This window comes from Cetorhinus maximus, chromosome 6 (genome assembly GCF_964194155.1).
Source record: "Cetorhinus maximus chromosome 6, sCetMax3.hap1.1, whole genome shotgun sequence".
Lineage (NCBI taxonomy): Eukaryota > Metazoa > Chordata > Chondrichthyes > Lamniformes > Cetorhinidae > Cetorhinus > Cetorhinus maximus.
Genome location: NC_135884.1, coordinates 94643469 through 94715557, shown reverse-complemented (window position 1 = coordinate 94715557; position 72089 = coordinate 94643469).

The following is a 72089-nucleotide window of genomic DNA, read 5'->3' as shown; positions in this document are numbered from 1 at the left end:
TCCTTTTAAGTAGATTTGCAACCTATCCCATGATTCTATTAATGAGTTACAATGGCCAGGGTTTAGTTCCTGTGATGGAGTCCCTCACCCCTCCCAGTTGGAGGACCAGTGGGAGTCCCACGTCTGTTCCTTGAAGGAGGCCCGATGCAGTTCGAGTGCTCCGAGCACTTAACTGGCCTCTGTCAGGTTTTCCACATGATTAAGAACCCCAGGGGTGAAAATCCCACCCCATCCCCTTGGAGAGTTGCCAGCCAATCATAGATTGGCAGCTCTCCATTTCCAACAGCACCACCGGGAGTGCTGGCTGATTTTGGAAATGCACCTATTCCTAGTCTCAGGATCGTCGCTCGATCTCCAGACACAGGTGAGTGGGGCGATGTGTGGGTTCGTAGGAGGACTTTGCCAGAGGACGCAGGGGGTTGGAGGCAAGGGTGGGTGTTGGCTTTCGGTGGCCCTCCCCTTTCCTGATGCCGGATTCCTAAATCAGCTGCCTGTCAAAGAAGGAGCCCTACAATGAAGCCACAGGCAACCCAATAAGGTTTGTGTTGGGCAACCATCAGGAGACACAGGAGAAGCATGCAAGTCCTGTTTAATCCCTAAACCACCATTAAATTCTGGTTGGCTCAGGGATAATTGGCTTAAGTGGCTCATTAATGAGTTTAAATGACATCCCACTGCCAATGGGCAGGATTCCCGCATCTGGTCCTTCCCACCCCCAACAGTGGGGGACAGTTTTCCTGACACCAGGAATCTGATGCAGGTACTTCCGCCTGATTCTCCCGGCAGCTCCCCACTGCCCCCCCCACCCCCCCCCCCCCCCCCCACCCCCACCCCCGCCCCCACCTTTTAGCCTATTCCCATGGCTCAATTAAATTCCGCCCAATATTTCCAATGCTTGAATTTGATAACATAGGTAGCATAAAGTGACAAGAAAATGTTGCAATCTACATGTTAGTAACCTCGTTAAACAGGCATAATATTGAGAGGCATATATACCGTGGGTTTGAGTTGATAGGGGATCCATAGTTTTCCATCTGTTAACTGCATTCCATAGGATAAATGCACCCTGACTTGCTCTCAATGAACATCATCATCATAGACCACACAAACATAAGCCACATATGTGCTGTCAGATTAAGGGAAATAGTTTCAATTAACTATGTAAGGGTAGTTAAATACAGCAACTGGATCTTCACATTCTATTGAAGGAAAACCCTGGCTTCCTTATCCCATTGCGATTTTAAAAATTCATTCATGGGATGTGGGCTAGGCCAGCATTTATTGCCCATCCTGAATTACCCTTGAGAAGGTGGTGATGAGCTGCTGTCTTGAAGCACTGCAGTCCATGTGGTGTAGGCACACCCACAGTGCTGTTAGGAAGGGAGTTCCAGGATTTTGACCCAGCGACAGTGAAGGAACTGCGATATAGTCCCAAGTCAGGATGGTGAGTGGCTTGCAGGCGAACTTCCAGGTGGTGGTGTTTCCATGTGTGTGCTGCCCTTGTCCTTCTATATGGTAGTGGGTGTGGGTTTGTAAGGTGCTGTCTAAGGAGGCTTAGTGAGTTCCTGGAGTGCACCTTTCATTTTATTCTTTTTTTTAAATGGGTGTCGGTATCGCTGGCAAGGCCAGCATTTGTTGCCCATTCCTAATTGCCCTTGAACTGAGTGTCTTGCTAGGCCATTTCAGAGGGCAGTCAACTGCATTGCTGTGGGTCTGGAGTCACACGTAAGCCAGACAAGATAAGGATGGCAGATTTCCTCCCCTGAAGGATTTAGTGAACCAGATGGGTTTTTATGACGTGGGTTTTTACGACAATCAATGATAGTTTCATGGTCACCATGACTGAGACGAGCTTTCAATTTCAGATTGCTTACTTGAACTCAAATTCCACCAGCGGCTGTGGTGGGATTTGAGCCCATGTCCCCAGGCCATTAGCCTGGACTGTTGAATCCAGTGACATTACCACTACATCACCATCTCCCCTATCTTTTAGGTGTTACACACTGCTGCCACTGCGCGTCGGTAGTGGAGGGAGTGAATGTTTATGCATGGGGTGCCAATCAAGCAGGCTGCATTGTCCTGGATGGTGTCAAGCTTCTTGAGTTTTGATGGAGCTACAGTCATCCAAGCAAATGCAGAGTATTCCATCATCCTCCTGACTTGTGCCTTGTAGATGGTGGACAGGCTTTGGGGAGTCAAGAGGTGAGATGCACACCACAGAATTCCTAGCCCCTGACCTGCTCTTGTAGCCACAGTATTTATATGGCTATTCAGTTCAATTTCAGAGATGCTAATGCCATTGAATGTCAAGGGACGATGTTTAGATGCTCTCTTGCTGGAGATGGTCATTGCGTGGCATGAATGTTACTTGCCACTTGTCAGCTCAAGCCTGGATATTGTCCAGGTCTTGTTGCATTTGGACATATACTGCTTCAGTATCTGAGGAATCATGAATGGTGTTGAACATTGTGCAATCATCAGCGACCATCCCCACTTCTGACCTTATGATGGAAGGAAGGTCATTGATGAAGCAGCTGAAGATGGTTGGGCCTACCCAGGACACTACCTGAAGAACGCCTGCAGTGGTGTCCTGGAGCTGAGATGATTGACTTCCAACAACCACAACCATCTTCCTTTGTGCTAGGTATGACTCCAACCAGTGGAGAGTTTTCCTCCTGATTCCCATTGACTCCAGCTTTTCTAGGGCTCCTTGATGCCACATTGTCAAATGCTGCCTTGATGTCAAGGGCACTCACTCTCACCTCATGTCTTGAATACGGCTCTTTTGTTCATGTTTGAACCAAGGCTGTAATGAGGTCAGTATCTGAGTGACCCTGGCAGAACCCAAACTGAGTGTCAGTGAGCAATTTATTGCTAATCAAGTGCTGCTTGATAACATTGTTGATGACCCCTTGCATTACTTTACTGATAACCGAGAGTAGACTGATGGGGCAGAAATTGACTGGGTTGGATTATCGTGCTTTTTGTTTACAGGACATACTGGGCAATTTTCCACATTGCTGGGTAGATGCCAGTGTTGTAGCTGTACTGGAACAGCTTGGCTAAGGGCGTATCAAGTTCTGGAGCACAAATTTTCAGTACAGTTGCTGGAATATTGTCGTCAGGGTCCATAGCTTTTGCAGCATCCAGTGCTTTCAACTGTTTCTTGATATCACGTGGAGTGAATCAAATTGGATGACGACCGGCATCTGTGATGCTGGGGACCTTTAGAGGAGGCCGAGATGGATCATCCATTCGGCACTTCTGGCTGAAGATTGTTGCAACTGTTTCAGCCTTACCTTTTGCACTGATGTGCAGGGCTCTCCCATCATTGACGATGGGGATATTTGTGGAGCCTCCTCCTCCAGTGAGATGTTTAATTGTCCACCGTCATTCACGAATGAACTGCAAAGTTTAGATCTGATCCATTGGTTGTGGAATCACTTAGCTCTAACTATTGCTTGCTGCTTATGCTGTTTGGCATGCAAGTAGTCCTGTGTTGTAGCCTCACTAGGTTGACGCCTCATTTTTAGGTATGCCTGGTGCTGCTCCTGGCATGCCCTCCTGCACTCTTCATTGATTCCTTGGCTTGATGGTAATGAAAGAGTCAGAGATATGCCAGGCCATGGGGTTACAGAGATTGTGGTTGAGTACAATTCTGCTGATGGCCCACAGCGCCTCATGGTTGCCCAGTCTTGAGTTGCTAAATCTGTTAAAAATCTATCCCACATAGCACAGTGGTAGTGTCACACAATATGACGGAGTATATCCTCAATGTGAAGATGGGACTTTCTCTACACAAGGACTGTGAGTGGTCACTCGTAGTTATACTATCATGGACAGCTACATCTGCAGCAGGCAGGTTGGTGAAGGTGAGGTCAAATATGGATCCCTCACCAACTGTCTCAGATCCAGTGTAGCAGCTATGTCCTTTTGTACTTGATCAGCTGGTCTGTACTGGTGCTACTGAGCGACACTTTGTGATAGACATTGAATTCCCCCACCCAGAGTGCCCTCTGTGCCCTTTCCACCCTCAATGCTTCCTGGAAGTGATGTGGGTACTTCTTCATCAGCTGAGGGCAGACAGTAGTAACCAATAGGAGGTTTCCCTTCCCCAGTTTGAACTGGTGCCCTGACACTTCATGGGGCCCAGAGTCAATGTTGAGGCCTCCCAGGGCAACTCCCTCCCAACTGTTTACCACTGTGTTGCCACCTCTGCTGGGTCTGTCCTGCCGGTGGGATAAGACATACCCAGAGATGGTGATGGTGGTGTCTGGGGAATTATCTGCAAGATATGATTCCGTGAGTGCGACTATGTCAGGCTTTTGCTTGATTCGTCCATGATACAACTCTCCCAATGTTGGCACAAACGCCTAGATGTTAGTAAGGAGGACTTTGCAGGGTCGACAGAGCTGAGTTTGTCTTTGATATTTCCGGTTCTTAGTCTGATGCCGGGTTGTCCGTCCGGTTTCATTCCTTATTGACTTGCTTTTAGCAAGTTGATACAACCGAATAGCTTGCCAGGCCATTTCAGAGGGCATTTAAGAGTCAACCACATTGCTGTGGGCCTGGAGTCACGTGTGGGCCAGGTAAGGACAGCAGATTTCTTCCCAAAAGGACATTCCCACCAGCCACTGATGACCAGCAACTACTCCTACAGATTCCTGGTTGCGACTAAATTCCGTCACCTGCTTGCTAGCCAGCTAGTTAATAGATCGGGTGGAACTATGCAAATATTTATTTAATGAAGTCTTGCTGTTAAGATTGGTAGGGCTTCTGCATGCCTGATCCATTACTGGGCTAATGCACATCTGTCCTGGCCCTCTGTCTAAAAAATGGAAACATAGGACTTAGGAGCAGGCGTAGGCCATTCAGACCTTTGAGCCTGCTCTGTCTTCAGTAAGATCATGTTGATCTGGTTTTGGTCTCAACTCCACTTTGTTATCTCTCCTCCATAGCCCTTGACTCCCTTGTCTATCAAAAATCCATCTAACTCTGCCTTGAATAAACTCAATAACCCAACATCCACTGCTTTCTGGGGAAGAATTCCACACACTAACGACCTTTTGAGAGAAAAAAAAATTCTCATCTCCATCTTAAATGGTAGACCTCTTATTTTTAAACTCTGGGTGGGATCTTGCTAGATTTGCACAAAAGTGCAGTAGGGGGCGTGAAAAAAGACGTTTTATCCGCTGGCCGCAATGGCAGGATTTCGCTTTGTATCGTCCCCTTCCCGGCAGGTTCCACCTCATTAATAATGCATTCATGGATAACACTCAGGATCACTGGTGGGTGGGCTCTGATTTGCCCACCACGCCATGACTTCAGCGCTTTGTTGCTTTGGGCGCCATATTTAAAGTGAACCAGAGTGCAGCTTACTTCATGTCCACAGACCAGGACTGCTCCAGGTGACAGATGGCCCCGAAAGCAAAGGCGGCGGCAGCCCCCAAATTTAGTAACGCCTTTCTGGGGTGCCTTCTGGTCATAGTAGAAGGCCGCTGCGATGTCCTCTACCCCTGCTTTGTCTGCAGGAGGTCCACCAGAGTCACCAATCCAACCAGGCAGGTGGTGGCAGTGGCAGTCAATGCCACAGAGGAGGTCAGCCATCCAGTGCAGGAACAGGATAAATGCTCTCATCCATTCCACCAGGGTAAGTCAACCACTCTCAGCTCACACACTCACAAACCCATCACACATCACAGGGATCTACAGGGATCTCACACCTCAAGGTAAAACACCACTAATTCTCACACACACCCTCACATCTCCATCAGGCTCATATCCTCTGGAGCTCGTGTCCTCATCCCATCCATGTCTCTGTTCACCACACAACATTCCATGCAGTACCATGCATCCTGCTCACACTCTTTCCATCTGCCTTTAAACAGAGGAAGCTGGCTTAAGTCGGAAGAGTGCGTCTGCCTGCTCTTAGATGAAGTGGTGCCCACATGTGTGCGTGTGGAACTCTCCGTTGGAAAGATGGTGGACGCCATGGAGACCCTGGTACAGCAGACCATGGAGATGCACGCAGACCTACACTCCACTGCGGTAGCCATGGTTGAGCCCCTGCATGGCAACGCAAAGGGGAATCGGGGCACATCGATGTCCCTCTGGGTGCTGCATCCCATCAGGGAGCCAGACCGGGGCGCTCGGGCACCTGAAGGGAGGAGCAGCAGCAGCTGAACACTCCTGGGTCATCCACTCAGGAATCTCAGAGGCTGTCCTCACCCTCAGAGTCCCCTTTGCCTATGACTCCCTCAACCTCATCCTCTGTCACCACAGAGGCAATAGCTGGCCCACAGGAGGAGAGCCAAAGCAAGCCGGGGCCCTCAAGGCCTCTGCTCTCCAGAGGATACAAGCCGAAGCCTTCCGAGGCAACATGGGCAACCATTGCACAGGCTGTCTCCACCCCTGTTATATATGTCAGGGCAGCACCTAAAAGAAGTGATAGGCCTAGAAAAATTGAGAAATTCTGATCACAAGTGGTTGCACGGGTGAACACATTTTGTCACTTTATAATCTGAAAATGTATTCACTTTTACTGAATAATGTGTAATGGTGTCTTTCAGCATCATTCACAGGCTGCATGAGTTCTCCCCCTGCATTCCCCCTCCACTAACAGTTCAGCTGCATGCAGACGGACCACGAGCAATTGTGGAGGGAGAAGCCAGTGTGTGGCAGGACCTTTGGAGCCCCATGCAAATACTCTCCCATGCGCGGGGAGCTTTCCTCAATCACACTCATCTCAAGGTCCCGAGCATTTTCAATATTGCCTGCTGGTTCTCTTTCAGTTGTCCATCTGAGCTGAGCTGCATCTCCACCCACCCACTGACCACACTCTCATGCAGAACCTGTGTGCATCCAACACAAGGCTCTGCTCACTTTCGACTTCAACAGCCATGGTAGTCGTTATGTTTCTTCTCAGCTCTCCCATCCTCTCCCCTCCCCCAGTCATTCGTCCTTTCCCCTATCACTGTTGACCTCCCCTGGCATCTCCTTCCACCTCCACATCTTTACCTATCAACCCGAACCCTTGTCATTCCAGTATGTCCAGGTGAATGTGCACATTCCCTCCCTGAAAATCCCACCCCCATCCACATTGACACCCCTGACCTCCTCCTTCCAACCCCCAGGTTCCATGTCGGCCTCCGAGTCCCCACCAACCATCCTCGCTGTGCCTTTTACCAGACTGACGCACCATCACCTACCCACCCTACCAGCTCCTTCTGTCCCCTCTCATACTCACCATTCCCTCCTACCACACCAACCCTGAGTTTTCACCCCAGGAGGTAATCATTGACTCCACAAATCTCTGCCTTGAATGTTCACCTGGGCCCCCTTACTCCCTCCTCCACACTTTCTCTCTCCTCCCCCCTGGACACCTTCCCACCTCCAAACTCCCTCATCCCTGGACACCATCCCCTCTCTGAACTCCCTCCTCAATCCGGATACCTTCCCCATTCCGAACTCCCTCCTCCCCCCCCACCCCCAGACATCTTCCCCCCTCCGAACTCCTTGCTCCCCCCGGACAACTTTCCCCCTCCGAACTGCCTTCCTTACATCTTTGTCCCTGTTTACACCACCACCTGGAAGGTCCCCCCCATAGCCACTCACCATCCTGACTTGGAAATATTTTGCCTTTCCTTCACTGTTGCTGGGTAAAAATCCTGGAACACCCTCCCTAACAGCACTTTGGGTGTACCTACACTCCAGAAACTGCAGCAGTTCAAGAAGGCAGCTCACCACCTCTTCTCAAAGGCAATTAGGGATGGGCAATAAATGCTGGCATAGCCAGCGACTTCCACATCCCATAAAAGAATTTTAAAAACACCTAGATAAAAGCAAAATACAGCGGATGCTGGAAAAATTCAGCAGGTCTGACAGCATCTGTGTAGCGTTTTGAGTCTGTATGGCTTCTTCAGAGCTCTGAAGAAGAGTCATACGGACTCAAAAAGTTAACTCTGTTTCTCTCTCCAGAAATGCTGCCAGACCTGCTGAGTTTTTCCAGCATATTCTGTTTTTATTAGAAAACACCTACCTCCACACTTCCTGCATTCTCCCCTGTTACACCATCCTCCCGCTCTACTGCCTCCCCTGTCACCTTTGTCACCCCCAACCTCACCCCCAACACCTTCATCCTCCCTCCCAACCTCACCCCCTCAAAACCTTTGTCCCCCCTCTCCCAACCTCACCAGGCTGCCCAGTACACCTTCCTCTCCAACCCCATCCAGTATACCTCTCACAGCTTGACCTTCCTTTTCCCCCACTTTGCCGATCATCCATAGCATCCCATGGCCAAGACCACGATATTCCGAAGCAGACCTGAGACATCAACGGAGACCTTCCAAGAGCTGCTTCACAGTGGAGCCATGTGCATGAGGGCCCACCCAGCATGCGATGCATGTGTTCCCCCAAGGTCCGCTGGCTGGTGGGCTCCAGCATCTCTTCTCCTCGGCTGTCTGTGATGTGAGCTAGCCCTAACGGTAAATCCTGACTTCTGCACGTCACACTTGCCCAGACGTGTTCTGGGCTGGCATGTTTTCCTGCCAGCGTAATGGTAAATTGGGCGTGGGGGGACAATTCCAGTCGGGCCTTACTTCACATCCTATTCGAGGGATGCAAAGTGAGTTCATACCGGCCTCCAGTGAGATTCGCGTTCCATCATGGTGGACACCATTATATGATCCCGCTGTGATTTCACACCGTGAAACCGATTTCTATCCCTTGAGCCGAATTACACCTGTCCCCCTGCCAACAGGACAGGATGATTCTGCCCTATGTCCCCAAAGCAGTGTCAACAAGGTATTTGACTGCAGGAAACATCTGAATCAAGTCTTATCATGCTCTCCCTAATCAAGCCCAGAACCACTGTGGACATTTGTATGCTCTCCACTGCTGCACAGGCAGAGTTGAACTAGCACAGGTCAGATCAGTGATCAATTATGGGTCCTTCTTGCTGTGTGTCATTCAGGCCCTCACTGCATGGTGTATTTGTCAAACAGGCTGGAAATGATCTGTGCTTTAAAAGTTTTGAAACACGCTGCTGAAAACACAATAGACCATAAGTGGTCTGTTCTGTTCTGATCCCAATTCAGTTTTCTTATGAATGCAGGTCTTTTTCCTGATCACATAATGCTGAAAACATTGGCTCAGACCACATTAACTTACCTGTTCCGCAAATGTCTTTCCTTACGTTGTGTTTGCAATGTTGTGATTATTTTGTCGACAATTGACTCACATTCACATGTATTTGACATTTCAGCTGCAATGAAATGATAAAAGAAAATTGAGTTAGTCTTTTGAATGTAACTGGCGTTCTCTCTTTTTTTTGATTCTTCCCATTTCTCTCGTCTTATAAACAGTGGTTAAACCATTCTTCATTAAAAATGTCTCCAGGGTCTAAAAGGCTGTGTTTAACTCATGATATGAAATGCCAAGCTAGAGCGTGCCAGGATATGCTAACTATTTCTTAAAATGTTTGTCACCATACATCAAATCATTAAATTCCATTCACACACTGACCTGGAAATTCCAAGGTGGAGTGGTAGTGGTAGCCGTGTGGTTCCACCGATTGTCTACCGTATCTCCAGTGAGAGGGTAGTGGACCCGGATAGAATCGCATAAACATCCATCTCCCTAGAATTCTGCTGGTCTCCTGCCAGAATTATGGTGACAAACCAGTATTATCCCTGATATTTGAGGGCCAGCATGTGTCTCTGATTTTTCCATAGCCAGTGTTGCATTACAGGTCAGTAGGAAGTGAGATTTATGGAAGATAAGCTCTGAATCATTGTCAAGGTTCCTCAATTATCCCCTCTGTCCGAGTTGAAATAAACTCCCGATGTCATATGATTTCAAAATATGTTTGATTAAAAAATGAACATTCAGCCCATCTTAATTCATTCCATCAAGTTTCATTGGGAGGACAGCACAGAAACAGGCCTTCAGCCCAACTGGTCAATGCCAGTGTTCATACAAACCTCCTCCTACCTTCGTCATCTAACCCTATCAGCATAACCTTCTATTCCTTTCTCTCTGATGTGTTTATCTCACTTCTCCTTTACTCTATCTATTCTATTTGCCTCAATTATTCCTTGAGGTAGCAAGTTACACGTTCTTACCACTCTCTGGGCAAAGATGTTTCTCCTGAATCCCCTTTTGGATTTTTATCCAGTATCTTATTTTATGGCCTCTAATATTGGGCACCAGCACAAGTGGAAACAGAGGGCCAGATTTTTACTACCAAGGTGGGTAGCTCAAGTTGGGAAATTTCCCAACTTGGCAGACCAGTCTCAGTTTAAAGGACTCCATTAGACCCAATTTTCACCCCAGGATGGCAGGGTCCAATAGAATTGGGCCTGCTGACTCCAGAAGTAAATTGTAGGCGGCCACGGAGATGGACGAGTGCTGAGGTGGGCTAGCGGTGAGGTGGGCTGGTTAGACGGCCTGCCTTCGTTCTCTGGGACTTTGTTGCAGTTGTTTTAGAAACTGTTAGGCCCTCTAACCCTCAGTCCTCACACCCCCTTATTCTCCCCGCACCCGCCCCTAATGGCCACTCTGTGCCATCTCAAGCCCCAAACCCAACCCGTATGTTCCTTCATACCCACAATGTCAGCTCCATAGCCACTCACTCAGTATCCAGTATGGGCAGATCTCAGGAGCCATGTGGAGATGGAAAAAATAAACAATCTAATAGAGCTCTCACTCATACACACTTGACAGTGAAAATAACTCCCATTCATAACACCCATTCAAAACTTTTATATCTCCTCAAGTGGTTAATCTTTTCCAAAAACAAATAACCTTCTATTCAGACCCCACATCAAAGGCAGCTAATTATTTAATAGCCTCTTTAAACTGCCAATTGAACTTTGAACTTAGAACCCCCAACTGCATTGCGATCTCTGTAGAAATTGATAACTTTTAAAGAGAAATTCAAACTTTCAGTTAACATCTGAAAGGAAGACACATCAAGATTTGAGGTTTAAAACTTTTGCCGTAGCAGATGACTGAAAAAATACTATTGACCAAACAATGTTTTCTTTTTCGCGGGCAATTTATACTTTAAACTACAGAAAAGAAATTTCCCATTTAACCTTTAGCATGACTGAAAATCCCCTGCTACAGTTATACATTACTTTGCCCCTTAAGTGGACACTTCATCCTCCAGGAACCAATCTAAAAGTATTCTCAGGTTCCGATGGATTGCTCCTTTTTATTCCCAGTTGGTAAATTCTAACCTCAGAACGGCCTTTCACTGCGAGGGTATGTAGAATCCTTCCTCTAACTTCAAGCTAGACGAATGGCTCTCGGGAAATGGCAACAAAGTCCTTTATTGAAACAACATGAACCGATGATAAACTTTTTTCTAACCTGCACCAGATGGCCTATCAATTAAAACAGTCCAGCAGAGGATTTGTTTAAAACTCTCACTGACAGCTGAAGCCTGTTTTTTTCATGTTTAAAGGGTGAGGGATTTAAAAATCTTCAGATCATGGCACTTAATCAGGCCTTATCAGCCCTTGACGAGCTTACATCTACTCCATTAATTTGTGACTTCCACACAGTAGATTTACAGCCAAAGTTCGGTCTGTTTGAACTGAACATTAAGTTCAAATGGCCCTGCTGAGTTCGGGTTTCCCTCCTGTGCGATTCAGGCCCCACCCCTTTCCCTTACTGACAAGAATTGGATGTGTCAGAAAGAGGTGGGAGTTGGGAATCTTCCACACCTGGGTCCCACCTGCCATTTTTAAAGGTCTGTGGAGTCTTTACAACTCTGTGAAAATCTGGCCCATAATCCCTATATTTACCCTTTCATTATCTTAGAGACTCCTAGCTGGTCACTCCTCAGCCTTCTCTTTTCCAGAGAAAGCAGCCTCAAGCCTTTTCACTTTTTCCTCATAGCTATTTCTTATCAGTTCTAGCATCATCCTTGTGAAGTATTTTGCACTTTCTTCAGTTGTTAGGATTGTTATAGAGACCGATCACTTTTTAAAGGATATTTGAATTCCAGTGACTGACTGAAAAGATCACAAGACAAGATTTCAAGTTTTAAGACTTTTACTATAATAAACAAACTAAAAGCAACATTGACGAACACTATTTTTGTAGGTAACTTATACTTTAAGCTACAAGAATGTATCCCTGTTGATTTTTAACACAACCGACAATCCCATGCTATTGTCATACTTTACCATGCCCCTTTATTCTCCTGGAACCAGTCCAAAGCTATTCTCGCCTCCTGGTGACCTGCTTCCTTTTGCCTTTTCCAGCTGGTTAACTTCTGATCCTTGAACTGACTTTTGCGGTGAGGGTTACCCTACAGATTCTTCTCTCTAACCAAAGCTAGGCAAATGTTTCAACCTTACATACCAACATACAAATTAGGAGCAGGAGTCAGCCACTCAGCCCCTCAAGCCTGCTCCGCCACTCAATAAGATCATGGCTGATCTGATTGTAACCTCAACCCCACATTCCTACCAATCTCGATAACCTTTCACCCCCTTGTTAATAAAGAATTTATCTTGCTCTGCCTTAAAATATTCAAAGAATCTGCTTCCACCGCCTTTTGAAGAAGACAGTTCCAAAGACTCACGACCCTCTGAGAGAAAACATTTCTTCTCATCTGTCTTAAGTGAGTGACCCCTTATTTTTATACAGTGACTCCTAGTTCTAGATTCTCTCACAAGAGGAAACATCTTCTTCAAATCCACCCTGTCAAGACCCGTCAGAATCTTCAAGGTTTCAGTCAAGTCACCTTTTACTCTTCTAAACTCCAGTGGATACAAGCCTAATCTGTCCAACCTATCTTCATAAAACAACCTGCCCATTCCTGGTATTAGTCTAGTAAATCTTCTAACGCATTTACATCTTTCCTTAAATAAGGAGACCAACGATACTCCAGATGTGGTCTGACCAGTGCCCTGTACAACTGAAGCATAAACTCCCTACTTTTGTAATCAATTCCCCTCACAATAAATGATAACATTCTATTAGCTTTCCTAATTACCTGCTGTACCTGCATACTAGCCTCTTGTGATTCATGCACTAGGACACCCAGATCCCTCTGAATCTCAGAGCTCTGCAATCACACATCATTTAGATAATATTCTTCTTTCTCATTCTTCCTGCCAAAGTGGACAATTCCATATTTGCCCACATTATACTCTATTTACCAGATCTTTGCCCGCTCACTTAATCTATCTATATCCCTTTGTAGCCTCCTTATGTCCTCTTCACATTTACTTTCCTACCTATCTTTGTATCACTGGCAAATTTAGCAACCATTCCTTCATCCAAGTCATTTACATAAATTGTCAGAAGTTGAGGACCCAGCACTGATCCCTGTGGCACACCACTTGTCACATCCTGCCAACCAGAAAAAGACCCACTTATGCCAACTCTCTGCTTCCTGTTAGCTAGCTGTTAGTTTAGCTAGCTAAATCCTCATGGATTTGATCTCTTCAATCTGAGCACAAACTTGCACCTGCCTTCTGCATAGTTAATAATGAAAAGAGCATTTTCTCATCTCTCTCTTTCAGATTCTTGCAGGCTTACTTCTCTGTGAGGTTCAGGGATGTCCTACGAAAACTGCAACCTGATATCACAATGGCTATTAACTTTTCCTTCCTGAAGCCCATCTCCATGGCAACATGATTCACATGGGCTTTGTACCCTGGTAGAAATGTCAATTAGCAATCCTCCTGAATCCCAACTCCATTATAGTTTGGAATTAAATAGATAATTTAAAGTGTTTGAGTGTACAAGGTGTTTATCATTTATTAGCAAAGGTAACCTAGGATAGCAGTAGTATAGCATGACAGCGGTAGTAGTTTTAGCCATGAAAAGGTATCAGGAAGAAGCCTGTAAAGCAGAAGCTGCTGGGATACTTGATATATGTTAGCGTAGACAATGGACACAGTAAAAACTAGCCCAGACGAGTCAAAGCAGGTGTGAACCCGGCGATTATAGACAGCTAGGTGTCAGACACTAGAATGCTATGCAAAACAAACCAGTTGGTCTACAACACTTAGCACTTATTGTGATGGATTGTAACAGCAAATACAGACAATGTGCTAAAATACACAGCAAAACAGGACGGTCGATCTGAAACACTTTGCACCTGTTGTGATAGATTGTGAGTCTACGGCTGGAATTTCCAGCGTCCCTCCCCCCGGTGGGTTCCCCCACAGCGGGGCCGGCGAGCTATTGAAATCTCCGTTTCTGAAGAAGAGTCATACGGACTCGAAACATTAACTCGGCCTTTCTCTCCACAGATGCTGTCAGACTTGCTGAGTTTTTCCAGCAATTTTTGTTTTTGTTTCAGATTTCCAGCATCCGCAGTATTTTGCTTTTATCTTAGCTGAAATCTCCATTCACATCAGCGGGACTGGAAGATCCTGCTGGCGTGGAGGGCTGGAAAGTTCTGGCCTATGTGACTAAAAACACATCCTCAGCCACAAAATGATAAGGACTAAATGTATAAAGGACAGTGGATAGAATCGTCCCTGACTTGCACTAAGTGCGGTAGCAGGCAGGAAAAACAACAATTTTACCCGCAGGCTGCTGTGGCAGCTTCTCACGCTGTATCGTCCCAAGCCCACCAAATTAATAATGCATTCCTGGGAAACACGCCATTTCGAAACATGTTCTCATCTGCCTGTCATGCCATCACCTTGCTGCTTCATCACGCCATTTAAAGTGCCCACACACATCAGTGCTTTCAGCCCAGGACTGCTGCACAGAAAACAGGATGGCCCCAAAAGGCAAAAATACTGCAGCTCCTCAGTTCAGTAACATGCCCCTCAAGCACATTTTGGACACTGTGGAGGCCCACTGTGATGGCCTCCAGCACCGCTGTGGCCACAGGAGGGGCAGCAACATCACCAATCCAGCATGGGAGGCAGTGGCAGTAGTGGTCCGCGCCAGTGCCGTGCAAAAGAGGGCAGCCATCGTCTCAATCGTTCCGCCAGGGGAAGTCACTTTTTTCATCACTCTCAGGTCTCACACTTACAAACCTATCACACACCCACAGGGATCTCATACCTCAAGGGACAACACTACTAACTCTCACACACACCCTCACATCTCCATTAGGCTCATTGTCATGAGCTTGCGTCGTACTTGCATCCATGGCTCCGCTCACCACACAAACATTCCACGCAGTGCCATGTGTCCTGTTCACACTCTCTCCAACTGGTTCCACGCAGGTGAAGCCTGTTCACATCAGGAGGGAGTGGTCCCAGACGAGGGGTGGAGTGGCCACATTAGGCCCCTCACTCACTTTGTGCTGACTGGTGAATGCATGTACCGTGCCTGTGGTGATGGTCAGGTCGACAGCGAACACTGTCTCGAGGATCCTGCACTACACCATCCCTGTCTCAATGCAAACGTGAATGCACTCTCTCTTGCTTTTGACTGTGCTGCCATGAACTAATTATCTCTACTTTGATTCTAAGGGAGCTCTGTCAAGCGACCGACATCAACAGCCAGTCAGTCCCTCAGCTCCATCCAGGTCCTCACCTCCAGCCAAGAGGACACCGCCTCCACTGAAAATCTGGAAATAAGCAGCCTGGAAGACCCATCACAGCGCTTACTCACACCCTGCACCAGGGCAGAGACACACATCTCAGTGGGATCTAGATCTAGAGCAGGCTCGGGTTCACAATCTGGTGGTTACAGCACGGACATGGGTCCACAGCAGGAGGAGGAGGTCCAGCCGATCTCACCGGCACTCCGAGGACTGGTGGCTAAGAGGCATCTGTGAGGCCCGCGTCAGGTGACGAGCCTCTGGATTTGGCCTTCCAAGTCATTCTGATGAATCAGCAGAAGGCAGGGGAACATCATGCAGAGATGTTGGAAATCCTCAATAGAGTGGCTCATGAGTTGGTGCCCACATGTGCATATATGATGGTCTCCATGGGAAGGATGGCAGATACCATGGAGACCCAGGTCCAGCAGAATGCTGGGATGTGTGCAGACCTGCTCTCCGTCGCAGGAGCCATGGGTGAGTTCCTGCAGCGGCAACACGAGAGCCAACCGGGTCACCTCAACATCCCTCCCGATGCTCCTTCCCATCAAGGAGTCAGGCCAGGGCCCCCAGGCACCCAAAGGGAGGAGGAGCGGCAGCTGGACACCCCTTAGGCATCCACTCAGGAATCACAGAGGCTGTCCACTCTCCCCAAGTCCCCTTTGCCGGTGAGCCCCTCAACCTCGTCCTCTGTCACCACAAAGCGAGCAGCTGGCCAACGAGTGATTCTGGAAGGAGAAATGTGTGTGTGGCAGGGCCTGTCAGAGCCTCGTGCAAGCACTTTCCCACACATGTGGATCGTTCCCGTATCACAGTCACCTTAATGTCCTGAGTATTTTCAATGCTGCCTGCTTGGGTTTGCTTTCATTTGTCCATCAGAGCAGACCTGCATCTCTACCCACCCATTGATCACACTCCCATGCAGCACCTGATCTCACCCACCACGACTTGCATTTCATTTTTGATTTAGACAGCATGGTGGTGATACAGTATTTCTTCCACTGCCCCATCCTTTTCCTCTCCCCCAATCACCATTTCCTTTCCCCCATCACTGTTAACCTCCTGACATCACCGTGGAGATTGTTAGAGTGTTTGTCATTTATTACCAGAGGTAACCTAGGATAGCAATAGTACAGCATGGCAGTGTATTAGTTTTAGCCATGGAAAGGTATCAGGAAGGAGCCTGTAAAACAAAGGCTGCTGGGATACTTGACATTTGTTAGCCTCGACAGAGGGCACAGTATAAATTAGCCCAGACTAGCCCGGAGCAGGTGTGAACCCAGCGATTATAGGTACATAGGTGTCAGTCATTAGAATGCTAAGCAAAACGAGACAGTTGGTCTACAACACTTAGCACTTACTAAAATAAATTGTGACAGCGATTACAGATAACCAGGTGTCAGTCACTGGAATGCCAAGGTATACTGGAGAACCGACAGCTGATCTGAAACACTTTGCAGCTATTGTGATTGATGGTGAGTTGAGGTGACCAAGAACACATCCTCAGTTGTGAAAAGACAGGGATTAAATGTATAAAAGACAATGTAAAAACTCAGAGGGCAGAGAACTGACTTAGATTGGATTGACTAAGACAGGCTTTCCCTGGGTTTGCTTGGATAAATGATTGAAAACCGTACCTGAGTCTCTGAGGTGTTTTCAATTTTACTGCAGCAAAAGTACAACTGTTTATGAAACTTGGCTTTCCTGAACCCTCCCTGTGGGACTTGGGCCTTAATTTTCCCCTCTGGGTGCGCCCGAGGTCGGCCCGGTCAGAAGCAGATGAGAAACCCGCTCCAGGCCGAGATCGCGTTGTGAATGTGGCCTTACATTGGGTGGCCAATCAAGGCCTGCCAAGCGTGAAACACAACCGCCAAATGCATTTTCCACGTGCGGATGTATGAACGCGTCGGGCACCTGGTCCAATGGGGACTCAGCAGGATGCTCAAAAAATGGAGAGGCACCCTCTGAAGGCTGCCAGGAGTTGTGGGGGAGGGAGCTGCTTGGAAGGTGTTCAAGAAGTGTCCTGGTGTGCAGTCATGGCTTCAGCACCTGGTGGTCATGGAAGGCGGGAGCAGAATTTGGGTGGGCACTGTGCCCCCTGTTTTTCAGATGAGTGCCTGGGAGTGCTGCTGGAGGAGGTCAGTGCCAGTCGGCATATCCTAATGCCCAGAGGTGGCAAGAGAAGGCCGCCCCACCTGACGAAGATTGCCTGGACAGAGGTTGCAGCCCAGGTCAGTGGGCACAATGTGGTGCATTGCTCGTGGCTTCAGTGCCACAAAAAGTTCAATGATATGCTGTGGACAGCAAGGGTAAGTGCGGAAATGGCATGGAGCTGTGCGGAGAACTTTAGTTGGGTGCCTGTTTCTCGGAAAGTTCAGCGGTCTAAGAGTGTGTATTCCAACTGGCACTGAAGCCTGCCCTGCCAAGGCTGGGGTATCAGCATGACTGGACTCAGTGCATTGCAGGGAAAGATGTGCCACAGTGACACGGCCCACTTAATGCCCGGGTGCGAGGGTGGGTGGGAACCAGGAAAGGACCTTCAGGGAGATGGATCAATAATGAGGCTATTTTCCCTGTCAGGAGAAGAGCAGTCATAACGCTGCGGAGCGCTGCAGAATGGGTGGAGGAGTGCCAAATCTGTGCTTCCTCACAAAGCACGAAGGCGATACAGTGGAGCTAGAATGCCACTGGCCAGCTCGCTCCTCCGGTCGTGGTGAGGTGGTGGTTTAGGATGATGCAGGTGACAGATGCGTGTGCAGTGGGTACTGGAAATATAACGGGCTCCTCTCATCAGAAGCTGAACTGTCATAGCCAGAGAGCGCATTGAAGCTCCAATGCAGATGGCACCATGCAGCAGGTCTCCACTGTCTCCTCAGCCCGCCTAACATGCATAGTGACTTTGATGATTGAATGTACAGATCTTTTGCAGATGCACCATCCGCAGTAGCCGCCGGCAACCCTGAGGACTTCAGGAAAAACATGATACCTGCACCAGCGTCACACTGTCTCTCTGAACCAGGCACCAGCGCAGATACTCACATGTTGGTGGGCATTAGGTATTCGGCTCCGTGGGTATTGCACAGCGGTGAGGGAAAATCACACTCGATGGGGAGTTGGCAGAGGCAGAGTGGTGCCCAGGACCCAACAGTGGGAGCACAGCTGCAGACCAGGTCCACGCTGCGTCTGAGGCAGATGACGAGCCTCTGGAGTCGTCCATCAGGTGGCAGATGCTGGATGTCCAGCGGGATGCGCGAGGAGAGCTGGCGGAGAGCCATGAGGGTCTGCGTGCCACATCCTCCGTCATGCAGGAGTCCATGCAGAGCATGAGTTCTGCGTTGACCCTTTACACCGAGTGCATAGCCTCCTCCATTGAGAGAGTGGTAACTCTCATGGAGAAGCAGTTTCAAGAGCAGACTCAGGGGTTCCTGGGGTTGCACTCCGGACCTGCCAGTGGGAGAGATGGATGAGGCATTTAGTCTCCCTGCTAGGCTCTCATCCATCAATGTTGAGCAGGGAGGTGCTTCTCTCCATGGGCTTCTCTCAGGATGCTCTGGACGAGGGCACCAGCTCCTCCGCCCCTCTGCCAGTGGCCGCTGCATCTGATGATGCCATGAGGACTGAGGAGTGCCGAGCTATGGGGCTGGATGCACCCTTCCAGGCAGAACCTGCTCAGCCACCGGCGGCCAGAGGACAACCGCTCAGGTCATCAGAGCCACCGGGACAGCAGAGTCAGCAGGCTGCTTCCAATGCCACTGTCAGCGAGGGGGCGGGGGTGGGGGTGCATCACGGCGCAGCACCCGCAGACATAAGTTGAAGGCACCTTGAGCACAGCTGGGGTGTGTCACGGGTGACCTTTTTTGCATTTTTTTTAAAAACAGGTAATGAGAAGCAGGTAATGTAGGGGCAGGTACTTAATGGTCTCATGGAGGGGGGCGGGGCAATCTCTGTAGGTCACAGTGCAATAGACCTCAAGATGGAGAGGGGTGAGGCCCACATGGGACATCAACATCAAAGGGATTGGGGAGAGAAGAGTGATATCCATGACGATGACAATAGGATCAAGGATTAGAAGAGGAGGAAGGGGAGTGATTGAAATGAGGGAATCCTGAGCATGATGCTCCTCCAGAACAATGGGAGGGATTTCCACAGTCATAGGTGGAGGGACAAAGCTGGTCCGGTAATAGAATCAAGGCACACTGGTGCCCTACTAGCCAGACCTTGTGGCCCGGCGTACCATTTTGCCATGTCCATGACAGTCATCTGGGGCCTGTCCCTGGTTGCACACTTTTAACCATCTAGCAGGAAATGTGAGGACCAACATGTGTCAGCGAGGTTGAATGCTCGAAAAATGGAGGTGGGAAGGCAGGGCACTAACCTTGGGGTGATGTACAAATGTAGACGCAGACATGAGATAATGCTGCAGGCAGGCAGGAGTGCAGAAGATCTCAGGTTCTGCCTTCATAGCTAAAGCATATTAGCAAGACTAATGGAAATTCCATGCAGGACAATGAAAGGTGCCCCATCTCCACGCGTGTTTATGTTTCAGCATCTAGGATCCACACCAAGCACTGTATAATGCTGAAGCACTGGGGGACTAAAGCAGCCTCCAGGTTCTAGACTCATGATTGAACATCAGATGATTCCCTGATGCAGGTCGCAGAGATGCCTTGGCCAAGCACAAAGTTCTTAGAGGCTGATTCTTCACTCATGTCGGTATTGAGCAGAGAACGGACAGAGATTGTTATGAGTTAGAACTGGGGTATATGATGGTTAATCTCAGGGGGCAGGGTGGGGATTGGGAGAAACCTGTGACAGTTGAATAAGCACAAGCATAATCATCAGATCGAACAGGAATACACAACATAAATAGAATGAGTGTAAATCTATTTACATTTGTGCAAACTCCAAACAGATTGTGAACACCCATGCGACCTTTGTGCTACTTCTTGTTGCATCCCTGACATGCAGAGCAGAGGTGGAGGAAGCTCGTTGACTGCTAAGCCCTGTTGTCTGTGATGATCTTGGCTTGCATCCTCTGGAGGTCTGAGAGGGGGAGGGCCCCGGCCTGCTGTGGGCCTTCTGCTGTGGAGCTCCCTCCTCGGCCTGTGGAGCTGCAGCTGATGGGGTCACAGGTAGAGGGGACTGGCGGCTGGACACTCTCGAATTCACCTGGGTGGATGGTCCCAGGTGTCCAATTGCTGGTCCTTGTCCCTCTGAGTGCCTGAGATCCCCTGGATCACTACTTGATGAGAAGGGGCAGCTGGAATGAGATCGAGGTGTCCTGTCCCCTCTCACGCTTAGCCACTGATCGATCCCACCCATGGCTGCAGTGATGGAGTGCAACTACTGGAGCACAGCGGGGCCTATGTCCTGGACCAAGGTCTCCATGATGATCGTCATCCTACCAGTGTTGACTTCGGTGCACTGGCATGTCAGCGCAATGACATCAGATTGAATGTGGAAGGACTCCTCCATCACCCATTGCAACCTGTTGACTGCATCTGACAACTCTGCTTGGTGTCCCTGCGTCTGTGTTAGGGCCAAGTACAGAGGCTCGTCATCTGACTCGGACTCTGCAGGAGCCTGGCCTCCAGCAGTCCTCCGAGTGCCAGTGACCGTGCATGTCTCGGCCTCTGCCTGCTGTGGACCCGAATCGGTGCTGTGCTCGCCAGATTGTGACACTGAACCTGTTCTAGAACTAAGACTTACCGAGGTGTGTGTTTGTGTAGCCAGTGTAGGGGGGTTGGAGGGTGAAGGTAGCAATGGCCCTACATCTTGTGGGTCCTCAAAAATCCTCATCGTAGGTGGTCTGGGGGGTTGGAGCTGATGGGCTGGCTGCCAGTGGGCCTCTTATGTTTCCCGCTGGTGCCTGTGAGAGAGAAGAGATAATTAGTGACTTTCTGCATAATAACCAACATTACATAGCACTCACAGTTTCATTGGATGAACTATGAGTTGGTGATAGGTCCTAACTTGATTGAGAGAGGCAGATCTCACCCTCGATATTGGCACAGTCCTAGTCATTGCCGGCCTGGTCTGCTGCACGCTCTCAAACTCTGTGAGGGGACTGAGGCCAGGCATCCCCCTCTCCAGTGCAGATCTCTCCCTTTTGTTGTGGGTGAACTTATGCTGCATAAGAACAGATGAACAAACTGTGGGCAGGACAGATGGCATGACAGGTGTTAAGGCTGCCTGACTTGTGTGGGTGCTGAGTGCATCTGTGTCAGGGCTGAGGACATGAGCTACGCAGGATGTGAGAAGAGATGAAGATATCAAAGTGCGTGTGAGAGTCAGTGCTGATGTCCCTTGTGATGGTTGTGTATGAGATCACTGTAGAGTGTAATCCTGCGAATGCCTGATGGGCTTGTGAGAGTGAGTTGAGAGTGAGGAGAAGGTTGACTTACCCTGGTGGAGAGGATGAGATTATCATCCTTTTACTGCATTGGATAGCGGTTCTCCTGTGGGCTGAGTTGGCACTGACCTCACTGGCGACCTGCTCCCATGCTGGATTGGTGAGTTTGGTGGACCTCTTTCTGACATCATGGGGGTGCAGGGTTTCTTGCCATGCATCCAGGAGTGGCCCCAGCAATTTATCACTGAATTTAGGGGCAGTCAGCTGCTTTCCTTTGGGGGCCATCTATTGGAGAAGTCCTGGGTTCCGGACAGTGAATAGTTCGGATTAAATATGATGCCAGGAAAGAGGATCCAATGAGATCACGGTGGGGCAGATGAATCCCAGCCCGCCCCACCACGAGATCTGATGTGGTTCCTGTTCATGCATATCTAACAAGCTGAAAAGCAGACGATCTGGCGTGGAAACCAACCATTCCGGTCAGTGGGAAACACCCCACTTTTGCAGCCGCCACTGCACTTAGTTTCCAGGGTGTAAAGTCCCACCCCATGTGTCATTCCAGTTTATTACCTAATTGAAAGATCCATGACCATGCATTGAGATAAGCATATATGAGTGAATGTAAGCAGCAGGCTGTGACTTGTGTGTGAAACTGAGCATTGTTGAGAACTGAAACACTTGATCATCCAACTGATCAGATATATAGGGGTTGAATTGGTTGCTGCAAGACCAGAATGATCATCAACACTCACACAGCTTTGAATGTCCTGCTGCATGGGATATGAAGTGGCATCGAACTCTGAAGAGTAGTACAAGAGCAACTTGAGTACAAATAGCAGAAAGAATGAATTCTGCACTATATTCATTGTGGGCGTCACTGGCTAGGCCAGCATTTATTGCCCATCCCTAATTGCCCTTAAGAAGGTGGTGGTGAGTTGCCTTCTTGAACCGCTGCAGTCCCTGTGGTGTAGGTACACCCACAGTGCTGTCAGGGAGGGAGTTCCAGAATTTTGACCCAGTGACAGTAAAGGAATGGCAATATATTTCTAAGTCTAGTGTCTAAGGTAGTGCCACACAACACGATGGAGGGTATCCTCAATGTGAAGGTGGGACTTCACCCCCACAATGACTGTGCGGTGGTCAGTCCTAGTGATACTGTCATGGACAAATGCATCTGTGGCTGGCAGGTTGGTGAGGATGAAGTCAAGCATGTTTTTCCCTCTTGTTGGTTCCCTCAACACCTGCCGCAGACCCAGTCTAGCGGATATGTCATTTAGGACTCGGCCAGTAGTGGTGCTACTGAGCCACTCTCGGTGATGGATATTGAAGTCCCCCACCCAGAGTTCATTCTGCGCCCTTGCCACCCTCAGTGCTTCCTCCAAGTGATGTTCAACATGGAGGAGCATTGATTCATCAGCCAAGGGAGAGCGGTACATGGTAATCAGCAGGAAGTTTCCTTGCCCATGTTTGGCCTGATGCCATGAGACTTCATGGGGTCTGGAGTCGATGTTGAGGGCAACTCCTTCCTGACTGTATACCACCTCTGCTGAGTCTGTCCTGCCGGTGGGACAGGACATACTCAGGGATGGTGATGGTGGACTCTGAGACATTATCTGTAAGGTATGATTCCGTTGAGCATGACTACATTAGGCTGTTGCTTGACTAGTCTGTGAGACAGCGCTCCCAATTTTGGCACTAGCCCCCAGATGTTAGTAAGTTAGGCAGACTTTGCAGGGTCGTTGTCGTTTCCGGTGCCTAGGTCGATGCTGGGTTTTTTTTTGTAGCGGTTTGTTAAACTTAGTGGAATGTAAGAGGCCATGTAAGAATCAACTACATTGCTGTGTGTCAGGAGTCACATGTAGGCCAGACTCAGGTAAGGACAACAGATTAAAGGGCATGAGTGAACCAGATGGGTTTTTTTCAACAATTGACTCATAGTCATCACTGGACTTTAAATTCCAGATTTTTTACTGAATTCAAATTCCACCATCTGCCATGGTGGGATTTGATCCCAGGTCCCCAGGGCATTACCCTGGGTCTCTTGGATTACTAGTGCAGCAACAATACCACTACGCCATCGCCTCCCCCGACATGAGCCACAATGTTAGACTCCAATATCTGATGGTGACATAGGTCAGTAACCGCAGGCCTGCTGAAACAGCCTTCTCATATAGTGTCCTTCTGTCATGTTGAAGTAAAATGTAGGCTGGATTTTGTAGTAAGTTGTGAAGCAAGGGTGCTGGCTACTGACCTTGAAGAAAGAGGCCACGAAGATCTAATGATCTCCATGTCATGGGTTTCCCTTTTCCTGATGGCGGTTTAAATCTGGAGCCAAATCAATCGGATCTCCAGGTTCACAGCATAGCAATGTAGGAAGCTGGGTAAGCTTCCAATCACACTCAAGTATTCTCATCGACAGCAAACCAGGAAGTTGAAAGCAGTTCAGTTTTAATTTAATGTTTTAGGTAGCAAAATAAATGATTATGTTTGCATTATGATAGAAGCTAAAATATTATCAACAAACCTTACAAAAATATTATTTTAAAAATGTGGCTTTTTTATCATAATGGAGAAATTTTACATTTCACAAATTAGCTTGTTAGGGCCAATGAGAGTCTTTAGCAGTAACAATGAATTTATTTGCAGCTAAAAACATGGTTACACCTCATTTAACTAGGTGTAAATTTTTCAAGGGTATTTATTGCGAGACTAACGGTGTAAAAGTAGATATTTTTGTCAGTTCACTAATTGCTTAGGCTTTGCAGTTTTGGCACGAGGGGTGGGTCTGGAGCTCAACAGCACACTCTCTGGAGGAGACTAGAATCACTGACAGCAACTTGTGGGTTTCCACATTATTCTGTCCATGTGCAGACTCCCAAAGTGGCTGTCAGTTTCAGTGGAGTAATGACTGTGAACGCTGACCGTCTCAATATCAGTGCTACCACAGCAAAACCCGGCCATCAGGTTCCAGAACACCCACATGCTGTATCACCTCCTTGGTGTTTGCCTCCTCCACATTCCCCCTTTTTCACTCTCCATAGTTCTGTTGCTGCTGCAGTTGCGGTAGCTTCAACGGTAATCCCAGCATTTGTTACCTTTCTTGCTACTTTTCTCAAATTTACTCTATCCTGAATTTTCATTATCTGATTTTCCCCCAGCAATGAATTTCCTGGTAACCTGGTCCCTAGTTGAGCCAATCTTCAATTCCAAACCATGGTGACTCACAGATTAACATTAGCCCGGTACCTTCATTGAAGTATTAGCTCACTTACAGGTCCAAGAGTTCCACTTGCCTTTGTTAACATCCACACGATTCTCAGTTTTTGTCAGTTTCTGCTCCTTCCCCTCTCAAACCACAATCCTTTGGTTCAAAATGTCAGCCCTTGTTCACTCATAGCAGTCTTACATCTGGATCAGAAGCTTGTGGGTTCAAACCACATGACAAAGACTAAAACAAGCAGACTTGGCTGACATTTCAGTGCCATACTGAGTGAATGATTCAGATGCTGTCTTTCATATAAGGGGTCAATCTGAGGTCATGTCCACCCTCACAGGCGGACATCAAAGATTTGTTGAGGATGAGTTGGAGAATGATCCTGGCAAACATTTATCTCACATCCAACATCATTAAATTAAAACAGGTGGTCCAATCATTCAACTAGTTGCTAATAATGGGTCCTTGCTGTGCAAAAACTGGTTGTCATGTTGAACAGTGATTAAACATTAAAAGTATTTCATTTCCTGTCATGTACTTTGGGAGATCTTGAGGCTGTGAAAAGTGCTTTCTAAATGCACAATTTCTCAATTTCTTCCTCTCTCTTGCACAACAATTGTCACGTCTTTTTATTATTTTGCTGTAGGAAAGGTAAAGGAATTTAGAGAGCAGAGATTGCTAATAACATTTGAAAATTAGGTCACTCACCAGCACTCCGCTGGCCACATACATCGCATTTTCCAACTGCAGAAATGAAAAGAAACAGCTGTAAATATTGGAAATTGGGAAAATAAAACTCTCTTTTGGTCAGTCTTGATGCTAGCCAATATTTTCTCTTTTCCAATGCTTGTGCACCTGCATTTGCTGTTTTTATTTCAGCTGTGTTTTTCAAAAGCTGTTTTTGGGTATTTAAAAGGCTATGACTTTGTTTTAACAGTTCTTTTAAACTGTAGAAGATAAAAGTAATGAGAAAATAAGTAACTTGTAGCTGAACACATGTTGCTTCTTGCAGCATTCATACCAATTTTCATTTTCATAGAGTCATTTGCGGCACTGAATGAGGCCATTCAGCCCATCAAGTTTATTCTTGGCTCTCCATAGAGCAATCCAGTCAGTCCCATTCCCCGGCTCTATCCTTATAGCCATGCAAGTTTGTTTCCTTCAAGTCTCATCCATTTTCTTTTTTTAAACCATTGATTGTCTTTCTTCTACCACCCTCGTGAGCAGTGAGTTCCAGGTCATTACTACTCACAGCATAGAAAAATTCTTCTTCATGATCCCCCCCGTATCTCTTGCCCAAAACCCTATATCTGTGTTCACCAGACCTTGCACCATCAGCTAATGGAAACAGATTTTCCTTGTCTACCTTATCCAAAACTGTCATAATCTTGTACACCTCTATCAAATCTCCTCTCAGTCTCCATTGCTCCAAGGAGAATGCTTGCAGCTAAAATCCCTCATCCTTGGAAGCATTCTGAGAAATCTCTGCTCCCTCTCAAGGACCCTCACATCCTTCCTTAAGCTTGGTGAACAGAAATAGATGTAATACTCAAATTGTGGCCTAACCAGAAGTTTATAAAGGTTCACAATAACTTCCTTGTTTTCCACTCAATGGCTCGATTTATAAAGCCAAGATACTATATGCTTTGCTAACTACTCTCTCAATATGTCCTGCCACCTTCAAAGATCTCTGCATTCCCAGTTCCCTCTGTCCTTTCATACTCCATAGAATTGTCCCATTGCTTCTCCCGGTGCCTTCTGCCAAATTTAGCCACCTTGCACATCTCTATGTTAAATTCTATCTGTTCCTTGTCTGCTGATTCTACTAGCCTCTCTATGTCCTGTTGCAGTCAATTGTAGCATTCTCACTGTTTGTCACTTCTCCAAATTTGGTTTTGTTGGGAAATTTTGAAATTTTACTCTGTAGTCCAACATCCAAGGCATTTCTATATATCATAAAGGCTGTGGTCCTAATACTACTGGGAACACCAGTGACCACAATCCTCCAGTCTGAAAAATAACCATTTACCATAATTTGCTATTTTCCGTCCCTGAGCCAATATTTTATCCAAGTTAACACTGACCCTTCTAAGCCATGAGCCAAATTTTTTTTAACCAGGCTTTTGTGTTATTGTGATACTTTCTCAAACGCATTCTTAAAATCCATATATACAACATCCATTGCATCCCCTTCATCAACCTTCTCTGTTACTGCATCAAAAAATTCAGTTAAATTAGTCAAGTATAATCTGCCTTTACAAATCTGTGTTCGCTCTCTTTAACTGACTCAAACCTTTCAACTTGCTGAAAGCTAGTATGCAGGTACAGCAGGTAATAAGGAAGGTAAATGGAATTTTGGCATTTATTGCTAAAGGAATAGAGTATAAAAATAGGGAAGTATTGTTGCAACTATACAAGGCATTGGTGAGACTGCACCTGGAGTACTGTGCACAGTTTTGGTCCACTTACTTGAGGAAGGATATAGTTGCATTGGAGGCGGTTCAGAGGAGGTTTACTAGATTGATTCCAGAGATGCAGGGCTTGTCTTATGAGGAGAGATTGAGCAGTTTAGGCCTATGTTCGCTAGAGAGGAGAGGAGAGGAGATCTAATTGAGGTATATAAGATACTAAAGGGGATAGACAAAGTAGACGTGGAGCAGATGTTTCCCCTTGCAGGGCATTCTAGAATGAGAGGCCGTAGTTTTAGGCTAAGGGGCAGTAAATTTAAATCAGAGATGAGGAGGAATTACTTTTCTCAAAGGGTCATGAATCTGTGGAATTCACGACCTCAGAGTGCAGTGGATGCAGGGACACTGAATAAATTTAAGGAGGATTTAGACAGATTTTTAATCAGTAACGGGTTGAAAGGTTATTGGGAGAGGGCAGGAAATTGGTGTTGAGGTCGAAATGAGATCAGCCATGATCGTATTGAATGGCGGGGCAGGCTCGAGGGGCTGAATTGCCTACTCCTGCTCCTTGTTCTTATGTTCTCTCCAAGTGCCTGTTGATTATTGTTTCTAAAACCATACCCACCTTTGAAGTTAAACTAACTGGCCCACAGTTGCTAGGACTGTCCTTACACCCTTTCTTGGATAATGGTATCATATTTGCCATTTTCCAATCCTCTGGCATTTCCTCCACATATAGGGAAGATTGCAAAATGATGGCAAACCCTTCTGCTATCTCCACCCCCACTTCCTTTAGCAATCTGGGATGCACCGAGAAAGTGAATTATCCAATTGCAGCACAACCAGCCTTTCCAGTACATCCTGTCTGTCAATTTTCACTCCATCCATTACCTCTACTACCTGCACTTCTGGATATCTTGTTAGATTCCTCTTTCTTAGTGAATACCAATACAAAGTACTGATTAAATATTCTAGCCTTGCCCTGTGTCTGTAAGAAATATCACCCTCTCTGTCCCTAATGGACCAACTGTACCTCTTACTACCTGCTCACCGTTCACATGTCAGTAGAAGATTTCTGATTTCCCTTTTATGCTGATGGTCATTTCATTCTGGTTTTCTCTGCCGGTCGTATTTTCCTCTTCACATCCCCTCCTGACCTAATGTATTTGATCTGCTCCTCACTTGAAGAATTCACCTGATGTGCATCATACACCCTCTTTTTTGGTTCCATCATATTCTCTATCTCACTCATCATCTATGGAGCCCTGGTTTTGGTTCCCCTACCTGTCACCCTTGTTGGAATGTACCTAGCCTTTACCTGAAGCATCACATCTTTATATATCACCCATTGTTCCATTACAGCTTTCCTGTCAGTATTTGGTTCTATTTTACCCTAGCTAGATCTCTTCTCATCACATTGAAATTTGCCCTCACCCAATTTAGATGTTATGCTTTAAATTGTCCCTTGATCTTCTGCATTACTTGTCTAAACCTCATGATATGGTGATCACTCTTACCCAAGTGTTCCTCTGCAAGTATACAAACAGAAGCTGCTCTACATTAATTCCAGGGTCTGCTGACCTCCATGTGTTATGGCCCAAAGTGCAATTGCTGCAAGACACCTGGTGTCCATCCCAAGAATTGTCTCCCATCTGGGCTCCCAGAGCAGAGCCTCACGGGAGTGATCCAATTTGAATGGTAGTGACACACAGGGGGCAGGATTTTACGTGTCGGCGAGGTCTGCTCGCCAACGTGTAAAATGACGCTCGGTGATGTCGGGTGGAACTCCAGACGCCACCGCGCTCCATTTAAATTTTCAGGTAGGCGGGGGCGCAGCAAAATCAGCTGTGCACCCGCCAACCTGTCAATGGCCAATTGAGGCCATTGCCAGAGTCCATTAAGTAATTAAAAGACCTTCCCGTCCAACCTTAATGTTGGCGGGCAGGCCAGGAGACCCGGCGCTAATTAGAAAAAGCATGAAACCTCATCCACGGGCAGGATGAGGTTTCATGTAGGTTTTAAAAAATTTTAATAAAGTTTTTGTAAAAATTATGGACATTTCCCAACTCATGTGACATTGTCACCTGAGGGGACATGTTAGGAAAATTTTATTTTTCTATTTTTATCTTTTTTACATCGAGAGCCGACCTCCCTGAGGCTGCACCTAGCCTCAGGGAGATGAGTGTGCTCTTTAGTGCGCATGCGCGAAAGAGCACACGATTTTGGGATTCCCCCCCCGCCCGCACAGGGAGCGCATAGCGCTTATGTGCGGACGTCACGCTGGGCAGGCCTTAATTGGCTGCCCACGTAAAATGGTGGCATGCCCCCGATTGGGGGCGCTGATCGGAAGCGTGCCTGTGCGCACCCACCCTTCAACTTCGCTCCTGATGGGGGGAAAATCCTGCCCAGGATGTGCTTTTATGTAATTAATAAGTTAATGGAATCGATATGAGAAATGGCATAGGAAAATGTAATTCACTTTTCCTACTCTGTTTCCATGATCACAATATGCAACATGACTTCCTTGTCCAGATAAAAACACACAATCAAAAATGCTGGGGTGGGTCGAAACCATAATTCTAGACAAAGCCCTCACCACCCCATAGTTATTGCCCTTGAGACACATATGACCATCTACTTTCTAGAGCAAGGATTACACCACAAGCACAGCATTTCCCTAACTGACAGACTGAGGCCTCAAAATCCCAGGTGGGTCTCTCCTAATCTCCAGTCCTATGTTCTGTCTGAGCCCCATGGCATCTCCAGTGAAACACCATAAATAGCTGTTTACACCATTCCCCTGGGAATCTCTTAATCTCCTCCTGAAACTATGGCAGATATGGGGAAACCCTATGGAATTTCCTGACTTGTGTCTGTCTTGGCGTTTTTATGTTTGATTCTTCAGCTATCTCTTCTGCAGCCTTGTTCCCTTCCACAATGCTGAACAGGTCCTGGCATCTGTCAGTGATAGTTATTTAAAAAGGGGATGAACTTCCATTTAGAAAGCGCTTTCTTAACCTCAGGGTTCCTGAAAGAGCCTCACTGCCAATGATGTTGTTTTGATGTGTAGCCTCTGTTGTTGTGGGGAAACACAGCAGGCGATCTGCACAGGATAATGATGCAAATCAGCAAAACATCAATGTTTGGTCGAGGGATAAATATTGACCAAGGCACCTGGAAAATTTTCTTGCTTTTCTTCAAATATTGCCATAGGATCTTTTACATCAAAGAAGTTGGAGACTTATTTGAAGGTGTGATCTGAAAGACAATGGGCAGAATTGTCCCATGTTTACACTACCATACATAGTAGACGGGAAAAAGACCCTTTTTCCTGTTGGCCACAATGGCAGCTTTTCACTTCAAGTAGTCCCAATCCTGCCTCATTAATTATGCATTCCAGGGAAACACACTTTTTCAATAGGGGGTCGGCCTCCGATTCGCCCGCCACGCTGTCACCTCGCTGCTTCCTCTCATCAGGCGCCATATTTAAAGTACAGCCAAGCACACACCTCTCAGTACTTCCAGTCCAGGACCGCTGCACAGAAGACATGGCTCTGAAAGGCAAGAAGACTGCAGCCCCCTCGATTCAGCAATGGATCCTTTGAGCACATTTTGCATGCTCTAGAAGCCCACTGCGATGTCCTCTACCCTCGATCTGGACGAAGGCCAGCAAGAAGGGTCACCAATCCAGCATGGGAGGCAGTGGTCAGTGCCAACGCGTTGCAAAAGAGGACAACCACCCAGTGCAGAAGAGGATGACTGGTCTCATCCATTACGCCAGGATGTTACTCTTCTCATCACTCTCAACTCACAACCTAACACACTCCATCACATCCACAGGGATATCACACCTCAAGAGACAACACCACTAACTCTCACACGCACACCTTCACATCTCCATCAGGCTCATATCCTCTCAAGTTTGTGTCCTTATCTTGTCCATGCATCTTCATGCAGGACAAGCTGGCTCAAAGCAGCAAGGAGAGGCCCCAGACCAGGGGTGAAATGGCCCACATTAGGCCCCTCACTCACTTTAAGGAGCGTGCCATCATGCTGACTGGTGAGGACGTGGATCATGCCTGTGGTGACGGTGAGGTCGGCGGCGAACACCCACGTGAGGATCCTGCACCACATCATCCTTCTCTCAATGCAAATGTGAGTGCTCTCTCTCCTGCTTTTGACTCTGCTGCCATGCACTAATTATCTCTACATTGGTTCACAGGGAGCTCTGCCAAGCGACCGACACCCTCGGGCAGCCAGTCCCTCAGTTCCATCCAGGTCCTCACCTCCAGCCAAGAGGACTCCTACTCCATTGAAGAGGTGGAAAGAGTCATCAAACTTTATTACAGAAAATAAAAGTGCATGGGTAACACATTAGCATGGATAGAAGATTGAGTGGCAGAGGGCAGAGATTATGCATAAATGGGTCTTTTTTGGATTGGCAGGATGTGACGAGTGGAATCCATTAGGGGTCTGTTCTGGGGTCTCAACCTTTTATGATTTACATCAATGACTTAGATGAGGGGAGCGAAGACATGGTAGCTAAATTTGAAGATGACACAAAGATAGGTAGGAAAGTATGTTGTGAAGAGGACATGAGGTTGCAGGTGGATGTAGATAGGTTGAGTGAGTGGGCAAAGATCTGGAAAATGGAGTTTAATGTGGGAAAATGTGAAGTCGTTCACTTTCGCAGAAAAAACAAAAAATCAGAGTATTACTTGAATGGAAAATGGCTGCATAATTCTGAGGTGCAGAGGGATGTAGGTTCTCAAGTACATGAGTCACAAAAAGTTAGTATGCAGGTATAGCAAGTAATTAAGAAGGCTAATGAAATACTATCCTTCATTATGAGAGGGATTGAACATAAAAGTAAGGATGTTATGCTTCAGTTGTACAGGGCATTGGTGAGATCGCACCTCGAATACTGTGTGCAGTTTTGGTTTCCTTATTTAAGGGGGGATGTAAATGCATTGGAAGCGGTTCAGAAGAGGTTTACTACATTGATACCTAGAATGAGTGAGGTTGTCTTATGAGGAAAGGTTGGACAGACTGGGTTTGTTTCCATTTGAGTTTAGAAGAGTGAGGGGTGATTTGATTTGAAGTATACAAGATCCTGAATGGCCTTGACAAGGTGGACGCCGAAAGGATGATCCCTCTGGTGGGTGAGTCCAGAACAAATGGGCACTGTTTTAAAATTAGGGATCGCGCTTTTAGGACAGAAATGAGGAGAATTTTTTTCTCTCTGAGGGTTGTGTGACTTTGGAACTCTCTGCCTCAGAAGGAATAATTTTAAGGAAGAGGTAGATAGATTCTTGTTATTCAAGGGAATCAAAGGTTATTGGGGGTAGATGGGAATGTGGAAATTGAAACACAAGAAGATCAGCCATGATCTTATTGAATGGCGGAGCAGGCTCGAGGGGCTGAGCAGTCTACTCTTATAAGACGTAGGAGCAAAAATAGGCCATTCGGCCCATCGAGTCTGCTCTGCCATTCAATGAGATCATGGCTGATCTGATAATCTTCAACTCCACTTTCCTGCCTTTTCCCCTTAACCTTGATTCCCTTACTGATTAAAAATCTGTCTCTCTCAGCCTTGAATATACTTAACAACCCAGCCTCTACAGCCCTCTGTGGTAAAGAATTCCACAGATTGACTACCCTCTGAGAGAAGAAATTCCTCCTCATCTCTGTTTTGAGTGGGTGGCCTCTTACTCTGAGATTATGCCCTCTGGTCCGAGACTCTCCCACAAGGGAAACAACCTCTCAGCATCTACCCTGTCAAACCCCCATAAGAATCTTATATGTTCCAATAAGGTAGCCTCTCATCCTTCTAAATGCCAATGAGTACAGGCCCAACATACTCAAGCTCTCCTCATAAGAAAATCCCTCCGTCCCCAGGATCAACCGAGTGAACTTTATCTAGACTGCCTCTAATGCCAGTATATCTTTCCTTAGATAAGGGGACCAAAACTGTTCACATTATTCTAGGTGTGGTCTAACTAGTGCCTTGTATAGTTGTAGCCAAGACTTCCCTATTTTTATACTCCATTCCCGTTGAAATAAAGGCCAACATTTCATTTGCCTTACCTATTACCTGCTGAACTTGTCTGCTAGCTTTTTGGGTTTCATGCATGAGGACCCTAAAATCCCCCTATGCTGCAGCTTTCTTCAGTCTTTCTCCATTTATATAATACTCAGCTCCTCTATTCATCCTGCCAAAGTGCATAACCTCACACTTTCCCACATTATTTTCCACTGCCACGTTTTTGCCCACTCACGTAACCTGCCTATATCCCTCTGTAGAATCTTTGTGTTATCCTCACCACTTGCCTTCCAACCCGTTTTTGTGTCACCTGCAAACTTGGCGATAGTACATTCATTTCCCTCAGACAAGTCATTAATATATAATGTAAATAATTGTGGCCCCAGCACTGATCCCTGTGGCACTCCACTAGTTACAGGTGGCCATCCTGAAAATGCACCCCTATATCCCAATTCTCTGTCTTCTATTAGTTAGTCAGTCCTCTATCAATACTAATATACTACCCCCAAAACCTTGGGCTCTTATCTTATTAAGTAGCCTTATATGTGGTACCTTATCGAACACCTTTTGGAAATACAAATACATTACATCCAGTGGTTCCCCTTTATCTACTTGCTTGTTACCTCCTCAAAGAATTCTAATAAATTTGTCAGATATGATTTTCCATTCATGAAGCCATGCTGATTCTGCTTGATTAGATTATGCATTTCTAAATGTTCTGCTATTACATCCTTTATAATAGACTCCAATATCTTCCCAATGACAGATGTTAAGCTAACTGGCCTATAGTTACCTGTTTTTTGTCTCCTTCCCTTTTTGAATAAGGGTGTTACATTGGCAGTTTTCCAATCCTCTGGGACTTTTCCAAGATCCAAGGACTCTTGGAAGATAACTACCAATGCATCCACTAACTCTGTAGCTACTTCCTTTAATATCCTAGGATGCAACCCATCAGGTCTAGATGACTTATCGGCCCCATTAGTTTCCCTGGTATTTTATCTCTAGTGATAGTTGTTATATTTATTTCCTCCCCCTCTATTGCCCCATGATTATTAAGTGTTTTTGGTATGCTATTAGTGTCTTCTACTGTGAAGACTGAAGCAAAATATTTATTCAACTCCTCTGCCATTTCCTGGTTCCCCTTTATTATTTCCTCAGCATCATTCTCTATATTGACTTTGGCCTCTCTATTCCTTTCTATATATTTAAAGAAGCTCTTACTGTCTGTTTTTATATTACTTGCTAGCTTACCCTCAAAGTTTATTTTCTTCCTCTTTATTATTTTTTTGGTCATCTTTTGTTGGTTTTTAAAACTTTCCTAATCCTCTGGTATACCACTAATCTTTGCCACATTGTATGTGTTTTCCTTCACTTTGAAACTACCATTAACTTTCTTGGTTAACCAAGGCTGGTTTATCCCCTTCCTACAATCCTTCTTCCTCACTGGGATATATCTTTGTTGTGAGTCATGAACTATTTTCTTAAATGTCTGCCATTGTTCGTCAACCATCTTTTCTGCTAAACTTTTTTCCCAGTCCCAGCCAACTCTACCCTCATTCCTTTGTAATTACCCTTATTTAAGTTTAGCACAGATGTTTCTGAACTAAGTTTCTCACTCTCAAACTAAATGCTAAATTCCACTATGTTATGGTCACTGCTTCTGAGAGGATCTTTTACTCTGAGATCATTTATTAAACTTGCCTCATTACACATTACCAGTTCCAAAATAGCCTGATCCCTGGTTGCATCAACAACATATTGTTCTGAGGAACTGTCCTGAATACACTCTATGAATTCTTGCTCGTGGCTATCTCTAACAATTTGATTTTCCCAACCTACATGGAGATTAAAGTCACCCATGATTAATATACTGTCTTTTTTACGTGCCCTCATTTATTTCATGATTTATTCTCTCCGACAGCATAGGTACTTTTAGGGGGCCTATAGACTACACCTACCAAAGTCTTCTTCCCTTTGTCATTTCTTACTTCCACTCATATGGATTCCACATCTTCCGATCCAAGATCATTTCTTGCTATCGTACTTACTGCATCTCACACTAACAAAGGTACCTTCCCACCCTTTCCTTCCTGCCTGTCCCCTTGAAAAGTCACATACCCCTGAATATTTAGTTCCCAGTTTTGATCTCCTTGTAAACATGTCTCTGTAATGGCTATAAGATCATACCCATTAATCTCTATTTGTGCTGTCAATTCATTTATTTTGTTCCGAATACTACGCGCATTTAAGTAAAGAGTCATTAATTGTGCCTTTTTACCATATTTACCCACTTTGACAATATTTGCTGCTATTTTTATGTTTGTACACTCTGTCCCTTCCTGTCACAATCTGGGTATCATTACCTAAGTAGATGCCCTGCACCGCTGCCATATCCTTTTGTTTTGTAAGCCTACTTATCCCCTCTCCAGAACACTCCCTCACTCTATTTAGTTTAAAGCCCTGGTCCCAGCATGGTTCAAGCCAAGCCCATCCCACTGGAACAGCTCTCTTCTACCCCAGGACTGATGCCAGTGCCCCATGAACTGAAACCCATTCCTCCCACACCAATCTTTGAGCCACACCTTTAACTCCTTGACTTTAATTACCCTATGCCAGTTTGCCTGTTGTTCAGGTAGTAATCCCGAGATTATTACCTTGGAGTTTCTGCTTTTTAATTTAGCTACTAAATGTTCAAATTCTTTCAGTAGAACCTCCTTTCTAGTCCTATCAATGTCGTTGGCACCAAAGTGGACAACGACAATTGGATCCCTCCTCTCCCACTCCAAGATCCTCTCCAGCACTGAGGAGATGTCCTTAACCCTGGCACCGGTCAAGCAACACAGCCTTCAGGACTCACACTCACGGCTGCAGAGAACAGTATCTATCCCCCTAATTATACTGTCTCCTACCACCATAATGTTCTTATTTCCTCCCCCGACTTGAATGGCTCCCTGTACCACGGTGCCGTGGTCAGTTCATTCATCCTTCCTGCAGCCCCTGCTCTCATCCACACAGCTTGCAAGAACCTTGCAACTGTTGGACAATTTCAGGGGCTGAGGCTCTTTGAACGCTACCCCTGGGTCCCGATACCTGCCTCACCTGCAGTCGCAACCTCCTGTCCCTGATCACAGACCAAATTTGAATCACCTACTCTGAGAGGAGTGACCGCCTCCTGGAGCAAAGTGTCCAGGTAACTTTCCCCCTCCCTGATGTGGCACAATGTCTGCAGCTCAAACTCCAGCTCCTTAACTCCTGTTCCTATTCCTTATGTTCTTATGGTCTAATGAAGTTCCTGACGTCTGGTGATGGGAAACGCGGTGTGCCATTGATGGGCAGAGCGGACGATTGCAAACGTGCTTCATGACCATGTGGAACCGATTTTTGTCCTTCCCACCATACTGTCCGCTTACACCCGCCATGGTGCCTGACGCCAGTAGTCACAGAAAATTATGCCAATCTCTAACAATAGTGCAGTCATTGTGTTTCACAGAAGTGCTCAAGTCTCCTCAGTGGTGCTTACACCTATAAACCTCTGACTGAGAGATGAGACTGCTACTATTGAGCTAGAATATAGTTGTTAATTGAATGGCTTCATAGGCTTTCCTCTGTTTCTCACTACTGTTCTCAAACTTTATACATCTTGAATCCTATTTATTTGATTTCCCTCAACAATCAACTTCATTGCCTGACAGCCCTGACCCTAGTTGAACCAATCTTCAGTCCTAGTCCCTGATGATTTGCATACAGTGACATTAGCTTGATTAGCTATCACTCATGTGCTAGCTTACTTAGAAGTCTAGTGATACCGATTCTCCCTTGGTAATATCCACATTATACTCAGCCTTTACCAGTTTCTGTTTTTTCCTCCCTCAAGCCACAATTCTTTGGTTCAAAAAGCCAGCCTTTGTTCACTCAGAGCAATCTTACCTCTTAATCAGAAGTTTGTGGGTTCAAACCTCACGACAAAAACTCAACTGACATTTCGATGCCATACTGAGGGAATGATGCAGATGTTGTTTTTTTATATAAGAAGTTGACCCTGAGGTCCTGTCCACCCTCACAGACAGATGTAAAAGGTCTATTGTCTTTATTTGAGGATGAGCAGAAGAATTATCCTGGCCAAAGTTTATCCCACATTCAACATAATCAAAACCGAGGTTCCTGTCATTCATTACATTGCTAATCATGGGTCCTTGCTGTGCAAAAACTGGCTGCCATTTTTACCCAAACTGTACCAGTGACAAAACTTCAAAAGTAACTCAATAACTGTAATGCATCTTGGGACATGCTCAAGTTGTGAAAGGTGCCCTTTTTTTCATTTATTCTTTCATGGGATGTGGGTGTCACTAGCAAGGCCAGCATTTGTTGCCCATCTTTAATAGCCCTTACTAAGCCATTTCAGAGGGCAGTTAAGAGTCCACCACTTGCTATGGGTCTGAAGTCACATATAGGCCAGACCAGGTAAGGACAGCAGATTTCCTTCCCTAAAGGACATTAGTGAACCAGATGGATTTTTACAACAATCAACAGTAGTTTCTTGGTCATCATTATTGAGACTAGCTTTTAATTCCAGAGTTATTAATTGAATTTAAATTCCAGCAGCCATGGTGGGATTTGAACCAATGTCCCCATGGCTTGAGCCTCTGGATTACAGGTCCAGTGACATTACTACCACACCACCATCTCCCCTTATAAACAAAACATTGCTTTTTGCCTCTCTTGCTCTCTCCTTCCCCTCTTTATTCCTCAACAATTGATACATCTTTTGATCTTTCTGTTGTATCCAGTCAATGAGGTAAAGGAACTAAAAGAGAGCAGACAATCCTCAAAACATTAAAAAAATTAGATCACTCACCACATTGTTTGCAATTTCTACAAATCTTCATGCATTCCTCTATAAAGATAAAGAGAAACAACCGTAAATGTTGGAGGTCTGAAATAAATCTTTCTTTAGTCAGCCTCACCCCTTTTTAATTGCTCCCTAGATATAATGTTAACCAATATTTTCATTTTGAATGCTCATGCACCTACTGTGCACTGACAGTGTTTGCTGGGTTTTTTTCAGTTGCGTTTCTTGTTTCTCCAAAATTCTGCTATATTGCAGATGGTGAAAGTTATGAGGAAATGATAAACATTTAGCTGAAGATGATTTAACTCTGGCAGCATTCCTACCAACTTCCGTTATGAAGCAATTATGCAGAAAAGCAGAAGTAGCTCCACATTAATTCCTGTGTGTCATGACTGAATGTGTAATTGTTTCAAGACATTGGATCATACAACTCAATTGTGTAGCACCTGTATTTTCTATACTGCGAGTGCAGTTTCAGATCCAAAATGGCATCCGGTCCTTGTGCACACACTTGTAGCTGCATCAGATGCCATTTTAGATGCTAGTGTGGATTCAGGGAGAGTGTGCCGGAAATATACAGAGTAGGCAGATTTGACACTAGCGACGCCATGTTCAACCTGAATACTCCAACTAATGCCACTCCTAAACTCGCACAACTAAAAATATATGCAGCAGCAAGAAAGTTCTCTCTATCCATTAACGCTATTTAAAGGAATCATAAAAGAATATTTTCACGGTAGTTGCTGATTCATTTCTGGCCATTGCAGAGGTTGTGGAAGTAATTGGTGGTTTGTATTGTTACGTAAAGTTCTTGTATCCTATAGGTAGTGCTGTGACACACGTTGAAGTACCTGGTTCTGACTTCAAGGGTGCTGCAGAGACCACTTGCTCCCAGTCATGGAAACAATAAATTGTGTCCCCAATGTCCTGCAACATAACAGGGAGAATCAACAGAGCCGACATTGAGGAAGACAAGTTCCTGGAAAAGGGAAGAGAAGGTGAGGGAGCGTGGCAAAAGGCTTTCAGTAGCCAGCCATATGTGTCCAGGGTCGTCAGGGAGCAGGATTCCTTTCTCAACTTCAGTGAAGAAGATACATGAGATTTTTGCCACTTCACCAAGGATGTGCTTGTTGAACTCTGCCACTTGTTGTGACCTGAACCACAGCCTCAGAGCAGGGTGAGGATGGCATTGCATATAACAAAAGCTGTGCTGCTTGATAGTGGAGACCACTGGGATGCTTAGCAACATTGCTGCTGCCTGGATGGCTCTGAAGGAACCCTGTGGTACTCGCCAGAGTGCATTTGACTATTTTCCACGGCCTGCTGCATCCTGTACAACTTCAGCATCATGAGCACTTTTCACCAGGTAGGCAGTTAGTGGCTGAGAAGGAGGAGGAACAGGAAGAGGAGGAGGAGCCAATTACAAAGAGGAAGAGATGATGGAAAAGGAGACCAACACATCCCTTTCTGGTCAAGTTGACTGTGGTCTGCTCATGTGGCTGTGTTTCCAGTGGACTCAACTTCAATTCCTTATTCCCCAATAGTTCTATGCTTCACCATCCCGCTGTTACTGATCACTGTGTCCCGCTGTTATTGATCACCTTTGTCCCCTGGCCTGACACAGCTACTTGTGCCTGTTGTCTCATCATGTGCAGATTCCGTCTCTAAGCTCCACTTTTTTAATCTCTTATATGGGAGTGGGCCTCACTGATGAGGCCAGCATTTATTTCCCATCCCTAATAGCCCTTGAGCAGTGGTGGTGAGCTGCCTTCTTGAACCGCTGCAGTCCCTGTGGTGTAGGTATGCCCACAGAGTTGTTAGGGAGGGTATTCCGGGATTTTGAAGCAGCGACAGTGAAGGAACGGCGATATATTGCCAAGTCAGGATGGTGAGTAGCTTGGAGGGGAACTTCCACGTGGTGGCATTTGCTTGTATCTGCTGCCAGGCAATTGGAGAGTATTCCATCACACTCCTGACTGGTGCCTTGTAGATGGTGGACAGGCTGTGGAGAGTCAGGAGATGAGTTACTCACTGCAGGATTCCTAGCATCTGACCTGCCCTGGTAGCCACAGTATTTATATGGCTAGCCATATAAATACCATTACCAATTTATGGTCAACGGTAACCCCCAGGATGTTGATAGTGGGGAATTCTGCGATGATAATGCTATTCAGTGTCAAGGGGCGATGGTTAGATTCTCTCTTGTGGGGATGGTCATTGGTTAGTACTTGTGTGGTGTGAATATTACTTGCCACTTGTCAGCCCAAGCCTGGATAGTGCCCACTGTGAAACATGTGTAGTGCCATTATCTGAGTTGGTGACCTAACTGTCAGAGATATTTATTCAGTAACCGTGACTTCCTTCTCTTCCACTTCTTTCTTTTCCACCTCTGCCTGGCTCAATCTGAAAGGAGATAGGCACAAGGACAATGTTGTGGGTTGCACAGCTGGGGGAGAACAAACCGTATGTGCTTAGGTCATTTGTAACTTGTACATCGGATGAGAATGTGGGATGAGGGGGAGTTGGGATGTGAGAAGGACAGTTTGGTGTGAGCATACTGTCAATTTTGATACTTTCAGCCCCGCCTCTGACCACGACCTCAGTCGTGACTGACTCCAGGATGGAGAGCATTGTCTCCTCCATCCGGATGAGGTCATGCAGCCGTATCTGTCTCCCACAGTTTAGGTGCTGCTGCCTCTAGTTATGCTCCGATGTGCCCTGCAATAGATAGGGAAATGTATCTGTGATGTTTTTGTGGTGTTTTTGGGTGATGTGACTGTCATGGTTGAATAGCTGGCAGTGTATGCAAATTGCGAAATGTGGGCATGAGGCTTGCAGCAGTGCTGAGTGTGAGGGTGAGGAGAAGCTATGAATATGAGGTGTGGATCATGTTGGAAAGACATTATTGGTAGGTGTTTGAAAGGGGTGTGGTCAGTAGAGCAGTGTTTAAGGCCAGTGGTTTAGTGGTAAGGAAGTAGCTTTTCAAGATTAATTTACTGACCTTGACCACTTGTGTGTTGTTCCTCAATTTACTGTGGCACTGAATCCAGGATCACAGGCTACACTGCTTCTATTCATCATGACAGCTACCCAGTGCCACTGCTCTTGCAGTGTCTGGAGGGCCTCATGAGGATAGATGACTTCTCTCCTCATGTCCACCTCTTGTAGCACTTTCTCCAGTGTATGTTGGAGAACCTTGGAGCATACTTTCTTTCATGTTGCCAGATTAACCACTCGTCTTCCTGTTCAGAATGTCTTCTTCAGCACCTTCTCCAGTCAGAATGCAGCTCCCCTTGAAGAGGCTGGTTTTAGCTATTGCTGGTGAGATTTAAGTAGTAATAGCCTCGCACAACCTTTGGCTCCCTGTTAAGACATGCGGCCAGTCAGCAGCCTGTTTAGTGCTGGGCTGCATGCAGCTATCATGTAAATGAGCAGGCAGCATGACGTTTACATGTTGCCTGCATTGGGCTGAAAGGGCGCTAGTTAATTGCACATTGTGGTCCCCATGCCTATTTTCGGGGACTTTCGAACTTCCCGACAAACCCCTTCCCTACGCCCCACCGGTGTCTATCGCATGAATCGCCTCTGCTGGGCTAACGGGTAAAGACAGTCTGAGGAAGTGATCAAACTAAATGGGGATGACACACAACCTGTTTTTCAAGGAGTAGAAATTACAAATGTTTTATGAAAAATAAAATTCTCACCATTCCCATTGCACTTTCGAGGACAACTACAATTTGATTTACCTGTAGAGATAAAATTTTAAAAATCATATAAGTTGAGGAGACTCCTGAATCGAAATGAGTTGCCAATGAATTTCCACACAAGTCACTGTGAGGGAAGCTGTTTTTTAAAAATAACTCAAAAAATAATTTTCTAAAAATAACTCAAAATAATTTCAAAAGTGTCTAAGTTTTAGATGAGAACAAGATAGTTGCAGAGGCCAATGATGCAAAGGATGTGGAAAATTCCAAAACAATCTAGACAGGGTGAGTCAAATTCAGAAAGGTACCAATCTTGCATGTGACTTGGGCAATAATCTAGTGATTCTGACCCTCTAAGTCCCGCCTTTTAATTTAGTTCTGAACTCCTGATTCTTCCTCAGCAGAACCTCCTCCTGTTCCAAACTATGTTGTTTGTGCCGACATGAAATACAGCAACTGATTTTGCCCCTCCCTTTCCCAATTTTTCACTAGTCACTTCAGGATATTTCTTACACTGGAAACAGACATTACCCACATATGCAGAGAATGCTCTCTATCCCCCTAAGTATAGATTCCCCTAACGCTTTCACATTTCCATTCCACTCTTGCCCCTTTGAACAACTTTCTTTGTCATGGCGCCTTAGTCTGGTTTGCGTCTGTCCATCTGTCCAGCTCGGCTTCTCGACCTCATGAATAGACTTCTTGACAAAGCATCCCCAGATCTCTGGGTCGGAAATTCTAAAAATCCGTAACCTTCCGAGTAGGTTAATTTCCTATCTTATTCTTAAACGGCCAATGCTTTATCCTGAGACTGTGACTGTAGATCTGGATGTTCCAGCCAGGAGAAACTGCTTTTCAGCATCTACCCTGGCAAGGCCTCCAAGAATTTATCAGTTTCAATGACATCTCCTCTCCTACTTTTAAACTTTTCGGAGAACAGAAGGCCATTCTGCTCAATCTCTCCTCGTAGGTCAAATCTCTCAGGCTGGAATTAGTCTAGTGAACCTTGTTTGAACCCAACTAAGGCAAATATGTCCTTGCTTAGGTACAGAGACAAAAACTACACAGTGCCCCAGTTATTTCTAAAAATGCCATTAAAAACTTGCAGCAAAACTTTCTTCCTCTTATACTCCAAGCCCCTTGTAATAAAGGCTAACATATCATTTGTCTCAGTATTGGTTTGCTGCACTTTCATGTCAACCCTTTATGATTCATGGACAAGCAAACCCAAATCCATCTGAATACTATTGACTAGTCACCCCACTGTTTTTTAAACATAATCTGCTTTTATATTCTTCTTATCAAAGTGGATAATCTCACACTTCGCCACAGAGTGCCCCATTTACCACCTTCTTGCTTAAATGGTCTATTTTCCCATTGCAGCCTTTTGTGTCCTCCACAAGCTAGAACATTCCCTGTGGATTGGACGGCAAAAAACATAATCCTGACATTCAAGAAACTACAGAGAGAGAAAGCAGGGAGCAATAAGGCAATTAGCCAGATATTATTAGGGAAAACGCCAGAGTCCATTATTACGAATGTGATAACAGGGCACTGAGGACATTGAAATATAAATGGGCAAGGTCAACACAGATGCATGAAAGGGAAATTGTGATTGACAAATGTTAGAATCATTGATCTCAAAACTGAAGTTTTCTTTTCAAAAATGGAAGGACATGGATATCTGGATGCTAAACTGAGATTTATTTTTAAACATTTAATGGCACCCTTTCTCTACATTTCCTAAAATTGTCTTTGGCTATCAACCTGTAGCCTCATCTGAGTGTAACTAGTCTGCATTTGGACCTGCAAAACTGAGACCAGTTGATGAGAACTTCCAGACGTCCACTGGGACCTCCTTCACATGAGCGAACTGTATGTCAACAGCATCGAGAACCTGTGGACTTAATCCATCAATTTATAACGCCCGCCCTCCAAAGCCCATCTCTGCAGAGAGATTCTTTCTGTTTGTCCTTTGTTTGCCTGTGTGTGTCTGTGTGTGTGCTGCAGAAATTCTTTATGAAGAGATAGTTATACTTCCCGATTACAATTGTGCGTTAACCATTACTGGCAATTTGTGAAAAGAAGTTTTGTTTGAAAATAAATTAATCATTCTGAGTTTTTTGAAAGAACACTGGTCAGGGTCTCATTTCTTCTGTGTACTAGAAATAGGCCATTTCTGTGAGACAATTAAACATTTAAATTAATGGTATTGCCTGCAGAGTAGAGGGGCTTGATAATTTGTGCACTCCTCCCATCCCAGTCGTAACAGAAATCTGTTCATTGGGATGGAGTCATACAAGCATTCAATACCAGAGATAGAGCAGTTTCCCTGCCACTATAAATGCTGGTTAAAGAGTTAAACTGCTAAAACGTACAGGGCATTGAGTCATGAGAAATTATCAGATTTCAGCCAAACATGTCTTTCTTCTGGCAACATTCCTATCAATTGCATTATGATGCCATTTATTCAATTGCATTATGATGCATTTATGCAGAAGAATAGAAGCAATTCCACATTAATTCCATTTTTCCACACCCTCCATATGATAGGGTTCAATGTGTAAATGCTTCATGGCACCTGGGCCAAGATTTTGCTATCCTGTAAAGTAGTTGGGATCAGAAAAAATGGCGGCAGAGCAGCAGAAGTGGAATTCCCGCCTCTACTTTCATCTCCAGCTATTTTCATTGCTGCAGGAAAGGATAGGGATTGTGAACCTGACATGCTTCTATTCCTAGATGCTGATAATGCCAGGTTAGAAATACACATTTAATAATTTCCAGGGTTTTCATGGAGGCAGCCACAATTTGAATCCCTCCTAATTTATGGCTGTAGACTGGAAGCATGAATTAGGCAGGGGAGAGGGGACGTGTATAAAAGGTGAGTAGCAATGATGCTGCCACCTACATGGTTCATCATTAAACACTGTAACCCGAGTTTTATCTGTCTTCAGTAAGATGAATGATGAAAGTGTTGTTATTAGAGAATGTTAACTGGCCATTACATAATTTGGTTGCCAGGTTGTTACTTCTGACAACTAGCAAACTGTGAGGTGAAAGGCCTGAAAGGTGAAAAGTGGAAAACATCTTCAGAGGCATTAGAATAAATCATCCACTGGATAAAGTGCTATAGGGCATTGTACAATATTGAAAGAGGAGCCTAGTGTGAGTTCAATAACTAATTGTTTAATCTTTTCTCAATTCGTTCACTCAGTGCAGTTCAACTCAAACATTTGTCAGGCTGTTTGTAAGCTTTGACAGATGTATGAGCTTTTGGTCATCTTCCAAAGCACGAGAGGTTCTGAAGTGCATAGCCTGTGCATTCAGCTATCCTGGGGAATATCAGATTGATGGCTTTGACAGATTTAAACACTTCTACAGAGGCTACTGTTTTTCCAAGTGCCTATCATGTGCTGTTTGTTTATTTTGACAGATTTATGAGCTTTACAACAACTCCCAAATGTTATTATAGAGGTTGTGTGTTCTGCTTATAAAGTAGATTCTGGGTGAGTCTGTGAATGGGTAGGGGGTGGGGATGGGGGGATGAGGGGGTAAAAATGTGTGAGGGAGTGAAGTTGAGGTGGGCTTTACATTGATCTTTAATTTATCTTTACATTGAATTTAGTTTATTTGGATGAGCTCCTGATCCATTCGTAAACCGGACAGATGTTTCTGGGTACAGAGGCGAACCTTTTAACCTGATCGCTTCAGTATTCACTCGCCTCAATTTCCTCCTCTATTTCCAGCCCCAGCTTTCAACTCGAGGCTGTGCCACTGCCATTCAAGGCATGAAGGTTCTGCCTGCAGTCACTTCCAGAACAGAGGCAGGATTGCAACTTCAGGATTGATTCTAACTCCTGATTCCCACCTTCAATGGAAAAATTCCAGACCTGGTGTCCATGCCTTGAATTGTCTCCCATTTGGTCCACAGAGAGAGCAAAGCCTGGAGTGACCCCAGAGAGTTCCAAGGTTGCACAGCCTTCTGAGAGAAAACATTTCTTCGCATCTCTGTCCAATAAGGGTGACCCCTAATTTTAAAATGGTGCCCCTTAGTTCTGGACTCACCCGCAAGAGAGGAAATATCCTTTCCACATCCATCTTGTAAAGACCATTCACGATCTTATATATACTTCAACCAAGTCACCCCTCACTCTTCTAAACCCCAGTGGAAATAAGCCCAGCCTGTCCAACTATCCTCATAAGGCAACCTGCTCCTTCCATGTATCAATCTAGTAAACCTCCTCTAAACTGCCTCCAATGTACCTGCATACTAACTTTTTGTGACTCATGCGCGAAAACACTTCAATCCCTCTGGGGACCAAGGCATGGAATTCTGCAGTCCTTCTTCATTTAAGTAATGCTCTGTTTTTTTTTATTCTTCCTGCCAAATTGAACAACTTCATATTTTCCCACATTATACTCCATCTGCTAGATTTTTGCCCACTCACAACTTATCTATATCCGTGTACGAACTCCTTGGGTGGAATATTCCAAGCCCGCTGGTGGTGGGTGTGAAAGGTGGCATGCGCAGAAAATATAGCACGACCTGCTTCATGATGGTATGAAGGCAGGTCGCGATCGTCCGCTCAGCCCGCTGACAGCAGGCTGCGTTTCCCGCCAGCAGTCCGTAGGGAGCTAATTGCAATACATTAGCATATAATTAAAAGGCCATCCCGCCAGGCTCTTGTAACCCCGCAGTCTCCTCCGTCCATGTCATCAGGAAAGCACGCCGACGTGTTTCACAACAGCACGCAGGCGACGTGCACTTGGCAGCCTTCACTTTGGGGGAACTGAGGTGAGTGAGCAGCAGCGTTCTCCACAGCTCGCCTCTTGTTTACAGGCTTCGGGTGCACTGGGGGATTGGGGCCAACTGATGCCTGGGCCCAGAGGCACCTGCTGATGCAGTGGGGTGTCCAGGGGTAAGTGCTGGCCAAGCTCGGAGGTGACTGCTGAGGTGGGGGTTGGAGGGGGTGGGGGGGGGGGGGGGGGGGGGGGTGTTGGTGGGGGTTGGGTGGGGGTGGTGGTGTCCAGGGGCAATTGCTGGCCAGCCTTGGCGCCGACCATTGTCGGTCAGAGGGGGGCGGCTAAGTGCTGCCCTGGCCCTGCATCCCAAGCATAGGCAATCAAGGCCGGGGGCAGGGTAAGCAAGGGAAGTGGCCACGCATTAGGGACACCAATTTAAACTGACCATGCCTCTGCAACTGAGACAGGTCAGGCACAGCCACTGTGATATGATCAGGGTTGGGCTCCTAGCCTGCCTGCCCATGCAAGCGACACAGAGGCAGCAAAGGGCCACCAAGCACTCCATACCTTATACCCCCCACTGCCCCCCATCCTCCAGCACAAACTTCCACCCACAGTATTTATATGGCTAGTCCAGTTCAGTTTCTGGTCAATGGTAATCCCCAGGATGTTGATACTGGGGGATTCAGTGAGGGTAATGCCATTGAATGTCAAGGGGCGATGGTTAGATTCCCTCTTGTTGGAGTTGGTCATTGCCTGGCACTTGTGTGGTACAAATGTTACTTGACACTTGTCAGCCCAAGCCTGGATATTGTCCAGGTCTTGCTGCATTTGGACATGGACTGCTTCAGTATCTGAGGAGTCATGAATGGTGCTGAGCATTGTGCAGTCATCAGCGAACATCCCCACTTCTGACTCTGTGGAGGAAAGAAGGTCATTGATGAAGCAGCTGAAGATGTTCGGCCCAGGACACTATCCTGAGGAACTCCTGCAGTGATGTCCTGGAGCTGAGATGACTGACCTCGAACAATGACAACCATCTTCCTTTGTGCTAGGTATGACTCCAACCAGTGGAGAGTTTCCCCCCCGATTGCCACTGACTTCAGTTTTGCTAGGGCTCCTTGATGCCACACTTGGTCAAATGCGGCCTTGATGTCAAAATGTGGCCTTGTTGTCAAGGGCAGTCACTCTCACCTCACCTCGAGAGTTCAGCTCTTTTGTCCATGTTTGAACCAAGGCTGTAATGAGGTCTGGAGCTGAGTGGCCCTGGCAGAACCCAAACTGGGCATAAGTGAGCAGGTTATTGCTAAGCAGCACTGTTGCTGACCTCTTCCATTGCTTTATGGATGATCGAGAGTAGGTGTAGGGGCGGTAATTGGCTGAGTTGGATTTGTCCTGCTTTTTGTGTACAGGACATAACGAGGCAATTTTCCACATTGCTGTATAGATGCCAGTGTTGTAGTTGTACTGGAACAGCTTGGCTAGGGGCGCGGAAAGTTCTGGAGCACAAGTCTTCAGGACTATTGCCAGAATATTGTCCAGGCCTTTACACTATCCAGTGCCTTCAGCTGTTTCTTGATATCACGCAGAGAGAATTGAGTTTGCTGAAGACTGGCACCTATGATACTGGGGACCTCTGAAGGAGGCCAAGATGGATCATCCACTCGGCATTTCTGGCTGAAGATTGTAGCAAATGCTACATCTTTTGCACTGCTGTGCTGGGCTCCCCCATCATTGAGGATGGAGATATTTTTGGAACCACCTCCTCCAGTGAGTTGTTTAGTTCAATTGTCCACCTGTATTCACGACTGAATGTGGCAGGACTGCAGAGTTTAGATCTGATCTGTTGGTTGTGGGATCGCGTAGCTCTTTGCCTATGACTTGCTGCTTATGCTGTTTGGCATGCAAGCAGTCCTGTGTTATTACTTAACTAGGTTGACACCTCATTTTCAGGTATGCCTGGTGCTGCCCTCCTGTGCTCTTCATTGAAGCAGGGTTCATCCCCTGGCTAGATGGTAGTGGTAGAGTCGGGGATATGAGGTTACAGATTGTGTTCGAGTACAATTTTGCTGCTGCTGATCGCCCATAGCACCTCATGAATGCCCAGTTCTGAGTTGCTGGATCTGTTTGAAATCTATCCCCTTCAGCATGGTGGTAGTGGTACACAACATGATGGATGGTATCCTCAATGTGAAGGCGGGCCTTTGTCTTCACAAGGACCGTGTGGTGGTCACTCCTCCTGATACTGTCATGGACAGATGCATCCGCAGCAGGCAGGTTGGTGAGGATGAGGTCAAGTGTGTTTTTCCCTCTTGTTGGTTCCCTCACCACCTGCCACAGACCCAGTCTAGCAGCTATGGCATTTAGGACTCAGCCAGCTTGGTCTGTAGTGGTGCTACCGAGGCATTCTTGGCGATGGACATTGAAATCCCCCACACAACAAAAACAAAAGTACCTGGAAAAACTCAGCAGGTCGTGCAGCATCTGCGGAGAGGAACACAGTTAACATTTCGAGTCCGAATGACCCTTCAACAGAACTAAGTAAAAATAGAAGAGAGGTGAAATATAAGCTGGTTTAAGGGGGGGTGGGACAAGTAGAGCTGCATAGAGGGCCAGTGATAGGTGGAGATAGCCAAAATATGTCACAGACAAAAGAACAAAGAGATGTTGAAGGTGGTGATATTATCTAAGGAATGTGCTAATTAAGGGTAGAAAGCAGGACAAGCAAGGAGCAGATAGCCCTAGTGGGGGTGGGGTGGGGGGAAGGAATCGAAAAAGACTAAAAGGTAGAGATAAAACAATGGATGGAAATACATTTAAAAATAATGGAAATAGGTGGGAAAAGAAAAATCTATATAAATTATTGGGAAAAAAAAGGGGGGATCGGAAAGGGGGTGGGGATGGAGGAGAGAGTTCATGATCTAAAATTGTTGAACTCAATATTCAATCCGGAAGGCTGTAAAGTGCCTAGTCGGAAGATGAGGTGCTGTTCCTCCAGTTTGCATTGAGCTTCACTGGAACAATGCAGCAAGCCAAGGATGGACATGTGGGCATGAGAGCAGGGTGGAGTGTTGAAATGGCAAGCGACCATGGGCCCTTGGACGGTGAGGAGAGGGGAAGTAAAGGGGCACGCGTTGTATCTTCTGTGGTTGCATGGGAAGGTGCCGTGGGAGGGGGTTGAGGTGTAGGGGGTGATGGAGGAGTGGACCAGGGTGTCCCGGAGGGAACGATCCCTGCAGATTGCCACCAGGGGGGGTGAAGGGAAGATGTGTTTGGTGGTGGCATCTTGCTGGAGTTGGCGGAAATGGCGGAGGATGATCCTTTGAACGCGGAGGCTGGTGGGCTGATAAGTGAGGACAAGGGGGACCCTATCATGTTTCTGGGAGGGAGGAGAAGGCGTGAGGGCGGATGCGCGGGAGATGGGCCAGACACGGTTGAGGGCCCTGTCAACCACCGTGGGTGGAAAACCTCAGTTAAGGAAGAAGGAAGACATGTCAGAGGAACTGCTTTTGAAAGTGGCATCATCAGAACAGATGCGACAGAGGCGAAGGAACTGAGAGAATGGGATGGAGTCTTTACAGGAAGCGGGGTGTGAGGAGCTATAGTTGAGGTAGCTGTGGGAGTCGGTAGGCTTGTAATGGATATTAGTGGACAGTCTATCACCAGAAATTGAAACAGAGAGGTCAAGGAAGGGAAGGGAAGTGTCACTTAAGTGGACTTAGCCAGCTTGGTCTGTAGTGGTGCTACTGAGGCACTCTTGGCGATGGACATTGAAATCCCCCTTTCCACCCTACGTGCTTCCTCCAAGTGGTGTTCAAAATGGAGGAGCAATGATTCATCAACTGAGGGAGGTCAGTATGTGGTAATCGGCAGGAGGTTTCTTTGTCCATGTTTGGCCTGATGCCATGAGACTTCATGGGGTCCAGAGCTGATGTTGAGGACTCCCAGGGCAACTCCCTCCCAACTGTATACCACTGTGCCACCACCTCTGCTGGGTCTGTCCTGCCGGTGGGACAGGACATACCCAGGGATGGTGATGGTGGGATATTATCTGTAAGAGATGATTCCGTGAGGATGACTATGTCAGGCTGTTGCTTGACTAGTCTGTGAGACAGCTCTCCCAATTTTGGCACTAGCTCCCAGATGTTAGACTTTGCAGGGTCAACAGGGCTGTGTTTGCCATTGTTGTTTCCAGTGCCTAGGTCGATGCCGGGTGGTCTATCCGGTTTCATTTATTTCTTGAGACTTTATGGCAGTTTGATACAACTGAGTGGCTTGCTGGACCATTTCAGAGGGCAGTTAAGAGTTAACTGGGTCTGGAATCACATGTTGGTCAGACCAGGTAAGGACAGCAGATTTTCTCCCTCCCTTCCCTAAAGGAAGATTACAACAATTTTCCTATCATTTTGGACATTAGTGAACCTGATAGCTTTTTACAACAATCAATAATGTTTTCATGGACATCATTAGATTTTTAATTCCAGATTTTTTTTTTTTTATAAACTGAATTTAAATTCTGCCGTTGTGAGATCTGAACCCAGCTCCCCAGAGAATCCTGGGATCTCTAGATTACTAGTCCAGTGACAATACCACTACACCATTGCCTCTTCTGTTGGTTTAAAGCAGGGCAAGAAATGGTGAGGGAGATGCCCCACATAGACCCAGAAGGAAGTCAGGTTATTAAGCCTGAAAAGGAAATGGTTCCAGACTTGCCTAAAGTATGGCTGACAGAAACCTTCTTTCTGGCATTTAACAAGGACAAAGGGAGTTCCTAAACCAATAAGCAGATAGAGAGGGAGATGCCTCCTCCAGTCAACAAGCCACCAGAGAGGGTAGATGGAGGTGCACCTCCACTCGAGGGCAGTGGTGTTCCAGAAGACATGGAACATGTTAGGAAAGCGCCCCCTCCAAATCCAAAGGCCCTGGCCAGGAAGTCAGTGACTGATTTCGCTGCCCACTTTATAGCGAATTTAAATGTGGAGCAGAAAAATTCCCAAATTGGTCCAGAAAGAGCGAGGGTGAGGCCTCATGTAGTTGATAATCCACCTGGAGCAACAGCAAGAGCTAACCATTCCCCAGAGGGCAGCAGGGCCTCCACAGATACTAAACCTATCACACAACTGACCATCAGAGGGACTCAAACCATTTTGGACCCCATGCTCACCCACCATCATGCAGAATTGCAAGAGGACCGGACAGAGTTAACCGCTCCCTTTAAAATGATCCATAGCCCCCCACCAGGCTACAGCCCTGTAGCCATATTTGATATGGATGCGGGAGAGGCCCCTGTCAGAAGGCCATCTTCCTGTCATCTTGGCCCAGAAAGCCTGGCCCAAGTTCAGGGCCAACTGCCCGCCTGCTGCTGTGCCAACCAAAAGCACCTAGCACCGGAAACTGGGACTCTCCAACTGTGCTCGCACCCGAGCTGCACCCTGAACCGGAATCCCCTAAAAAGGTCAAAGTCCCTTTAAAACACCCCACTCTCCTGACCCTCAGCCGAACCCCAGTCTCTGGGTCCAAACATCTGAGCCCACAGGTCGCACCAACACTCTTTACATTTCTAAAGCAGAGCTGGCCAATACAGATGCTATGTCTGCAAGGAAAGTAGAGACTCTGACTCCTCTATTAAACACCTCAAGATTCCAGACCTGGGAAAATACATCCTTTGTCCAACACCCAGGAGAAGAAGTGGGAGATATGTCACATGGCCTACCCCCAAGCTGCTAGAAGCTGTAATATTGCCGTGTGGAACAGAACCAGGCAGCCTACCATTTTAACATCTAGCAGGTAGCAGCAGAAAGAGCTCTGTCCAAGTAAAGTGCCTGGCCCTCACCTACACTGTGAACTTTGGAACATTGGAACTTCTGTATCTGTACCTTCAAGACTAATTCATCTCTACATGCCTTCTCCCATCTTGGAAGCCCTTGTTTCTGGAAAGTCAGATCACCCTGCAACAGTTTTAACCTGCTAACCTCTGAAGGAATAGGCCACTGGATCTTTGATTTTGGACTCAGGTGAAACCATAATTCTAATTTTTAGTGTGGTCCTGCCCTGTACCCCTTTCTTTCCCTCACCCCTCTTTTATTGTATGAGTGCAGAAAGGAGCGGACATTATGAAAACGCCTTCCTTTGTTTTGTGTGTGTAAAATAAACCAACCCTCTTATTTTCCCTTATCTCGAGTTTGCAGTGGGGTTAATAATAGAGCATTGGATCACTTCAAACTGAAGGGTTGGGGAAAACAAGCCACCATTTATAATGGGGGAAATCAAAATCAAAAACACCTTTCTGTTTACGGATGGGTAGTGAGTGGAGAAATCAGGGCTGTTTTAATTAATCCTCTTCCTGTCTGTAACAGAAACAGACACCGAAACTGTACACAGTGCTCCAGACCTGGTCTCGCCAAAGCTGTTTATACTAGTAGAAAACCTCTTCCCTCTTATAGTCCAACCTTCTTGTAATGAAGGCTAACAGACCATTTGCCTTCCTAATTGTTTGCTGTACTTGCATGTTCACTTCAGTAATAGGGAAAATTCTACAGTTTATTATTAAGGCTATTATAACAGAGCACTTAGAACATGGTAATATAAATGGGAAGAGTCAACGTGGATATATGAAAGGCAAACTGTGTTTGACAAATCTGTTCATTGGGTTGGAGTCATAGAAGCATTCAAACCCAGAGACAGAGCAGTTTCCCTGCTGTTATGAATGCTGGGTAAAGGGCTGCCTGTTCCACAAAAGTTATTTCTTTCACCTTCTGCCACCTAGCGCTGACCTGAATGGCCCATGGCCAGGATTTTACAGCCCCTGCCACCTGGAGGGATATTATGGTCCCACCGAACTGAATGGAGATTTAAAAGGCTCACCGCATCCGCTGGCGGGGAGACATGCCGCAGCAGGGCCTTAAAAGCCTGGCCCATGTTTTAGGTTGTAAATGGACTTGGTGCATTGTAGGCTGTGCTTAGTACAGAATCTACGAGTGCCTGTGCTTTCAAGGTGTGTTAATCTGTTGTAATGCAAGCTATTTTAGACTGTCAATAAGTACCCACGTTTTGCAAGGTGTCTGTTTTCTTGGTAGTATGGGTTCATACAGATTTCAATGACAAATCCTTTAATGTAGGTAGACAGGTTTAGAAAAGGCATTAAAGAAAGTACCTACAATTATATAGTACCTTTCATATCCTCAGGATGTTACAAAGTGCTTTTCAGACAGTGGATTAATTTCAATATGAAATTATTGTTATGTGAAAAAGTTAAGAAAACAAGTAGTTTTGGGGGTTTTGACAGAGGAGGATCAAATATGAAAAGCAGAGGTCAGTCAATCAGTTGCAACAAATAAAAAATAGTTGAAAGCTTGCAACCTATTAATTCAAATGGAATAAGAAGCAGTAATATATCTTACCATCTTGCACACATAGAAAGATGAGGACAACCAAAATAACAATGTTTGCTTTCCATATGAACGCGCGTCTCCTTGTGTTTTCCATTTTACCTGTTCAGAAATAGAAATGTTTGATAAGACACTATAGTGAAGAAACTCTAAATCCAAAGCCAGCGCTAATGAATCTTTTAACACTTAGATGCACATAAGCCAGAGAATAGATACACATAAACAAGAGAATCGATGCAGGGCAACAATACAGTGTGTTGGCCGACAGAAGTGCAAGCTTGCTGGGTTAAAATGGGACTAGATATGTGAAGTGTTCTCAGAAATCACTAGGGTTGGAGTGTTTGCAGAGGAGCAGGAGAGATATAAGTAAACTAACTGGCCATAAAATTTCAAAAGGTGGTTCCATTACAAATTTCTGCCTGGCAATCCATTCGATTGTTGAGACTGATATAAATTGAGGTCAGTTCATTTAAATATCAGACATTGACTAAGTGCAATTCCTGTGTAACACGAGAATGCTATTCTTCAGATATAGGCTTAAAACAATTAGGACTTGAAGATTTCAGTAGCAGGTCAATATTGAATCTTATGTAAAAATTAATGTAATCCAGTGAATAGTAATAAATGGTTCAGCTGAGATGTGATTTGGGTGCAGGGGCTAAATAATGGAAGAGGCAATTTAAAGGAGACAGGAGCACAAAGTGATAAGTATAACCTTCCAGTACTCCTGGATGAAATGCAGCAAAGGAGAGAAAGGCTGATGGGTGCACATGCAAAGAAACCTCAGAAAAGTGTAGGGGTGTGGGAAGGAGGACTGAGGACAATGTAGAGAGAGGTGGCAGTAATACTGAGTTCCACATCTCTCACCTCCAGGACTACAGACTAGTGCCATAAAAAGTTCAATGACCTGACCAATCAAACATGGTAACAGATTGACAATTGGCCCGTTCCTTTCCTGGGCATTATTGACAGCAACATACTGTTTACCTTTTAAAGTGGCTGCACAAATCTTCTTTCTCATTGCATTTTGGTTCAGGAATTGTTAACTGATTACAGTATTTGCATTTTGCTGCCCTTATCAGCCCATTTTATGATGCTCGGCTCCCAAAGCAGTTGGGAACATCACCCTAGGAATCACTTCTTGGCATGCAAAGTTATGTTATGTAGAACAAGGTGTGTGTGAAATACGCGATGGGGGCAGATCTCTGAGTCACTTGTACCTCCTAGTAGAGGCATATGCTTTGTTGTCTAGAGAGGATATTATCCATTGTGACAAACAATATGCTTATTAGAACTTCCAGCAAATTTGATATTGACTTGGAAAATTGCTTGCAACCCCCAAATCTATGCATTTGGCCACTGGAAGCTCCTCCTATTCAGAAAGTTTGGGAGGTTTACTGTCAGAGCTTGCATTGCAATGCACATGCCACCTACTGCACCCTGCACTTTGCGAAACTCAGCAATTGGAATAAAACCATAATGCTCGATCATGCTGCCTTGCGATCATTCCCAAGGTGGTTGAAACCCGCATGTGTCCGGTAAGTTATGTCAGTGACCTGGTGACGTTGGCTGCGAGTGTTCAGCCAGAGGCTAACATAGCTTGTCTGGATCCTTATTGGTGAACTGTATTTTGCTCATGCAGAGTTCCTCATCGAGGCCTTCATGGGCTCTAGGTGTTGGGGGAGAAGTATTTTATCTTCCTTAGATGCGACCTTCTTCTCCTTTCCTCCATCCTGTATTGTTCTTCCTCCTCCTCCATTAAAGTAGTGAACCAGGGAATGCCCATTGACAATTCCATTCTCCCAGAAACTCTTACTTTGGATGTGGGAGGAAAATATCCCATTGGTTTCACAGACCCTTAGGCTGTCAGAGGCATTGTCAGAACTATCAAGTTATACAGCAAAAAGACATTCCAAGGGCTGAATTTTCCAGTCCCACCTGTGGCGGGTTTAATGGCGGGTGGGGTAGGGGAAATGCTGTGGATGCTGAAAAGTTGGTTTCTCTCCCGCTATAAAATGATGGCGGGATCTTGTGCTCCTGCCTGTCATGGCGGGTCACAATTCCTGCCAGAGACCGGCATGAAACCAATCTGCCTCCCGTTAATGGGATTCAGATGAAGGCCCAACCAGAACCCCCCCCACCCTCACCTAATCGCCTGCGCTGCCAGTGGGAAATCGCGCCGGTCCAGAACATGTCCAGAACAAGTACTTGTCGGCACTTACCTGAAGAGGGCCTGGGGCAGCTTACGGAAATCTGAAGAGAAGATGGAGGCCTCCAGAACCCTGGAACACCACATGCAGCAGTGGGCGGGTGGAGCATTAACCATGTGGATCTTCCCTGCGCAACAGCATCCAGGAGATGGTTGTTCTTGGTGCAGCAATTTCTTCCAGGGCTCCAATCTTCAAACAGCAACCTCTTCCAGGAGTGAATCTTCAAGCTGCAAATTCTTCCAGCACGTGGACCTTCAAGCTGCAGGCCAAAGGCCTCAGGACGTACAGATGGGTGGCGATGGTCTGTGCATTGGGGGCAAGGAGGGGGAAGGATTAGAAGATGGGGAGAGGAATGAAGAGGTGGGATGAATGTAGAGTGGGGAAGGTTGGTGGTGGTGGGGGAAAGAGGGAGATTCTGTGGGGGGTCATGGAATGCATGAGCTGGCATGGAGCGGGAGGGTGGGAAGGGCTGTGTGGGAGTTTGGGGGTGGTGCAGGTGTGAAGGGGCCTGGGGGGGAGCTTGTGCAGGTGTGAGGTGAGTGTGACCAGTTGAAGGTTCACTTACTCTGGCAGCACAGATGAGGTAATTCATCCTTTTGCAGCACTGCAGGCCAGTCTTCTGGTGAAGACCATCAGCATTGACTGCCTTGGAGACTTCCTCCCGTGCCCTGCCTCCTCCTCCCATCCTCTGGATCGGGGACGACTCTCCTGGCCTCCACTTTGTCAAGCAGGGTGCCCAGGGAGGCATCACTGAATTTGAGCATCGGAGCTCCCTGTCCTCTTTGGGCCACCTTCTCCCTCAATATTGCGCAGATTGCTGTCTGGCTATTTAAAAAATGGAGCCCGGATATGACGACAGGTTGCGCGCCATCCAGCCCGTCCTGTCGCACGATACGTTGGGAAGCCCCCGACAGCATAATAAATGAGGCTGGGGTTGCGCAATACTACGCGAATTCCCAGCAGCCTGTGTGGTGAGAAACTGTCCCCGTCCCTGCCCCAGCCACAGGACTTAGGCCCGGAAAGTAAAAGTCCGGCCCAAGTCTCTTCTGACTTTCGCAATTACAATATAAATCTTCCTCCAGCTGCTGACAACCAAATTGAAGCACTTAGTCTAGTATTAGCTGATGATGGTAACATATCTGCCTCTTTTATTTCATTGTGAATGACTGTTGGTATGTTGGGAGCCAAAATCACATTTTGGGGATTGTTATGCTGTTCCTCCTCACTAGCATGTTTTAGAATGAGTTCTCCACTGCATTGCAAGCAAAGAGGCCAAAATCTGAGCAGAAAGGATGGTGCAGCCATTAAAGGGCAAAAACCTGGTGTAAACAGGATCTGCCCAAATTTGCAGGTTTCCCAATTAGCAGAAGCACTGTTCCAGCATTAATGAAGTGACAAGTAAATTCTGTTCCATTGTATCCACGACTGCTGTTATTTGCCCCATTTTCAAACCAAGACCGGCTCCGTAAGCTAATTGACCTAATGAGCTGTTACATTCCTCGACCTTTGTGGTGCAAAAGTCAAATAGCCTGGGCTTCAGGGAGGATTCTGGGCCATAACTTGATTCCAGTAGGTTACCATATCTTTAGGCCCCGATTCAAAATTTCCACAGAGGGACTGACAGGGTGTCGGCAGAATGGGGGTGGAGGGGGCTAGTGCAAGATGGGTGCACAGGCGAGGGAATTTGCTTTTTTAACATACCCTTGTTCAATGGTGACAGCACTGAAAGAACGGGGATGTGTTTGTTGTATGTTTATATAGTATGGGAGGGGGAGGTCATAAGCATTTACTTGAAAGTTGACTCCCCTTGAGGGAGAGAATGGGAGATAGAAAAAGGGAAATAAGACAAGTCATGAAATATTGATAGGAAAGAAAATCAGAAACCGGAATCCTCGGGTGGAATCGTCCCAGATTTGCACTAAATGTGGTAGCAGGCGGGTAAATCGCTGTTTTACCCACCGGCCGCGATGGCGGGTTTTCACGCCGTATTATGCCAAACCTGCCACATTATTTATGCGTTCCAGGGAATCATGCCATTTCCATGATGGGCAGGCTCTCATTCGCTGACCATGCCATCACCTTGCTGCTTCGTCACGCCGGGTGTAATATTTAAAGTCCAGCCGTGCGCTTACATCTCAGTGCTTCCAGCCCACGGCTCCTGCAGGGAAGATGTCCACAAAAGGCAAAAAGACTGCAGCCCCCAGGTTTAGCGATTTGTCACTGGATTGCATTTTGGATGTTGTGGAATCCTGCCGCAATGTCCTCTTCCCCCACTCTTGCCACAGGATGGGCAGCGGCATCACCAACCAGGCTTGGGAGGCGGTGGCAGCAGTGGTCGGCGCCAATACCTTGCAAAAGAGGACAGCCACCCAGTGCCACTACAGGATGAATGGTCTCATCCGTTCTGCCAGGATAACTCATTCTACTTATCACTCCCAGCTCACACACTCACAAATCCATCACACATCCACAGGGATCTCACACCTCAAGGGACAACACCACTAACTCTCACACACACCCTAACATCTCCATCAGGCTCATATCCTCTTGAGCTCACATTCTCATCCTGTCCATGTCTCCACTCACAACACAAACATTCCATGCAGTGCCATATGTCCTGCTCACACTCTCCCCATCTGTTTTCATGCAGAAGAAACCTGCTCACATCAGCAGGGAGAGGTCCCAGACTGGGGTGGAGTGGCTACATTAGGCCCCTCATTCACTTTGTGCTGACTGGTGAGGATGTGAACCTTGCCTGCGGCGACAATGAGGTCAGCGGTGAACACCCACCTGAGGATCCTGCATCACATCAATGCAACTGTGACTGCTCTCTCCACTGCTTTGACTCTGCTGCCACGCACTAAATATCTCTACTTTGGTTCGCAGGGAGCTCTGACAAGGGACCACCACCCTCACACAGTCAGTCCTTCAGCACCATCCACGTCCTCAACTGCAGCCAAGAGGACTCCTCCTCCAGTGAAGGGGTGGAAATAAGCAGCCAGGAAGACCCGTGACACAGAGGGAGCAGCTGGCCACAAGTGATTCTAGAGGGAAAAGTGTGTGTGTGGCAGAGCCTTTCACACTCATCTCAATGTCCTGAGCATTGTCAGTGCTGCCTGCTGGGGTTCTCTTTCAGTTGTCCATCTGAGCAGACCTGCATCTCTGCCCACCCACTGATCATATTCCCAAGCAACACATGATCTCGCCCACCACTACTCCATGGTGCTAATCCAGTTTTGTTTTCACTCCCCCATCCTTTTCCCTCCTCCAGTCACCCATGTCCTTCCCCCCATCACAGTTGACCCCACCTGGCATCACATTTCACCTCCCCTCTGTTACCTAACAGCCACAACCCTTTTCCATCGGGGATGTCCAGGTGAACGTGTACGTTCCCTTCCTTCCCAAAAATCCCACCCCCATGCACATTCACCTTCCTGACCTCCGACCTCCCACCACCAGTGTCTGTGTCTGCCTCTGGGTCCCCACCAACTGTCCCTTCCATTGCTACTGTTGAACCCTCACCCTCTCGCCCTACCGCCTCACTCTGCCCTCAGTCATTCTCAGCCTTACTCCATACCAAGCCAACCCTCAGTTCATTCCCCAAGAGGCAGACATGGACCTATCCCACCCCTCCCATGCAAATTCCCCCCTCGCACACCATACCCCCACCCCAGAACACCTTCCCCACCCCGGAACCCCTTCACCCCCACAGATTCCCCCCACCACGCTTAGTCCATCTGCCATCTTGACCCCTTCCTCCATCCTTACCTCTTCCGCCACCCTTAGTCCCTACCCCCTCCTGACTCCTTTCTCCAGCCTTACATCTTCCTCCAGCCTCACTGCTTCCTCCATCCTTACTCCCACCCCTTTCCTGACTCCTTTCTCCAGCCTTACATCTTCTTCCAGCCTCACTGCTTCCTCCACCCTTACTCCCTCCCCTCTTCCCAAGCCTTCCTCCTCCTGGACACTGTCCCTTCTCTGCACCCCTACCTTCCCCTGGCCACCCTCCCCTCTCTGCATCCCTTCCTCCCTCCGTACACCCTCCCCTCTCCGCACCCCTTTCTCCCCCCACCTGCTGCCCTTATCCTTCTAGGTGGTGGAGATCAGATGTTTGAAAGGTGTTGTCGAAGGAGCCTTGGTGAGTTGAGGCAATGAATCTTGTAGATGATACACACTGCTGCCACTGTGCTTCGGTGGTGGAGGGAGTGAATGTTTGAGGTGATGGATGAGGTGCCAGTCAATCGGGCTTTTTTGTCCTGGATGGTGTCAAGCTTCTTGAGTGTTCACATAGCTGCACTCATCCAGGCAAGCGGAGAGTATTCCATCACACTCCTGACCTGTGCCTTATGGGTAGTGGAAAGGCTTTGGGGAGTCAGGCAGTGAGTTACTTCTCACAGAATTCCCAGCCTCTGACCTGCTCTTGTAGCCACAGTATTTATATGGCTAGTCCAGTTCAGTTTCTGGTCAATGGTAACACCCAGGATGTTGATAGTGGGGGATTCAGTGATGGTAATGCCATTGAATGTCAAGGGGTCGATGGTTGGATTCTCTCATGTTGGAGATGGTCATTATCTGGCACTTGTATGGCACAAATGTTACACATGTTTGACACATTTTCTATCTGTTTATTCCAATTTAAAAACTCGTCAATCACAACAACTAGGAATGTTGTAATCTTATTTCTTTCAATATCTACCTCATCTATCTTAATTGAAAATGGAGAAAAACTCAAGTTATTTATCAGACTTGAAGCAAATAAAATTGGCCTGTTGTAAATTTGGGGATAACCTGCTGCTACGAAACCATGTGCATAACTTTGGCAGTTCACAATTTGAAACGAACGATAGGTCTTCCATACTGGAATGAGATTTGAACACATTGGTGTCATCAGTGAAGCGAGTGAAGATGGCAGACATTCTGAAATCTGCCTCATGAAGCAAGTGTACAATGTCTGGAACAGACTAAACCTTGGCAGAGGTAGGGCACAGAATTTTTTTGATGTTAGTTTGCATTCAACCACTGCCAGGGCCCAGGAGAGGTGGGGAGGTTTGGGGCGCAGTCAGTACCAAACATTGGGACCCGAGACCTAGTGGGGGTTGGGGTGATGGGGGGTGGGGGAGGACCTAACCCGGGCTCGGTGTCTCAGTTTCTTGTCATCCACGCTGAGCACCCAGAGCTGCAGACCTGAAAAACCGGCTTTAAAAAATGGATCGGTCAGCCTGAGAGACCTGATGCTTTTTACAGCGGTTTGTCAGTGTCAGGTGAATTTAACTCGTCGCTGCTGCTGCTGCTTCCGCAATTCAGGCAGCTTCATGATTCTGATTTTTTTTTTTGAAAAGCCTGCCAGGAAACCGCGAACCTGCCCAAAGGTGAGAAGCAGCAGCAGCAGCTGAGTGTTCCTGTAAAATAGTAAGTCAAATCCCTGTAATTTTATAACCAATTGAATGCTGTGTAGGGGCATTGGAGGGGAGGTTGGGGTCAGGTTGCGGGGTGGGGGGGGATGGGAGCAGTGGCGGTGCAGGGGAAGGGTGAAGGGAGGATTGGGGGAAGGTTGAAGGGGAGACTGGGGGGAGGTTGAAGGGGAGATTTGGGGAAGGTTGGAGGGGGATTGGGGGAAGGTTGGAGGGAGGATTGGGGGCAGGTTGAAGGGGGGATTGGGTGGTGGTTGAAGGGAGGATTTGGGGAAGGTTGGAGGGGGATTGGGGGAAGGCTGGAGGGAGATTGTGGGGGAAGGTTGGAGGGGGGATTGAGGGGAAGGTTGGAGGTGGATTGCAGGGAGGTTGGAGAGGGATTGGGCGAGGTTGGAGGGCGATTGGGGGAAGGTTGGAGGGGGATTGGAGGAAGGTTGGAGGGGGATTGGGATAAGGTCGAAGGAGAATTGGGGGAAGATTGGAAGGGGGATTGGGGGAAGGTTGGGGGGTTGGGGGAAGGTTGGAGGGGGTTTTGGGGCAAGGTTGGAGGGGGGTTGGGGGAAAGTTGGACGGGTGTTGGGGGAAGGTTGGAGGGGGTTTTGGGGCAAGGTTGGGAGAAAGTTGGAAGGGGTTTTGTGGGATGTTGGTATAGCAGTTCTGGGGAAGTTTGGAAGGGTTTGGGAAGAAATTGGGGTGTTTGGGGGTTGGTTGGGGGTTTGGGGGGGAAGTGATGGGGAGGTTGAGGGTGTTGGGAGGAGGTTGGAAGGGTTTAGAGGGGTTGTTGGAGTGGGGGAGGTTAGCTACAGATTTGAATTGTTCTTGTAAATATAGTGATTTCTTTGTAGCCACTTTCCTAACATCAGTTGATTGCTCTGTGATTAATTATCCATAGAGAATCAGCATTAGGCCTCCAAATTCACTATTGTTACAGTCACTCTACCTCCTGCATGCAGGTGTACTGAAAGAATGACAAGACCTACATTTATACACCACCTTTCACAATGCTTTTGCGTTGTGGTCACTGGTATAATGTAGGCAATGTTATCAAATGGCAGAGCAGGTTCAAGGGGCCGAATGGCCTCCTCCTGCTCCTAATACACATGTTCTGATGTCTTTCTGGGATGGATGAGATGAACTTGGTTAAATGGCCTTTGTCATCCATAATTATCTTTTGAACAGAGGGTGAAATCATGGCTGGAGTTCTGTTTACTTTGTTGTTAATGGAGGTTTACTGTGAGTGGGATTCGTGGGGTGAGATTGCCAGGGCAGGAGTGTGTAATGGGCTCATAGTGAATCAGTAACCTGTTTTACACATGATTCTCAAGAGTCTTTTACATTGACTTCAATCTTGTCCTTTTGCCTACTTACCTTTTATCCTAATCTATCTTGCTGCCTTTTGTGAGTTTTTGGAGCTATTGAAATATCGTGATAAAGCTGTGTTTTGTGCTGGATATTGAAAATATATTCTAGTGAGAAGCAGCAATCAGCAGAGTCTTCAGACTTGCTGATCATGAAACAGACACAATTGTGCACCGTTCAGTCTTTGTTCTCTGGCCTCTTAAAAGCTCCATTGCACAGATACACCCGAGGGCCCGGAAACAGGAGAAACACCAGGGCCCATGATTTCTCTCCCGGGCCCTGACCATTACCCAGGGTCAGTGTTAGGGTCAATCAGCAGGTGAAATGGCTGCTGTTCCTGCCTATTTTTAAATTGTTTTGGTTCTTCCAGTGAAAGTGATATGCACGGCATGTATGGTATAATGACATTCGCATGACAGGAAGATATCACCCAATGTGTTTCCTGTCATTTGGGCCATGACATTACTGTATGCCAGGGTTGCTCATTTATTCCTGATGCGTAGTGTTAGGTGAATATTAAAAAAAAATCTAAAAAGGTTACACAGTAGATCTTAGGGCAGTCGATTGCACAGACTGTGGCATGATTTTCATAACATATTAATTCGCTTTTTATCTTTGACTGGTCACACCAAAGATTCTTCTCAATTCTCCACGAACAGATGAATCCAACCTCTGGGGCTTGATTTTCAATCTCCCGTTGGTTGAGGTGGAGTTTGGGTTTGAAAATAGCTCTCCTGGGTGAAGGGTCAATCTTCTAATGACTGCAGAATGCACAGCAATTTTCAAAGGGTGGAGTGGAGCCAGCAACACCCACATGCCTCCAATTACTCTGGCTGTTTAAGTCATTGATGAGCTTGTTAACAGGCTGGAGAGGGGCAGAAACAAATTTTCAAAGGTGAGGACACAAGGAGCGAATAGTCTTGGTCATGTTAGTGCACAGAGGTCGGGAACACTACGAGGAGTCAATATTTATTGTTACTGCTGATTTGAGATCTTGGAATTAAAGGGAAAGTCAAACTGAGGTACTCAAGTAGTGGCAGATTGAGCCGAGTGCATTAAGTATTTGATGGTTGAGCGTTTGGGCCCTTGTTTGGACTGTGATGTTGCTGGTCCTCTGCTCCCTTGCCTGCTCCATTCTGCAAGGTTATGTGAAGCCCACTCATGGCTGCCATCTGCCTTTGAAAATCGCCCTGCAGAGTCAGTCCCTGTCTCCAGGCGGCATCGCCTGATGCCACTAACTGGGCACCAAGTCCACCTCTGGCCCAATTAGAGGCTTTACATGTCTAAATAGTGGCCTGTCGGCATGGGGTCAGCACCAGGAAATGGTCTGGGCATCTGGTTTTCGACCCTGGATTGCAAATTGAGCCCCTAATGGAGGCAATGGAAAATGTTCGAAGGATGAAGTAACTGGTGCTCTTCTGAAATTGTGGGTTTGAGGCATATTGTTGGTGTAGAGTAAGTTAGCCACACTGCAGCTAACCAGGCAGCTCAAGATGCTAATGCATGAAATAGGGAGTCAGTTATTTGTCAAGCGTGGTCATGCTTCACTTCATTGAAAAACAAATAAAGGAAACATTTCCCCTCCCTCTTTAACGTGCGCTTTACTCCACAACGTGTGACTATATATTAAGGTTAAACTCCCATCAGTTTATCCTGGATGTCATAACCTCGTAAGCTTGCCCAAAATGAAATTATGCAATGTATTGCACTTGCACTGTAACTCTGCTTCCATTCAGCATTGGGCAGTTGCACATGCTTTTCTCGCATGTCTACAGAGCATAATGTCCTTTTGTAGGGAGTATTAATTCCTGATTGTTGTACCCACAGAACACAAGTGTAAAAATGGTTCAAACCACAATTAAACTGAAAGAACTGGCAGCCAGAAATAAACTTATATTTTTTTGAGCATTCACAGACATCAAAATTGGACATTCAGATTTCAGATCTCAGGCAGGAACTGTATATTCAACAAATCATGCTGAAAATTGAACAATAGTTCGACGAGGGCAGGCTCCTCCCATTACATGGACAGCATTGAATAGCCAAGTGGCATCAAAGTGTTTTCCTGGTTTTCAAATTTCTTTTTCTTGTTTTTCTCTTTTTCTAACTTTGAACTTTGAAAGTTGTGGAATTTGGAAGTTCTGTTTTCTTTGCTTGATAGCTGTTACTGTCCCAAAGCAAAAATCCTGATTATCAGTTGTTCTGCAGTACAATCGATGGCCTGCCAATGGAACGCTACCAGTGCTGTTCACAAGATGGTTGGAGGCCCTCTCCCATTCCCTCTCTCCCAGCATGAATCCCTAACTTTGGTACTAGACTTTCCTCAGCAGCAGCCAGGTTTTACTGACTCTATTCCATTTGGGCATTGTCTTCGTGGCACCCCAAATTATTTGCACCCTCTAATAGAGTCTTCCTCTTGGTGGGAGGGAAATCCAGTTTTGTTGCAGCATGTAAATAGCAGAGCAGGCATTTTGAAGATTTTCAAGCAGAAAATGACGTCTGAAACATGTTCATTGAACCCCAAATATACAGAGTCTGAGGTGGGGGGAAGAACTCATTAAGAGAAGGAAGCCAACCAAAAGCATAACCCAGGCCCAGTGAAAGAAGAAAACACTGAGAATATGTGGCACCACCCATAAGCTTTACATGATAAATTAATGCAGGAAGACATTAAATGACCACAATACATCACCAAAGATAAAGGGAGTCTCAGACTTTTCCTGAAGCTAGGTTAAATGCATGCTAGCCATTGTCATCCACTTTATCCCCTCTTTTACACAGCCTGTCCTATGTCCTTAAGAAAACATGAAAATATTCACATTCTCTTCATTACCTAATAACAGATCCCTATAAAATAAAGGAATTTCTGGTATCATTCAGGTATCATTCCTCATAAAAAGAAGCAACATTCGTTTTGAAGAAGAAAGCTACATACAATGATCCCAGAGGGAATTCCCGGGAAAGAAGTCCCAAGGCTGAACTTCCACATCTTTGGAGGTGGAAGCGTGAGCATGAGATGGAACCTATATGTGATGGTAAAGTAGGAGGGAAATACCAGCTGTAGGCAGATCAAGGAAACCAATGGTTCCAACATTCTGATGTGTAGCACTCATTTAGTCAGTGCTGTCATGTTGTTTTGCTTCCAAAATGGGTCCATGATGCACACACAAACTTACAATGTTGGCCACACCGGATATGATCTTGGTGAGGGTGTGAGTCAAGAAGTATCCTCCAGAAGTATGCAGAGTAAGATTGTTATGGTGATCAGCATGCAACTATGATTTGGTGGCAGCTCTATCATTTTGGAACTCAATACTTCAGCTAATGCCATCTCTTAACCTTGTACAGCTGCACATGTATTCCACAGCAGGAAGGACCCCCATCAATGTTATTGAAAAGACTCATTGACTATATTCAGATTAGTTGCTGATTGATTTCTTCTTGCCCTGGCTGCTTTTGTAGAAATGTTTGGTCAATTCCAGAGTCTACTAAAGTTGCTAAAGTCTCCAGGGAGTGCTGGGGCATATGATGAAGGAATTTGGCTTGACTGCTAGGATTCTGCAAAAACCACTTGCTTCCAGACATGGCTGCAGTAGTTTCCATTCCCCTTGACCTACTGCATGACAGGGTGACTGAACAGGGGCACAGAGGAGGGAAAATTGCAGAAAGAGGAAGGAGAAGGAGGGGGGGAGGGCTCTCAGCAGGAGGCTATATCCTCAGAATGCTCAGAGAGCAATTTGGCCTGAATATCAGTAGGGAAAATTGCATGAGAGGTCTCCACTTCACTCAGGACTACCTCTTTGAAATCTGCCACCTGCTGCACCCACAACTGCAGACTCAGAACAGGGTGAGGATGTTTTTGCCAATGGTGTGAAGGTACTCATGACAATGTGCCTTGTTCCTTGCTGGCTGACCACATCTCCCAGTTTGTCACCCACTGTTGCACAAGGAAGATCACTGAAGAGCTGAATACTAAGAGTTAAAAGATGACCAGAGTTCTGAAAGTGGTTCACGTCCAATGAAGTGCCATCACTGTTGGAATGTAGGAAACATAGCAGTCAAATTGTGCACTGCAAACTCCCACAAATAGCAATCTGGTAATGACCAGATAATCTTATGATGTTGGATGATTGACCAGGACACAAGGGATAACTCCACGGCTCTTTTTTGAAATGATGCCTTTGGACTTTTTACATCTACCAGGGCAGGCAGAATGGGACCTTGTTTTAATGTCTCATCCGAAAGATGGCACCTCTGACAGTGCAGCGCTCCTCAGTACTGCACTGGAGTGTCAGCCTTCATTTTTGACTCAAACCCTGGAATGGCACCTCAACCCGGAAACTTATAATTCAGAAGTGGATGTGCTACCAACTGAACCATGGCTGACCCCTCTACATTGAAAATGCTTCATTTTGTGTTGTACGAGAGAAGCAGACAGAGTGAGCAGACAGCTACACAAAGATTTCAGCCTTCCCTATGGTGCAGGGTGCTCTTGGCTGCATGGATGTTGCTTTGTGGGTGCTCCATGCCAATTCTATGGTTCGGCTCTCTCAATACCCAGATAGTTTGCAATCAAACGGAGTAAATCATACATGGCAGAGCCTGATTTTCTGGCAGCAGTCATGATACCTTTATTCTGCACAATCTACTGTACATGTGGGTAGCATGTATACAATGAAGCCATCTACTTCTTAAAATTATACTGAGCAGACTATTGGATGCTTAAGCAATGCTCCTGCTGCCTGGACCACCTTGGAGGAATTGTGCATGTCAGATTTGTGGTAGTCTGCTGCATGTTGCACAACCTCACTATCATCAAGAAACAACCCTTGTTGCCAGATGTACCGTGACCAGCTAAAGAGGAGGAGGAGGAGGAGGAGGAAGGGAGAAGGAAAACAACACAGCCCCTTTCTAGCAGGGCTTTCCTTGATTGACTCATCTGACTGCAGAACCCAGTAACACAACCCCAATTCCTCTTCACCAACAGTTCCCACACCTTACGTTCCCTCTGGTATTGACCATCACAGTGGCCTGTTGACCACAATGCCAAAATAAAGGCCGCCACAAAACAAACACTTCAGAAAATAAATTTATGAACGAGCATGTTGCTTATAAAAGGCAACTAAATACCATTGTGTCTGGGACCCTTGGGGGCAATCATGATTGCCAGGCAAGTAAAATTGGGGGTCGGGTGGTGGGGGGTGGTCAGGTTAAATTTTGGAGTGGGTTGCAGATCAGGGCTTCAGGACTGGAGGAAGGTCACCGATCATAGCAAGGGCTAACAAGAGGCTGTGATTGGCAGGGAGGAGGCTGAAGACTCCCTCGAGGGGCTCCTGCACCTCCTGGCCCACAAGCAATGAAATAAAAAACACTTGTGCCCTGAAGCTGGCAGCTCCATTGTGCCAGCCTTGAGAAACCCATCAGGCAGCAGTTAAATTTAACTCAGATTCCTAAATGCACTGTGAGAGCTTGATTTCAAAATGTTAATGAAGATTCCCACCTCGCTAAGATACAACACCCGTACATCTTGCTAGCTGCTACCATAAAAATACAACTAATTGAGTATTCATTCTTCAGTTTTTAGATTGAATTTCTATCATAAGAACAGTTATGCATTTTAAAAGACCTACTTTAAAGTCATCAATGCACACCAAACAAGAACAACATACATTCGTTTTCAAACATTCTAAACTTCCTAAAAATTATGAATACCTCTATAATTTTCCCCAAACCATCCCTTCTCTAAGGAGAATAACCCCAGCTTCTCCAGCCCCTCCAGGTAACTGAAGTCCCTCATCTTTGGTATAATTTTTGTAAATCTCCTCTGCACCTTCTCTAAGACCATGTATCCCAATTAGTTTGATCATTCAGGAAAACCCACCTGGGACAGTGATAAGAATAACAAATTCTGCAATGTAAATGGTTGGATATTGGCCAGTTTTCACAAATACACATCTTGTAACTCTTTTGAGTCAAAACAATTAACTAAATTAACAATAACAAGGGAGAAATTAAGCACAGCCCCTAATTCAGGTCAGCTGTAAAACCAAGGACAAAGTTTAAAGGAAACTTACAAACATTAAACCAAAATGTGAAATACACATCTTGTAAAGGCACCAATTAGCATTGCACACTCATTAGTATTAACCAGTAAATAAACCCGTTCAACAATCAGATGAGAAATGATCAAATAACTTACTTACGATTGGAACAGAGTTCTGTTTTTAAGCAGGTAGGAAGGAGTTAGATGGCTGACAGCGTCTTCCTATCACAATTAGAAAACCATGTAATTTAAAGGAGAACTTACTTCTGTATTTGTGCACAGCCTATCCCCATCGGATTCATGTGAGAAATGTTGAAGTTACCCAAACCACAAAGGAATGCTAACAAATTCCATGAATTTTTGCTAATTTAAAATGCTATTGCATGGAAGTGATTTCTGAATATAGATTTAAACCTTTAAATTAAATTCAACTTAGCTTTTAGTACAGAAGCTACTGAACCTATTATCAGATTTAAGTTTAACATTGCTTTTGCCTGTATTCCTTTTTCTCTTGGTTCCATCTCTCCAATCTCTTCCCTCTGTGCTGATCCTCGGGGGAAAAGAAACTCTACTTGAAGTCATTCCGAACGGTACTTACAAACTGCAACTGCCTAGACATTGGTCTCCTATTCACCAAGAGGTTTCTGCAGCTGTTGATTTTCTCAACCCCCTCCCTTACTTCCACCTTTGATACGCTTGTCCTCAGCAAGGTATTACTCTCACTTACCTTATCAATTATCTTTAATATCGTTCCCATCTTCATGCCATTACATCCAAAGATTGACTGTATTTACCACACAACTGGCTTAAACAGATTTGGACAGCCAATGTTCAGCACTATCAAGCTCACACCTCTCTGCCAAAACCATACACTACTCTAGGATCATCCTGGAGAGCCAAGATAATCCATGACTTTGTTCGTCCACTATCAATCGCCTCTTCAAACTCCTATCTTTACCCCCCTCACTTCCACCAACACGCGCAAGGATCTTAGGAACTTATGTGTCTTTATGGCTGAACCAAATCATCCAGCTGCACTCTTGGCTTTTCTCCCTTTTGCTTTCCCACTCCTCCCAGGTTTTCTGCAACCTGGCCATAAAACTACACCTTTATAGTTTCTCCCCTCAAGCCCCTCTCCAGATTCATCTCATTCACAAGACTCACCTTCTGCAGTCTTGACCCCAATCCCACTAAACTGCTTATCACTAATTTCCCTTCCTAGCCTCGTGCTGATGATTCCTCGCCTCAGGTGCCATACCCCACCCTTTTAAAGCTGCCATTATACTTCTATTCAAGGAACCCACCTGACTCCTCTATTCTTGGAAACTGCCACCCCACCTCCAATTTCCCTTTCCTCTCCAAATTCCTCAACATGATGCTGTTTCACAAATTCATGCCCATTTTTCCTATAACTTCCCTTTTCAAAATTCAAACATTCCATTAATCCTTTTCAGTAATCCTTTGTGATTACTTTTTGTACATGTCCACTAGCTTTTGGTGATCTGTGTGCCCAACTCCCCAAATCCTTTTGCTGCTCCATAGCTCCTAGTCTCTCACCATTAAGAAAATATCCCAACATGTCTTTCTTTCTTGGATCCATGTATTTCCACACGCTTCATCACGTTGAACTCATCTTCCACAGTTTTGCCCATTCACTTAATCAATATCTCTTTGAAACTTGCTACTCCCATTGTTATGAGTGCGAGGCTTTATAACATGGTTATGTTTTAAATTATCTCCTTTAACTTAAGGCAAAACAGGGTACCAAAGAGGGACATGTGACTCCCTAGTTCTCCCAGTGATAAACTCATGTGATCTGGTTGCCATGGGACCAAACCAAGCACTATTGAAATCAAGGTGCAATTTTTTAACACCTGGAGACAAAGGAAGGAGGTCTAGTGGGACAGTGGTAGCATCCCTTTCACTGAGCCAGAAGGTCTGGGTTCAAGTCCCACTCCAGGACTTGATGGCCAAGGAAGGTGTGTTATAATGGCAGGCAGTATGAGTGGGAGAGATTCCTGGTCAGCCTGTGATGGAAAGAAAATTGGATCCTCTACCATCACTATTCATAGCTCTGGGACTACAACATGCATGTAAAGGTATTGCCATAGCAACTTGGAATGGGGGGTGTGGTTAGTTGGTTGTATGGTTGGTGTGGATCGTCTCGGTTCCAACAGCAAGGGGTTCAATCTGGAGGATTCAGTGCCTACCTCCTTGCACTACCTGTGGTAGAGAGCATGGCACTGTGGATTGAACTTGTCTTTGGGTGGAGAACTCAAGAAGAAGACAAAGGAAAAGGCAGCTGGCTTTACTGTTGCCAGACCCAGAGACCACAGAGAGACAGGAAAACAGCAGAGGAATACTTTTTTTTCTGTTAACCACAAGGCAGGATGCTGGTGGGAACTCATTCTCTGTTCAAAGAGGTGGGGCCTGTGGAACTATAAGGACACTGGAAATTTCATCCTGGCATAACCAGGAGAAGGAACCATTGGAATGGGTCCTGCAATGGGAAGTCATTTTGGGGATTCCCAGAAGACTAAGTAATGTTTATTCATTTTTAATTTTAATTTGTTTGTTACAGTAAAAGCCTTAAAATGTGAAATCTTGTCATGCGGTCATTTGAGTTGGTCACTGGGAATTCAAATCTCTTTTTAAAAGTTATTGGTGTCTAAGGGGATCATAACACCGTCTGAACAACATACGCTTAAATTAGGATCATCTGTATTCCTTCAAACAAGTCATTGCTGTATAAATGCAAGTTCTTTCTTTCTAAATGTTGGAAGTCTATATGGGGAAGTATGTAAACAGTTAGGCACTGAATCAGAAGGAAAACACA